Source organism: Neovison vison, chromosome 1 (genome assembly GCF_020171115.1).
Source record: "Neovison vison isolate M4711 chromosome 1, ASM_NN_V1, whole genome shotgun sequence".
NCBI classification, from domain to species: Eukaryota; Metazoa; Chordata; class Mammalia; order Carnivora; family Mustelidae; genus Neogale; species Neogale vison.
This window is the reverse complement of record NC_058091.1, coordinates 4,210,064-4,282,152: the sequence shown is the minus strand read 5'-3', so window position 1 is coordinate 4,282,152 and position 72,089 is coordinate 4,210,064.

The window sequence follows — 72,089 nt, the reverse complement described above, 5'->3', positions numbered from 1 at the left end:
TAGTTGGATATTGCTTCTATTTGCCTCTTCATGGAGGGTTTCAGACTTTTAATATTAATATAGTGCTTGATAATGGTTGGAAATTTAAATCAACATCTTGTAATTTATTTTCTATGTATTCTAAATATATTTATTTCTTTTGTACTCTTTCTCTGCCTTTTTTGAACTAATTGAATATATTTATATGATTCTTTTTTATCTAAACTATTGGTTTATTCATATACTGTTTTGTTTCACTACTATTTTTTGGTTGTTGCTCTCTATGGTTTACAATATATAATCTTTAACTTATCACTGTCTATATACACATAGTAATATATCTCTTCTTATATACATTTCCTTAGTTTTATTTTTTAGTCATATACCTTATTTCTAAATATTATAACACTACAATGCCTTGCTGCTGTGTTTTCTAGACATTTTACTTTTCATTTAAAGAGATTATGAATAGGAAAGAATGTTTTTCATGTTTAGCCACATGTTTATTATTTTTGCAGCTCTTTATTTCTTTCTGTTTTTTCAAATTTCTAACTCTACTTTTTTCTTTCTGAAAAATAATATTAAAATTTTCTCATAGTTTAGATCTACTAATAATGATATTACTCAAGTTTGGGTTTTCTTAAAAAGCCTTGCCTCACTTTTGAGATATTTTACAAAATATGGGAAAAATTGTAGGTTTTCAGATTTTTCATTGAGAACTGCAAATGTGTAGCTCTATTGTCTTCTGATTTGCATAGCTTTTGGTGACAAGGTTGTTATTATTTTCTCTTTATTTCTCTGTGTCTACAGTATTTTTTTTCTTTGTATCTCTAGATGCCTTCAACATTTCTCTTATAATCTTTGATTTCTAGCACTTTAATTTTGATAAGTTTAATATATGTATTTTTAAAATCCTGTTGGATGTTCTTTGAGATTTTTGGTTTTGTGGTTTCCTTTCATTAATTCTGTAAATTTCTTGGCCTTTCTGTCTTAAAATATTTCTTTTCTCATTCTATACCTCTTCTTGTTTAAAAATTCCAACTAAATACATATTAGGCCTTTGAAGAGAGCTATTAGGTTGTTTTTCTACTTTCTTCTTTCTTTCTCTCTTTCAATTTGGAAAATTTCTATTGGCCTGTCCCTAACTTAATCATTTTTTTCTCACTGTGTCTAGTTTTTTGGCATGGTTATCAAAGGATTTTTTTTTTCAATCTCTGGCATTATTTTCTCTACCATTTTTGCTTGACATCTTTAATAGCTCCTCTCTCTCAATGCTGAAAGTCCCCATCTGTTCATGAATATTTTTCCACTGAAGACCATTATTGCTTATTATTCAATGCAAAGCTTCTGATGAAGAATGTTTTTGTTTGTTTGTTTGTTTTTTGGTCTTTTGTTTTCATGTTTGTGGAGGCATGCTACTTTCCATCCTTGGGCATTGTCAGGCCTTGAGCATCAGAGCTTCAGAAATGGGGTTTCCTGCCATCTCCCTCCCTCTTCTAGAAGGTCATGAAACTGCTTTGTGCCAGTGTGGGTTCTTATGCACAAGTGAGTTTTTGTTTCTCTGCAATGTCAGCCAAACTCTCTTTTGTGTCAGTGCAGAATTGTATCCATTAGTGAGTTTGCTTTCCTTCCTTTGGTAGCAGGTAGATTTTCCTTTGTGTCACAACACAGAAGAGGTGTACAGGTTTTCCATCCTCCCCCAGCAGCTGCTGACCTATTCCTGAGACTGTGAGGCAGGAACACTCCCTGACTCACCCAACAGTAGCTTACATTTGCTTCATATGAGAAAAAGGTTCACCAGTGAACAGTTTTGTGCCTGCCTGCTGCAGTGGCGGGTCACCATTTGTATACATACACACTAAAGGGTGGGTATCTTGTCCTCAAGTAGCCGGTGGTGGCTGCAGAAAATAGCTGGCAAGTAGTTGCTGCCTTTTTTGGTGTCAGGGAACCCCACAGATTCCAAACTGTCACACAGGCACCCACTCTGCCTTTTAAGATTTGTTCAAGTTGAAGAATGTTTTCTTGCCTGATACGATGTTTGCTTTCACTTCCTCCCATGCTCCACAAAAGACAAAACAAGTCATATGTTCCTCTGCCCTCTGAGGACTTGGTATGTATTGGAATTCAGTTCACCTGATTGCTTTGTGACTTGAGCTCTCTCTGATGGGCTTAAAAACAAGTTATAAATTTATGGTTGATCTGGCTGCTACTCGTTGTCTGCATGGGAGCAAGTTTTCACTGTTGTTTTCTACATCCTAAGTGAAAGCAGAATCACGCAGCACCATCTTGATAGTGATAAGTACAATGTGGCCTAAAAGGTAACTACTCTAAGGAAATTGACTAGTATTAAAAATGAGGGCTTTTGACACAGTTTCACTTTGTTAGCCCCTTCAAAGTAAATCTGGCATAAGAATTGTTTTGTCAGGCATGCCTTGAATTAAATTCCTCTTGAGCTGGACATTAGAAAATTTTTCAAACTTCATTAGATATTGTTATTCCAAATTTGGGATTATAAACTTTTATATCTGTTATTTTGATCTTTTTCCTGTTCTTACTTTTTTCTTTTTGTTAAAATTGTAACTGTTCTTTCACATCAGCACATTACCATGGTATCTTCTAATTGTTATGTTGAATTAGATCCTGGTGCTCTATAGCGTGTGTATCCTATATCAATGCTACATCTTCTCATGGAAATGAATCTAAGAGTAAATAGAGAGACATAATATATTATGTTTATTCTAAACATCTTCACTGATTCTGAAAAGTTATGGACATGAGCTCCAATGACAATTTTTACTGTTAGTACTATATATAAAAAAACAATAAAATGTTTACTTCAGAAAGGTACTACAAAAATCAATGGCATGTCTATAATAGAAAGATTCATTTGGAAACTAAATTAAAAAAAATTTATTTGCATATTTTAAAGAGAAAAAATGAAGTAAACTGATGTTAGTTTCAAAGGAGGCATAGACATTCTCTCATATGATGTGAGAAAGATACATGGGGTTTTATGATGGAATTTATAATCAATATAAGAACAAATTTTCAAAATATATTTATCATTAGATTTGCCATTTCCTTTTTCTCTCATTTATTCTGAAATAATTTTAGCTTCCAGAAAAATTGCAAGACTAATGCAAAGAACTTTTTTGCCCTGAGCCAATGAAGGGTATGTTGCCAGCAATATGACCTGTTGACCATGCAAATACTTTACTGTGTATATTTCTCACAAACAACATTCTCCTATATCAATACATACAGTGATAAAATGAGGACAGGGACAATGATGCTTTACTACAACCCAATTCACAGACCTTACTCAGGTTTCCCCCATTGTCCCAACAGTGTCCTTGCAAGGAACCCAACCCAGGTTGGGTTGCTTTTGGTTTTCATCCTTCTCTAATTTCCTTCAGCCTAGAACATTCCCTCAGTCTTTCCTGGACTTTCATGAACACTTTTGGTGATAACAGGGCAGTTATTCTGTAGACTGTCCCTTCATCTTGGTTTTTCTGATGTGTCTTTATGTTGAATATGTCCTTCAAGGCAAGGATTTTGGCAGGCTTATCACAGAAGTGATTCTGTCTTCTTCTGGTTACATCTTACAACTGGTGCACCATTTCAGTTTGTGGCCTGACTTGTGGTATTAATTTTGGTTACTTGATTTACTTCAGATGGTCTCTGCCAGGTTTTTGAGCACTCAGAATCTAAGATCTAGGTGCGAGGTGGGCCCCTTACTTCAGGATACTGCTGCTGGAAGTCCCTTGGAGTGGGAGCATTTCCATTGCTTTTCATTCCTTCCTGGAGTTTGAAATTCCCCTTGGGTGAAAGTCTTCCTCATCAACTAGAGTCCTTGAAACAGAAACTCACCTTTCCAGCCCAGGAGATGCAAGTTGGCTCTCAGCTGGCCTTGGAGGGGTGCTGTCCCTTCCTCTGCCACAGTGGAGACTGCCCAGCACTATGGGGCACAGGCCTTAGAGGGCAGGAGTCTGGGCACAGGTGCTGAGGCTCTGAGCCTCAAGCACCTGAGTGGAGGATCCCTGCAGGGAGAGCAGTCAACCTCCTGCAGCTGACACCCTAGGTTTGCCATTTCTTAATAACAAGAAACACTGGGATCCAGAATCTATAAGGCCAACTGTGTTTTGTCCTGATTTTGAAAAAGGATGTGAGGACCTAAAAATAACATGCTGTTTTAGGACTCTAACTCTTTACATGGTTATATGTAACTAGATGTCAGCTAAAGTTTATTTGTAAATACACTATTTTTTATTTTTTAAAATTTTTAAAATTTATTTTTTTTCAGTAATCCAAGATTCATTGCTTATGCACCACACCCAGTGCTCCATGCAATACATGCCCTCCTTAGTACCCACCACCAGGCTCACCTCCCCTACTCCTTCCCCTCCAAAACCCTCAGTTTGTTTCTCAGAGTCCATAGTCTCTCATGATTCATCTCCATCTCCGATTTCTCTCAACTCACTTCTCCTCTTCACCCAATGTCCTCCGTGTTAGTCCTTATGCTCCACAAGTAAGTAAAACAATATGATAATTGACTCTCTCTGCTTGACTTATTTCACTCAGAAAAATCTCCTCCAGTCCCAACCATGTTGATACAAAAGTTGGGTATTCATCCTTTCTGATGGAGGCATAATACTCCATAGTGTATATATGGACCATATCTTCTTTATCCATTTGTCCTTTGAAGGGCATCTTGGTTCTTTCCATAGTTTGGTGACTGTGGTCATTGGTGCTATGAACATTGGGGTACAGATGGCCCTTCTTTTCAACACATCTGTATCTTTGGGGTAAATACCCAGTAGTGCAATTGCAGGGTCATAGGGTAGCTCTATTTTTAATTTCATAGGGAATCTCCACACTGTTTTCCAAAGTGGCTGCACCAGCTTGCATTCCCACCAACAATGTAAGAGAGTTATCCTTTCTCCACATCCTCTCCAACACACATTTACTATCTTGTTAATTTTGGCCATTCTAACTGGTGTAAGGTGGTATCTCAATGTGGTTTTGATTTGAATCTCCCTGATGGCTAATGATGATGAATATTTTTTCATATGTCTGTTAGCCACTTGTATGTCTTCTTTGGATAAGTGTCTGTTCATTTCCTCTGCCCATTTTTTTTTTATGTGATTATCATCACACCAGTTTTGAGTGTTGAGTTTGAGGAGTTCTTTATAGATCTTGGCTATCAGCCCTTTGTCTGTAGTGTCATTTGTGAATATCTTCTACTGTTCTATGGCTTGCCTCTTTGTTTGTTTTGTTGACTGTTTCCTTTGCTGTGCAGAAGCTTTTCATCTTGATGAAGTCCCAAAAGTTCATTTTCACTTTTGTTTCCTTTGCCTTTGGAGACATGTCTTGAAAGAAGTTGCTGTGGCTGATGTCGAAGAGATTACTGCCTATGTTCTTCTCTAGGATTTTGATAGATTCCTGCCTCATGTTGAGGTCTTTTATCCATTTTGAGTTTATCTTTGTGTATGGTATAAGAGAATGATCAAGTTTCATTCTTCTATACATAGCTGTCCACTTTTCCCAGCACCATTTATGGAAGAGACCGTCTTTTTTCTACTGTGTATTTTTTACTGCTTTGTCAAAGATTAGTTGACCATAGAGTGGTGGATCCACATCTGGGCTCTCTACTCTGTTCCACTGGTCTGTGTGTCTGTTTTTATGCCAGTACCATGCTGTCTTGGTGATCACAGCTTTGTAGTAAAGCTTGAAATCAGGCAACATGATGCCCCCAGTTTTGTTTTTCTTTTTCAGCATGTCCTTAGCAATTCGGGGTCTCTTCTGATTCCATACAAATTTTGGGTTTATTTGCTCCAGCTCTTTGAAAAATACAGGTGGAATTTTTATCGGGATGGCACTGAAAGTATAGAGTGCTCTAGGCAGTACAGACATTATAACAATGTTTGTTTATTCTTCCAACCCATGAGCATGGGATGCTTTTCCATCTTTTTGTGTCTTCAGTTTCTTTCATGAGTGTTCTCTAGTTCCTCGAATACAGATCTTTACCTATTTGGTTAGGTAAGTATCTTATGGTTCTTGGTGTTATAGTAAATGGAATCAATTCTCTAATTTCCCTTTCTATATTTTCATTGTTAGTGTAAATACACTATTTTTAATGACTATCTTCCTCATTTTGTTCTGTTAACATATAATTAGAAACAAATTCATGAAACCATTCACTGGTACTTCAAAATAATACATGAAGATCAATAATATTACTAGGATTCTCAGGAGTTAAGCCATGTTTTTAAGCTTTTTAATTTAATTTCTGTTAAAGTAAGTGCTTTCCTTTATATTCCATCTGTATTTACAAACATTTAAAAGGAAAGAAAGCACTGGATTTTAGGAAATAACTGAAGTATTTATGTTTACAAAACCAATAATTGTTTTAGCTTGTTAAAATATATAATAAAATAAAAATAAAAATAACAACGATTTGTATAGTATTTGACAAAGCACAAGTTCATGTGCTTTGTTATGTTAGGGTGCTTTATTATGTTAGTGATACAGCTTTCTTACAAAAACATTTGGCCCATATAGTTAAGGAAAGCAAGTAAACTGATATTACTGAAAGAGATGTACATTTTTTTATTTGGCTTTCATAATACAAACTTCATTTTAATTGCCATGCATGTAAAAACATGAATATTATCAGTCTTTGTTCTACAATCTGATACTCGCCTAACCTAAGTGAGAGTTTGAATATATGCAAGACCTGTAACAGAATAAAACACCCTGTTCTTGAACATCAGAAGACATTTTCCTGGCTACTCTTCTTACGTTAGAGATGCTGTTATTTTGAAGGCTTTGGTCTGGTTTTTGTTTGTTTGTTTGTTTTTTGGCTTTGTTTTGTTTTTTCATTAACTTTGACCTTACTCCTTGAATCTTATATAGGACAATCCTTTGTGTATCAGCTATTAGTAAAGCAAATTTTTCTTTCTTTTAAAAAAAAAAGTTTATATTAAGTTGCATTTAGGTTACAAACACTTACAATAATCATACAGTGATTTCTCATATGCTGAGGACGACAGTATATAGACACATACACACATGCCTGTATACATACTTATGTATTCTAATAAACATTTAATAGACATCTAATAGACACACGCACATACATATATACATATATATGTATTCTAATAGACATGTAGTGATATCTTATTTTAATTTTAACTTGCATTTCGTTACTGCTAATGATATGAATTCTCTTTTTACATGGTTACCATCAATGCACCTTCTTTGGGAAAGTGCCTACTTAGTTTTCTAGTCAGGTTCTTTATTTTTCTATCGTTGAGTTTTGAGAGTCCTTTATACATTTTACACACAAGTCTTAGGTCAGAGATGTGATTTGTAAATATGTTTTCTCGGTCCGAGGCTTGTTTATTCATTGTCTTAATGCTCTCTTTTATAGGATGAACATTTTCAATTTTGATAAAGAACAATTAATATATATATATATTTTAATATGTTTTGTGCTTCTGGAGCCATATTTAAAAATTCTGTTACCTAAGGTCAGAAAGCATTTTCCTGTGGTTCTTCTAGAAGTTTTGTAGTTTCAGGTTTTGGCTTATTTTTCCCTTTAAACTGTATCATTCTCTAAATGGCTATCTGAACTTTGTTTATGTAAATTAAACACCTTTTAAGTAAGCATAAGAAACAAACTAAAGAGCAGATTTTCTTAAATGCTGAGAATGATCTGAATTTGAAAAACACTTAAAAATGATTTTAGTTTAGTACTAAAACATATTTTTTTCCTATTAAAAGAAACTAAGGTTGTTAAACTGTGCTATGAGTACTATGATGTTAACCATCCCATCACCTAAATAACTAGCTTGGGTCTGTAGACTTTGGGCAGTCACTGTGTTCGTTGTCCTAGATTTAAAGACTTATGAGACATAGATCAAAGTCCTAGTTCCTACAAGTTATATAAATGATTCTACGTTGAAGACTTAAATGAAAATGAAGTATTTCCACACTCTCTGACAATAATTCAATCAAACATACGGAGAACTGGGCCTTAAATTCAGCCTTTAAAATGAATGAAGCCTCCTACTCACTCTAAGAGGAAAGGGAAACAGTGGGTCACCCTCCACCCTCTCGGAAGTAATCTGGGCTCTAATGAGAAAATTCAGATGGCACATCCTTTATCATGGTTTCACTATCTAATTCCTTCGTATCTTTTTGGCAAGGAACGATTGTAAGAAAATAATAGTTTTCAGACAGTTTCAAAGGCTTTCGTTAATTAGCTTAGTCGTCCTCATTTAGAATTCAGTTGAAGCCACTGTGACCAGTGCCCACATCTCATTGAAAAACAGATGGAGTGAAAGAGGAGCTGTCTACTATCATATAAAGAAGCCCCATGCATTGCACACCTAATCATTCTCTTCATTCCCTTTGAACTACCAGTATCGTTGGAACATCTTATTATAGGACCCTGAAAATGCTCTTCCCATTCCTTCTAATATCATCGATGTTTCCATTTTCTTCTTTGCAACTGCACAGTGATGCTACAGAAGCGCCATCTTCTTGCTTAGAAACGCTACATTCAGAGAAGACTTTTTATAAGATCATGAACAAACAGTTGGAAAAGAATAGCAGCCCTTAAGCCATGTTTTTCAAGGTCTCCCTCTGCATGAACCCATGAATGCTGGAAAGGCTGGGTGGCACAGAGATGGAACCAATGACATATTCGCATCTACCTCTTTCCTCTAATAAAAGAGGAAGTAAGTGTGTTTTCTCAAGATGGTCAGCTATGTCTGTACCTGGATATCTCAAGTCACTATCTGGTTTTGTTTCACTCCCAAATATAGATCTTTCCAAATCATCTTCTAGGACTCCCAGCAGATGACACAGATGACACACTGTTGGTATGACCTGTCATAAGTGGACTTAGGAGATAAAAATATGCTAAAAATGATAGGGTATCCATAGAGACTGGACCTTTGGATCTTTGAAGGTACAAGATGGAACTGAATGGGTCCTTTTAACTGTGAAGATTTAAGGGTGTTTTAAACTTGTCAGAGACCTGAGGCTTATGAACTATCAGTGCATAAATGGGCCTCCAGCACCCCATTTCTATTTCCTTTCCTATGTTTACCTGAGAGCAATAGCCTCGGTAGGAGCAGAGTAAACATGAAACTCATCTTCCCCTTGTGATTAATTTTTCCTGGGACACGTCTGAGAATGGGTAGTAGGAATTGAGCCCACATGACAGGAAAGGAGTCTCAGAAAGCCTGGAGAAATGATGCTCAAAGTAAAAGAGGAAATGAGATCCATGATGTTTTGGGGGGAGGGACACTGGTTCTGTGCCCTGTGGATGCTGGACAGTGCCTCTCTGGTCTGTGTGTGTGTGTGTGTGTGTGTGTATTGGGGGTGCTATGTCCTGTGAGCAAGGCGGCTGCAAGTATTCTGTGCAGCACTGAAACTGCAGAGCTGACTCCCAGGCTGAATATAATTCCTGCTGAACTTGAACTTGGAAGGAAAATGCTCTTCCCCTGAGCTGGTGGAGGTGACATCACTGCTGAGGGGATGGCTGAAGCGCAGGATCTCCAGCAAAAGCCAACAGCTGGCTAGACCCTGCCTGAGGAAGACGCCACACTGAAGGGTTCACAGCCACTGGGGCAGCAGTGAGGGGGCTGCTCATGGGGTTTGCGGGGCTCAGCCATTGCGGGAGCCCAGCATAATTCCTGCTTCCTTGACCCAGGTCTGCTGATACTCAAAAGGGATTTCAGGAACAAGTACAAGTAATTTTGGGGACTTAGCGGGGGAGGATCCTGAGGAAAGAAAAGGACTGCCAGTTCATTTATAAGATCAGAACTAGTATCAAAATAGTTTAGATCTTAACAGAAAAGTTGTTTTATTATCTTTTCACCTTGGGTGGATGAAGCCTGGGGTGTGAATTATCCAACACAACGTCTCAGGAGATCATTTTCCTTATGGCAGCTCTGCCTACACAAATGATACCATACCCACATGCTACCCCCAGAGCGCAGGCAAGTCCATTTGCTTTGGCGCCAAATTACGAATCGGGAAAGAAATGGTTTTTGAACCCCCATCTCATGCTAGTTGTTGTTACATGTCCAAGGGGTAAATGAGGGCAGGAGAGACACCAAGTACGTGGTGGGGGAGACTGTGGAATGGTTCAGAAACATTTACGGCCTGTCCTTCTGCATGGACCACACTTCTCATCCCACTGTTCTCCGTGATCCTGTCACGGTGATCTTATCTCCATGACATTGGAAATCAAGGTAGTGTGGTCAGGGCTGAGTCTCCATGACCTTGGGTCTCTCAGTGACTTCAGCGAGTCAGAGCTCTTTCTTTGGTCCTGCATAAAAAATAAAACAAAACAAAACAAAACAAAACCCATGAGTTAAAAGCTGCTGAGATGTTTGAAATACTTATTTCCAAGCCTCTCCTCGCTGTTAGGCTCTCCAAGTGCAGGTGACATTGTAGTGGGAATAGACAAAACCATAGGAAAGTGGGAAGGTAGGTGTAAATGAAGACAGCAGGAATCAAGGTGTTGGGGGTCAGCAACAACACAGGAGGACAGAGGGACATTGTGGTTTCAAATAAGGAGTGATCAGTGTGGGTCTCATGAGATGGTCATATTTGAGTAAAACTGTTTTTTTTTTTTTTTTTTCTAGGGTTTAAATAGAACTTTTCTTATCTTCGGTCTACATTTTTGGCTGTGCATCATCTTTAATACACCATGTAGTTGACTTTTCCTTCATATTTTGCCATTCTTTCTGTCCAGATAAAAAATATATTGGATTTCTACCAAATGTCTTGCATGTACCAGGCACCAGGGATGGTGAACAAGACAGACAAAAATCCTGTGGTCTCAGCTCAAGGTTAGAACCTGGTACAGCTGTGCTTATGTGGGCTCCCTCTCATGAGCTGGCTGGGTCCCATTCCCAACCTCTGTTTACTCAGGGACCTTGGCAGCTGCCAGCAGGCTCTGTCCCCATCAGCAACCAGTTCTCATGGATGAATTTTTAATTGAATAAAACAACCCCACGGTGATAAGACAATATTTGCCCTGGACATGCTGGGCCCTTCCTTGTTTTGTTTGTGCATCTGGTAAGGGGTGTGGGGAATGCACACCTGTGACAGCTTTGCCCTGAACTGTATGCATAAACCCTAGCACTGTGTCTACAGCCCCAAGTGAGCATGGTGTCATCTGTCACCATGCTATCCTCTCTGACTTCTACTGTGTCTTCCATTTCCCAAGGAAATGGTGCAGCCTAGCCCTGATTTTAAAATGGCAGGGCAATATCAAGTGTGCTTCTAGATGACTTCCGGGGGAATTGCACTCCATGCATTAAATAGCATCCAGTCACGTTGAGAAAACATCCTTCTCTTTTGAATTCTCTAAGACTCGTGATGATGCCAAAGAGAAAAATGTCCTGCTGGTGCACTTAATTCACAAGATCACCTGGTACACACATGATCATTTTTAGCACAGCATCAGGGCACAGATTCAAGCTTTCACTGAGAGTGGAAATTAGGAAGCATTTAATAGTTTTCATTTTGCTTTTATTTGGTATATTTTATGTCTAATGTCTGCCCACAGCAACATGAGATAGGCTTTCCCTTTCAGTTTGTGTTGCAAAGTTTCCTTTTGAAATAATTCTCCATTAAGTAAATGGATTCATTCAGGAAAAAGATCCAGCAATGAGAGTCCACGTTGCTCACCGAGATGGTGAAAAATCATGTATGTGATGAAGGGATGACAATAGTTTGGGAAACACTGTCCTAACCTCCTGTCTTGGAAAGAGCATGTGACATAAGCAAATTTGAAAGACGACCTTGATGAATATTTCAAAATATCTGTCCATAGGAATGCAAGTACATTTTCTGTCTTTGAGAAGAAAATATTCAAAACTTTTTGTTAAGCCTTGCCAAAAAAAAAAAAAAAAAATCCATTCTTACACTTCAAAAACACTTTCCCCTATCGCTGTCAGGCTCCTACACAAATAGGCACAGGGATTGGCCCAAACCCTCAACCCTTGATTTAGACTCACCTTGGAACCCATTGGTAACCCTCTCCTCCAGCACGGAGGGTATGGAGGTGGCCAGAGCAGATCCCCTCCCACGTCCCACGCTCATTCTGAAGGCATTGGCATCTGCCCACACTGACCACCAACCTAAAATGATGGTTCTTTCTCCTCCCCTCTCCCAGGATCTGACTATGCCCATGCCAGGACATTGGCTCACAACCTGTTTTCTTTCTTTGATATTCATCCTTTCTCCATCTGGGGGCTGTTCTCCCTCAGTCCATACCCCTAAGTCTCAGATCACACACCCAAATGCCTGCTGGGCACACCCACTGAAACAGACTTGTAAGCACATCACACTCAGTATATCTAAAATGGGTCTTTCCATCATCTCTTTTCTATTCAGATTCCTCTAAACTATTCTTTATTGATTTGATAGCATCAATATCCTCAATATTCAGAACATTAAACCCAAAGATGATCATTTTCCTTTGCACTTACTCTACACCGTGTATACTGAATCAGATACAATGTCCTGTGACTATTTACTTCTCTAATTAATTCTCCTTTCCTGGTCCCCGTTGTCAATCTCCTTAGTTCAGTCTCACTCATTCTTGTAATTATATTGATGAAGTTCCAATCTGTGTTCTTTTCTTCTTTCCTTCTTCATATATACCATTCATGCACAATCAAATAAAAATATGATTGCACATCCACCTGCTTTTAATCTACTATGAACACCAATTACTTGCATGGTGAACTCTAAGCCCTACATACAACATAGGAGATGGCATGATTTACCTTGGCCTCCTGTTCCAGACTCACCTCCTGAGACTCCCTTGCTCACCTTTAGAGTCCACCAGTACCAGACTGATTACAGATCCTGCATCCATTATGCTGCTCTGTCCTGAGCCCCTGGGCCATCACTCCACTATGACCATGTCCCTTGTCTGCCTTGACAACTCTTCCTTATCCTTAACGAATGAATTTAGCTATTATCTCATCCAAGAAATCTTCTCTGACCCCACCACCACAGCCTCAGCAGATAGGACTCCTAATCTTTGTGGTCCCATTGAACTATGTACCTAGTTTATTTTAATCAGAGCAAAGTCCCACATGGTGTGGAAATTATCTGTTTATTTCCCTGTTCCCTCTTCAGGCTATGCACTCCCGAGAGAGGGTATTCATTCATCATGCGTCCTCAGCAAGGGGCTTTGTACAGAGTCGACACTCTAATAGTTTGTTCTTCACCGTTCTTCTGTATCATTTGAAAACAATGAGGCATTGTTACAAAATTAGCAATGCTAAGAATTATTAATCCCCATCTACAAGAAGGAGTGGATGGGTAAAACACTGGAAAGGTAACTACATAAACTTTATTTACACCCACACTGGTAACAAGAAAATGTGTACAATTGATTTTAAATTGCACGTGAATAGTCTCTGCAGGCAGAACAGAGATTAAAATAAGAGCTACTGTCCATCGAAAAATAGATGCAATATTCAAAATGAATAGTATTCACAACAAAGCTCTAAAGGATATCACTAAACAAACAGAGAAAAATGAGAAAGAAGTAAAACAGTATGCAAAGAACTTGACTTTTGATAGCCAATTCTCCTGTGAGCTGACGATTGATTCACTGAAAATACCAGAATATATTTGGAAAATGTTCCTTCTCTGCTATTAGCTGTGTGACAGGAAAATCTTCCTAAATTATCTGAGTCTATTTTATCTTAAATAAAGTGAGGATTAAAAATATCTCCCTCACAGAAAAGTTTGGAGACATACATAGGAATATATGTATCATGTACTGGCAGAGAGCTTCAACCAAAATTAGTCCTCATTGCAGTTTAATGATGGAATTATGGAGTGAAAAGGAAAATTAGAAATTCCATACCTTTTAAATCAATCTGGCATAAAATCTTTGCATTTGGTACAGATACCAGCAAACCTTTTCTCTAAAGAGCCAGATAGAGGGGCGCCTGGGTGGCTCAGTGAGTTAAAGCCTCAAAGAGTTAACGTGCTCAGCTCAGGTCATGATCCCAGGGTCCTGGGATTGAGCCCCACATCTGGCTCTCTGCTCAGCAGGGAACCTGCTTCCTCCTCTCTCTCTCTCTGCCTGCCTCTCTGCCTGCTTGTGATCTCTATCTGTCAAATATCTTTAAAAATAAATCTTTAAAAATTTATTTTAAATAAATCTTTAAAAATAAATAAAGAGCCAGATAGAAATATTCTTGGACCTAAAGGTCATGTAACCACTGTCATAGTTATTCAGCCATTGTTGAGCAAAAGCAGTGTGTATAGAAATGGGCATGGCTGTGTTGCAGTAAAACTTTATTTGCAAATGCAAGCCAAGGGCCAGATTTAGACCATAGACCATGGTTTTGCCAAACCCCCAATTTAGTAGATTGAAAGATTTAAATATGAGTTAGACAGGCTGAAAGATAAATCTTTACATCTCTTTTTCTTTTGTTTTAATAAAACCTGGCATCCTATTTGCAAATATTGTCAAGTTGGTTATTTCATGTATTCTCAAAATAAAGTTGCATGCCTTGTTAGTATATATTCTGGAGATAATTATGAATTTAAGATATGCCTATGAAGATCAGCTATCTTTTGTTCCAAAGGAAGTAGCTACATAAATTCATTCAAAATGAATGAAAATATAGGTCATATGTTAGGAAAGTAGAATTCTGGTTTTGACTGATAATCACTTTTTCTCTAGGAAACTAATGTCCAGAAAGTAAAAGAAAGATAAGCAAATTCCAACAATTTCATGGTTTGGAAACACTAATACTTCCTATTGATTAATTGTTTCAACCTTAGTAAGAAACATCGAGTACGGTTCCCAGCTTTCAACTTCATTGTACATTACCTACCACAAAAAAGTGCTAAGTCTGTTTTGTGTTTTTTCCTGCTTGTTTTGCCACCCTAGGAAAAACAACCACCACGATAATAGTTTGGAAATGTAATTTTTAACTGTGCTACCTATTACCGGTATGTATACCTCTACTTGTATCTATCATTTTTCATTTAACATATCTTTTGTTTTCCTTTCATTCTGAGAAGCTATTGCTTCTCTGCCAGACTCTGGAATTGGAGTCGCCTGCCTCCAAAACTATTTTACACATCTTGTGTGAGAAGACACGTCATTCTTCCAGATCAAAAGCAGCCTGGATGGACTCTTTTCTATGAGCAAGCCTTTAATAATGTCTCTGGGGACATTCTCATACATTTCCTTCATGCAGTCTCCTTCCTTTAACTTCATTTCCCAAGAAAACCCTATACACATTCTTTTTCCGTCTAAACGTTGGGAGGCGCGATGCGTATTACTCACCACGAAGCGCCTTTCAGTTAGAGTTTGTCACTATGGTTCCCCTGAAATCTGTCCTGTTAAAAATTTCTTCTTTCTTGGAGTGGGAGTCCAGAGCTGAGGGAGCCCATCCAACATCCATTTGGCTGCTCTTTGAGCCTGGACATTTAGGTCATCTCTTTTTTTCCAGTGTCTAGGGCTTTTTTTCCTGACCTCTTAACAATAACTGTATTCATACTTCCCACAGTACATGCTGCATCATTTGTTTCCTTGAAATTTAAAGACCTTGAGCAAAGATTAATGCATTAAAGAAATCCACATGAGAAAAGGAGGTCAGGAAATACCACATCATTCATATCACTAAATATCAAAATATTTGGTGTTTGTCTGAGGGGCTGGGACACACAGGGAAAGACTGGACAATCTTCGGTGTCTTCCTCTGATGAAGGTTCTAAATCCTCCTTCTTTTTTTTTTTTTTCAATTTATTTATTTTCAGAAAAACATTATTCATTATTTTTTCACCACACCCAGTGCTCCATGCAAGCCGTGCCCTCTACAATACCCACCACCTGGTACCCCAACCTCCCACCCCCCCCGCCACTTCCAACCCCTCAGATTGTTTTTCAGAGTCCACAGTCTCTCATGGTTCACCTCCCCTTCCAATTTACCCAAATTCCCTTCTCCTCTCTAACGCCCCTTGTCCTCCATGCTATTTGTTATGCTCCACAAATAAGTGAAACCATATCTAAATCCTCCTTCTAATGTTTTTTGCTTTTAAAGAATTTGAAGGTGTTCACCCTCTTTTAAGGACCGATTTATTTATTTTACAGAGAGAAACCACAAGTGAAAGAGGTAGAGGGAGAGGGGGAGATAATCCCAAGCAGACTTTGTGCTGAGGCAGAGCCAGACACAGGGCTTAATCTCACGACCCCGAGATCGTGACCTGAGCCACAATCAAGGGTTGGATGCTTGACTGACTGCACCACCCAGAGGCGACTGGCGCCTCTGTTTGCTCTCATTATATGTTTTAGCTTAAGGAATGGGACAAAAAAGACTTTTTCCCACAAATATACTCTTCAGTGAAAATTTTCCATAGATCTTTATATTTTCCTACTATGCCTCCTTTTAGGGGTAGTTGTTATTCAGGCATAGAGTTGTTCATTTAATCTTTACAAATCAAGGTAGGAAATCAACTTAGATTATAGGTTTTACAAGAGTAAGTTACATTTTTCCTTTTTTAAAATATATATTTATTTTTGTATTTGTGAGTCCCATGTTTGATTTTCCTTTCATTTACTTCTCTAATCAAACAGGTGACACTTTAAATATTTGTCTGACCCTAATGTCTTCTAAATGTTTTTCCTGTTGTGTTCCCTGGTTCAAGCAATACACAAATACTGGAAGTGACACAGAATAGCTCTCATGATGAGCATTACTCCATCCAACTTTTTAACAAGGTCTTTTCGAAGAACAAAAATTTGAAATCACATGTAAATTTTAGTGTTCTTTCACCTAGCTAACTGACTTCACACTGTTTAAGAATAAAGCATAAAATGACTTCACAAGACTCTTGGACATTAAAGTCTTGGAAACGCAAGGGATGGAATGAGAAGATGCAAGACAGAGTGAACATTTCAATGTCTCTGAGGCAATGAGCAAAATTACATTTGCTGATGAAGATACAAATAGGTAAGGTTGCTTACGTTAGTAAAATGCTTACTCTCAGGGGGAAAAGATGCATTTCAGAAAGTTTCCCCACTTTATGCTCATATCACTTTGAGCTTAATATATAGAGAATGCTATTCTAGATGTGAGAAATTGTGCACATTTTTATAGTGGAGCAACAAGTGTGATTCATTTTGATTACAGAATTTTTAGATCAAGATGTGAGAAGTTTGGGTTGTGTTTTAAGGAAATATATAAATTAATTTTAAGTTGAAATTTTAGGATAAAATCTCAGAAATTAACAGAATATTCTAATTATAAAGATATATGGGTCTATACAGATGTTATAAAAATATGGGTATTAACATCAAATTGGGAAAATACATAATAAGAATAGGTTATTATAAATCTGTTATTTTGAATAAAAAACTGACATCTTCATAATTTGAAAAAGAGCCACCTAGTCATCTGGCAAATACTTTATCCAGTTTATAAATGGATGCCTAACACAGTGCTTGGTGAGGAAGAAGTCCTTACTAAGTATTTGTGGACAGAATGCTTTGTGGGTTTGTTTTTTTTATCTTTTTATTTTTTGAAGATTTTATTTATTTATTTGTCACAGAGAGAGAGAGCAAAAGCACAAGCAGGAGGAATGGCAGGCAGAGGGAAGGGGAGAAGCAAGCTCGGTATGGGGCTCGATCCCAGGACCCCAGGATCATCACCACCTAAGCCAAAGAGAGACACTGAACCAACTGAGCCACCCAGGAAGCCCTGCTTTGTGGGTTTCAATCAACAACCCCGTCCTCAGCAAAGCAACTTTCAGCTCACAATTCCCTCCCCCCATGCTGAACTCATCCTTTTTGATGAGTGGCATCAACAAGCAAACCAAAGGGCATCTCAGAAATTCGCGAAGAGCCCCAAAACATCATTCCAAAGCAGAAAGTAACAAACCTCTGGTGTTCCCTTTCCAGAAGGTACCATTCTGTAGCTGAAACTGCATGGCTCTCCTGGTATTCATTTTCCAGATCTCTAGTCTTTCATATTACAGCTGATCAAATATAAATACATTTCTATAACTAGATTGCTTGGAACTTGCTGAAGATTGACCTGTGACCTTCATTTATGAAAAATGGATATGCTTGATTGCTCTGCACTGACACCGAGCATGTTCAATTAATGCTTACATTATAAAGAATGTGCAAACAACACAAACGGAAATTAAATCCTTTTCACTATCTGTCTGCGTCTGAGCATTCATAAATTGAAATAAGTGTGAAAGAGCTGTCCTCAATCAATTTCGGCTCCAGTCCCTGACCTGATTATGCTATGCGTATCAATATACATTCCCTTAATTAAATGAGGTTCAGTGAGCATTAATGGTATTAAAAAGAGAGAGAGAGAGAGAGAGAATGGGGCCTCATATTACTACCCATCATGTTGTTGGGGAAAACAATAGAGAGACTGATGAAAAGGAACGTTGGCAGAAGAAAAAGCTGTTGTGTGCATTATCATAATTATCTCCTATGCTGAGTGACTTCAAAGGGAGATGCTAAGACAGTGGCTTGTTTTGCTCAGCAATCTCCTGTAAGGTCTAAGGACGACAGGAATAGGCAGAGCCGCTACATCATTTTGAGAAATTTGGTCCTGCTTTTGATGTGTTTGCTATTCATTCACTGCTTATTCTGACACTGCTACAAACATTTGCAAGCCTTTCCTGACACCCCATTTAAGCCATACAAGAAAGTTACTTTATAAGTCTCAGCTTCCTAAAGCATAAAAAAAAAAAAAAAAGCGTTCTCTCATCAGGCTGTTAAGCAGCTTCCGTACGCGTCCCTCCTCTGATTGCTGTCTCATTTCCTCTTTTCTGTCTTCTTTGTCCTCTGCAGGGACAGCAGAATGTCTTCCAGCCAAGACACCCTGGTGGTCTGTGAGGCTGTAGTCCACAGAGAATCTGCCCGGGTGAGGCTCTCCAGACTCCTGATAGTGGGGACCCTACTGGGTGCTGCTTCCACCCTATGATGTGCTGGGAATGCTGCTAATTAAAGCTTCTCCCAGGGCTACCTTCTCCTCACTTCACTGTGGAGCTTAGACTGAGACCTGACCGACAGGAGGAGTCCCAGATAGCTCAGAAGGAGGTAGGAGGACACAAACGGAGTATAACTTCCTGGGCTGCGTTACAGTCGTTCCACAAAATATATTCCTGCAGAACCGACTGATGGAGCCGCCGGTTGCTTGTTGCCTTTGATAACTGTATGCAGCAAAGACCTGTCAGGTGTGACCAGGTAAGTCTTGAAGAGCAGCTAGGACTCAGAAAAGTATGAATTGATTACATGTTTAGGTATTGGCATTATAAAATGAGTCAGACTGTCTATGAATACAAGGGAAATGACAGACACATGCTTCTCCTAATCCCCAAGGGTTCAGTCCTGAGGTAGAGAATTAGATCCTAATGAAACTTTAAATTTACATCAGGAATCAGCTGGCCTTCTGGTTCTGACTGTTCTGGCCAAAAAGATACCCAGGAGGGACAGCAAAGCACTGGGTTACTCACAACCGTTCTCTTTTCTTTTTTTAATAATTTTTAAAAATTTTTATTTATTTTTGTCAGGCAGAGAGCGCACGGGGGGAGCACTAGGAAGAGAGAGAAGCAGGCTCCCAGCTGAGCAGGGAGCCCAACCAGGGCTGGATCCCAGGAGCCTGGGGTCATGACCGGGGCTGAAGGCAGATGCTTCATGGAGGAGTCACCCAGGCGCACCACAACAGACATGAGTTGAGAAGAAAGGCCTCATGGGGCACCTGAGTGACTCAGTTGGTTAAGTGTCTGACTTGTGATTTAGGCTCAGGTCGTGAGCTCAAGCGTCATGAGATCAAGCCCTACACTGGGCTCCTCTCAATGGGGCGTCTGCATGAGATTTGACCTGACTCCCTCTCCCTCTGCTCCTCACCTGCTGTGTGCACACAATCTCCCTCCCTTTCTCTCTCAAATAAATAAGTCTTAAGAAAGAAAAAAAAAAAAAAAGGAAGGAAGGAAGAAAAAAGACCTCATATTACCAGAAGCTCTGGAAACTGAATGACAGAAAACCCAGATTTTTGGTGAACTGAACAACCAACTTTGATTAAGTCAGTTTTGGTTGGCGGTGAAGGGGATATGGATGGTTTTATCCATTGTCTTCTCTGTTTCTGATATTCAACAAGGGGTCAGCTAATGTGAAGGACAGGGGGTTTCAGACTCTTAGCCATGGTCTCTTCCATCCTTGAATCGACTGGTTTCTCTTAGTATTTCCAATGCATATGGTTCTCTCTCTTTCTCTAATAGCCCCTACCTACCTACAGACTCTTAAATGTGCTCAAGTTCCTCCATACTTAAAAACAATAAACCCCAAACAATACCTATCCAAAAGGAAACACGAAGGAGAAAGACAGAAAGAAAGTTGGTCTGACGCTGGCTGCTCCCCCGTTAGCTGTCTGTAGCCCTCTCTCCTCTCCACAGACAAGCTGCTTAAGAGATTTGTCTATGGTGGTTCTCTCCACATCTCCCAAACCCACCCCCCCTGAAATTTATCTTCCATGCCCACAGTTCCTGAACAGTATTCTCACCAAATCACCAATGACCCTGTGGTGAAATCCAAAGGACACTTTTGGTCCTGGTCTGACTGGTCCTCGGCGGCCTCCAGGACTGCCAGCCTCCCTCTAACCTCCCCAGCCGCCATGACACCTTGCTGTCCTGGTCTGCGTCACTCATCTGTGGCCACACCTTCCACTTCCCCTGCAGGCTTCTTGCCCTGGGTGGGCCTCTACACCATGGTTTAAGATCTCAGTGTTTTCTCTCCTTTCTTATCGCCGACTCACCTCATCCTTGTCCACGATGTCGGGGACCCGTTTTATGCTGATGATTCTTACATCTTTGTCACTAGCCCAGATTTTTTTTTCCGAGATCCCAATTCACATGTCAAAATCCTCACTGAGTATCTGAAATTGGGTCTCTTACACGGACCACAAAGTACATAGGTCAGAGAAAACGCATAGGATCTTTCACTAAAGAATAACTCTGCCTTCCAATGGCTGAAATGATCTTCAACTCGGTCTTTGCAAAGAAGCACCCGGGACTCCATCTGGACTTCTGTGTGTCCTCTGCTGTCCCTCCACTCATCACCGAGTCCTGCGATTCTACCCCCTGGATCGGTCTGCTGCTCTCTGTCCCCAAGGCCAACGTTATCTTCCGTTACCAGCACAGCAAATGGCTCCTTTTTCATTTTTCTAGATGCGGGGTTGCCCAATTTCTACTCGCTGCAACCAGTTACTCCTCCAACTGTCCCTGTGTTCCTGTCACTTCAGGCTTCCTCTTCCCTCTCCTACCACTCCAGGCTCATTTCTAGCCACTTTCCTCTGCTTTCTACTTTCCAGCGATGCTCATTCTCTCACATTGAGGCCTTTGGATCCTGACTAAGAGATAGTCGTCTTATAAACTGCCGAGATCATTCCTGCTCATTCTTCGGAATTCTGCTTCGATTACTTTTTTTTCCTAAGAAAATCTTAACATCTCTCAATTCCTACCCCAAACTAATATAGTAGCCCTTGCTATATACTGTTATGATCCACTGTTTTCTGTGCTTTATTTTAAATGCTTTTTTTAGTTGGCTATCAACTCCTGTAAGAGAAAGCAAGTTCACTGATTATAAACAGGCAGAAACATGATTAGGGTCCAGTCGAACAACCACTCAGAGGAAGAAGCGTGTAAATGTATTATCTGGATATATGTTTATAGAAGTGAGAAATATTTTAATAATTTTCTATGATATCCTGTTAAGTAAAAAAAAAAAAGAGTTTAATATATGATGCATACAATGTTATAATTAGTAATAAATACATTTCCTTTAAAAATAGCAACAGCTTCCTGGTAGAACTTCCAGAATTGTGGGTGGACCTCTGCAAATATTTTCCTCCATAAAAGCAACAAGAACACTGGCAACAGCAGTCTAAACTAACATTTTTAGAACTCTGGAAATTGATTAAAGCTTTGCAGCAAAATGAGGAACATTTATTCGAGATAGTATGCTGAACTTCTGTAAGAACAACAGTCCATAACACATTTTCTCAATCTGTTCCCATCCCTCTTTCTTTCGTTGTGCTAGCTAACCTTGAAAACCAGCAGCCCAGCAGCCACTGGCGTTCACAGACTGGGTTTGAAGCTCCTGAAAAAGTCTGATCTACAGAGAATTTTTACAGTTTGACCCATCTCAGAGCTTCTTGGAAAAAAACCCTATTGTTACTGAATTGACTCAGATCTCTTTTTTCAGGAAAAGCCTTATCTAGAGGGCTTTGGAGAAAACAATCAGCTGTGATTTCTTACCGTTACAAGAACCTAAGACTGCAACACCAGCTGGGACAACCAGAAGCCTGACCAAAAGTTGGGTATTCACCCTTTCTGATGGAGGCATAATACTCCATAGTGTATATGGACCACATCTTCCTTTTGTAGCAACATGGATGGGACTGGAAGAGATTATGCTGAGTGAAATAAGTCAAGCAGAAAGTCAATTATTATATGGTTTCACTTATTTGTGGATCATAACAAATAGCATGGAGGACAAGGGGCGTTAGAGAGGAGTAGGGAATTTGGGTAAATTGGAAGGGGAGGTGAACCATGAGAGACTATGGACTCTGAAAACAGTCTGAGGGGTTTGAAGTGGCGGGGGGGGGGTTGGGAGGTTGGGAGGTTGGGGTACCAGGTGATGGGTATTATAGAGGGCACGGCTTGCATGGAGCACTGGGTGTGGTGAAAAAATAATGAATACTGTTTTTCTGAAAATAAATAAATTGGAAAAAAAAAAAAAAGAAGCCTGACCAAAAATTCAAAGGAAAGATGTGTGCATTGGGATGTCCACAGAGAGCTTTGAAAAGTTGTGGCTCTTGGTATTAATAAATAATTCCAGTGGTGTTACAGCATACAAGTTATACTGGCAAAAATCAATTGTATTTTTATACATTAGCAAGGAACAACATGAAAGTCAAATTAGCAAAGCAATTCAATTTACAGTAGTATTAAAAAGAATGAAATACTTGACTAAATGTAACCAAAGAAGTTCATACTTGTGCTCTGAAGACTACAAAACATGGTTGAAAGAAATGAAAAACAATCTAATAAACAAAATGGCATTCATGTCCATGGATCAGAAGACATGATATTGTTAAGTGGCAGTTCTTTCTTAACATTATCCTATTGAATTCCCAGTCTTCTTTTTCCAGAAATTGATAAATTAATCCTATATCAAAATGCAATGGCCTAGAATAGACAAAACAATCTCAAAAAACACAAAATTTGGAAGACTCTTATTTCCTGACTCCAAAACCTAGTGTTTAAGGGATCTCTGGTTGTACCAAATATATACATAAACAAATACAGTAAATAACAGGCAGAAACCACATCTTGGTTCCTTGACCTATGTGCTAAGAAAGCCTTAGAAAGCAGTGTCACGTAGGCTCTCTGGAATTTCTCTACCTATAAAAATAATAAATCAAAACCAAAATTTCTTGACCCATCAAAGTATGTCTTATTCACAAAGACTTTTGCTCAACCTATCTATAGTGGATTATGGTGTAAGCAACTGAGATTCCTAACTATTTACAAGTGACTATTCTTTGGAAAGCTTTATTTATTTATTTTAGAGAAAGAGAGAGAAAGGGAGAGCACAGTGAGGGAAGGGCGGAGGAAGAGGGAGCAAGAATTTAAAGGAGACTCCAGAGCCTTTCGTGGGTCTCGACCTCAGGACCCAGAGATCAGAACTCAGCCTAAACCAAGAGTCAGACACCCCACAACGAGCACCACCCAGGTACCTACAAGTGACTCTTTTTGAGTAGTAGAATTAAAATAAGGTTATTTTATATTTTTAATCTTTGTTTTCTAGTTTATTTTATAATTAATATATGCTCATTATGTAAAACATAATAAAATTTTAATAGTTTTCCCTAATTGGGCTTTGATTATCCAGGCTGTCAAATAAATTATATTATCCTGGATCTTGCTCCCATTGTTGAGTGGACACTTACTCTGGAGATGATCGTATTCCTCCCCTCTCTTAAAGAGAAAGTCAACGAAGAAGATCTCAAGCTATGCTATATGGTCCGAGGCTTGAATTGGGGCCCAAAGTTATCTTATATTTATTATATAGTTGATTAGGGTCAAGTACTACTCTCTGGGATTGATTCTCTGAGACTTTGATTTCTCCTTCTGAACCTTCTTTTCCTATGGAAATGATGGGTGTTTCTCACCCTACTTCCTATCCATGGTGATTTGGAGTCTTTAATGTGGTTGCAGCTAGACAGTAGATGAAAGCTGTCAGGCATCTCTTGCTCTCTCTCTTCAGGAATTCTGAGGATTTTTCCAAATGGTGCATGAGCATGCTTGGGTTGCCTTGTCGTTGGGTGGTTTCAGACATGTCAGACTACCCACCATTTGATTCAAGGCACCAAAATGAGCATTCTGAACTTCATGGTAGATGTTGCATCACCTTTTCTGACATAGACTCAGGAATCGTACGTGATCACTTCTGCCATATTCTGTCAGTTTCAGTAAGTTTTAAGCCCTGATTCAAAACCAGTACATAGAATGCCTGTGGGAGGAGGGTTATGATCACATTGTTTAGTAGCCTATCTTTGGAAAAGACAACATGCTGCAAAAAAATGTTTTCATAACATTGATTAGGTTTTTGTTTTGTTTTGTTTTGTTTACATATGGCCCCACAAGCACCATTTCTGGTGGCTAAAATGTTACATGTTGGAGGCTTGAAAGTGAGGCTTACAACTAAATTGAATTCAGAAGAACTGCAACTGTTGTTACTTTTAGTGAAATATTGATATGGCTGTCTCTCAGGGCACAATACAATGTCTACTTCCATATTGCAGAGTGCAAACCTTCTGAATAGGGACCATTTATAAAAAGACACAGCTATTTACACAAGTGGATCAAGTTAAATTGCTTGAAAAGATAACAAGAGTATTCTTAAAAGCAAGGTTAAGGATGATGAAATCCAGGATCTTTAGAGCTAGAGGTACACGGAAACATAACTTGTCAGGGTATTTGCCTAAATTATAATTTAATAACTGCCCTTGTTCCTACACCCAGGAAATGATAGTCAATGCTATATCATATCAGTTATTGTCATCTATGATTTAGGACATCATATGATTTAGGACTTTGGGGAATCCTTGGAGGTAAACAAAATGGTGAACCTAAAAAATACTGAGGACATGCAAAAAGCTGTAAGAAATCTTTAAGCACAGTAAGTTCCTGAGAAGGAACTCACCAAATGAGATTAGGGACCTAGCAGTTCCCCTGTAACCACTAAGACTATAGGTAGTAGGGGATGTAAGTGGTGTGTGAATAATAGTGATATTATTACTTTACTGCCAGCTCCAATTTCTTTTACTTAATGAAGCTATTGCTGGATGATGAATTAGTACATATTCTAACCTATTGCTGTTTTTGTTATTTGGGGTTGCAAGTGAACTCTGTCATCATAATGTACTAGTATTAGTAATAGATTTTGAAATATTCCTGTCTGCAGTGTGATCTGTCTCCAAAGGAACAGAGCAAGTTTCCTGTTGCTTAAGCAATTCAGGTTTGACCTATCAGATTGGGATTTGGGGACTGGTGCTCATGGGATCTTGCAGTAGCCCAAGGATATACATAGTTTGCTCATTTTGGAACCACCTTATATTGTGCTGAGGGAATTACCAGCCTATAATGAAATGTAAATTAATTCCACACTCTATGAAGTTCAAATAAAGTTCAGTGAGACAAGTCTTCTCAGCACTTGTTACACTGGAATCAGGCCATTCCATAGGATAGATTCATAAATTTTCTACATTTCTTTTTCATTCCATACAAGAAATAACACTCCCAGTATCTCCCATGTGATCGTGGATTTAAGACACATTCCCAGAATAAACTAAGATGACCAACAAAATCAATAATCCAATAAGGCTGGAGGAGGGCCACTGCATTCTGGTTTCTTTTCCTGCCCATTTCCCGTTTGGTTTCCGTCATCATTCAAGGTGGTTCCTTTGAGTTGTGAAGTTGCATCAGTTGATAGACTGGTTAATTCACCCCCAGGCTTCCTCTCTGCCTGCCTTTTTCACTCTGATTGAGAGGAGATCAGAGCATTCCACCTGAATTTCAAAGCTGTATGTAGCCCTTGTCTTATCCTTGTCTTATCACTCATATGTACAGCATGGATGCAGGGGTGAAATGTGGCAGAATAAACATTTTAAATACAAACCCATCAGGCAGGAAATAGATGGAGGGTGAAGAAAGTTATGCAGTCTCTAGGTATTAGAATTATGTTCCTCTAAAATTAAATGTGTTAAAACTTTTATTATTCTTATTCCTTCCTTCTATCCAGTGATTTCTATCTCTACACTGAAAACCTACACATGTCTTCACAAAATCCACTCAGAGTTGTCTTAGGGTCACATTCTTTTCTATTTAATTTTGAGGACATCATTTTCACTTGTTCTTTTCAGTTTAGACCTATGGTGTCATTCCTCTGAAGAACACAGAAACAAAGGACTGGATAATTTGTATAGGATATAAAATCTGTACATGCCTATAAAGCTAATGCTTTAATATAAGTATTATATAAGTATTTAATATAAGTATTATATTATATGTGAACAGTGTGATTTTAAAAATATGTAGCTACTGGACACATACCTGCCTTCCTTAACACCATGTTCAGACAATCACTTAGAAAGCCAAAGGGAATTTAGAAAAAATTAATGGGGTCCCTTCAAAATTAGTGTTACACATTTTAAATGAAGAATACAGAATCAGCTTTTTAGACAGCAGCTTTTTAGACAGAGTCTGAATTTCGTGGATGGGTTCTTTTGAAGGATCCAGATGTACGAAAACGACAATCTCTTATGACTTGAGCTCATTTCCCTGATGCCTTTCCTAACAGAAACATACATACAGAAAGTTACTCTTTAGACTTTCATTTGAATTATCATAAAATGCATATTTGAGAGTGCTTATCTTTGGTTTGCATTTAATGTTTTGCTTTTGAAATGTGAGCAAGCAGTCATTGAATAAAACGAGTGAGCTGTTATCCAGCTATCAAACCTGAACCCATAATCAAGTTTAGATGTTTTTGTGTGTGTGCTTTAATATCACTTCTAACATTGTTACTGTGTTACTCAAGGTTCTCCAGAGAAACAGAACCAATACTATCGGCTGAGTGAGAGAAAAAACAATTTGTTATGAGGGTTTGGCTCATGCAATATAAAGGTTGAGAAATCCCACTGCCTGTAGACTGCAAGCTGGAGGCCTAGGTAAGTGGGTGGTATAGTTCTAGTCCAAGATCAGAGGTCTGAAACCAAGGGAGCCAATGTGTAAGTCCAGGCTGAGTCCAAAGGCACTGATTTTCAGGGCAGATGATAGATGTTTCAGCTGAAGCAGAGAGAATGAATTTTTTTTTTCCAATTTATTTATTTTCAGAAAAACAATATTCATTATTTTTTCACCACACCCAGTGCTCCATGCAAGCTGTGCCCTCTATAATACCCACCACCTGGTACCCCAACCTCCCACCCCCCCACCACTTCAAACCCCTCAGACTGTTTTTCAGAGTCCATAGTCTCTCATGGTTCATCTCCCCTTCCAATTTACCCAAAAGCACATACCCTCCCCAATGTCCATAACCTTCCCCCCTTCTCCCAACCCCCCTCCCCCCAGCAACCCACAGTTTGTTTCGTGAGATTAAGAGTCACTTATGGTTTGTCTCCCTCCCTATCCCATCTTGTTTCATGGATTCTTCTCCTACCCACTTAAGCCCCCATGTTGCATCACCACTCCCTCATATCAGGGAGATCATATGATAGTTGTCTTTCTCCACTTGACTTATTTCGCTAAGCATGATACGCTCTAGTTCCATCCATGTTGTTGCAAATGGCAAGATTTCGTTTCTTTTGATGGCTGCATAATATTCCATTGTGTATATATACCACATCTTCTTGATCCATTCATCTGTTGATGGACATCTAGGTTCTTTCCATAGTTTGGCTATTGTGGACATTGCTGCTATAAACATTCGGGTGCACGTGCCCCTTTGGATCACTACGTTTGTATCTTTAGGGTAAATTCCCAGTAGTGCAATTGCTGGGTCATAGGGCAGTTCTATTTTCAACATTTTGAGGAATCTCCATGCTGTTTTCCAGAGTGGTTGCACCAGCTTGCATTCCCACCAACAGTGTAGGAGGGTTCCCCTTTCTCCGCATCCTCGCCAGCATCTGTCATTTCCTGACTTGTTGATTTTATCCATTCTGACTGGTGTGAGGTGATATCTCATTGTGGTTTTGATTTGTATTTCCCTGATGCCGAGTGATATGGAGCACTTTTTCATGTGTCTGTTGGCCATCTGGATGTCTTCTTTGCAGAAACGTCTGTTCATGTCCTCTGCCCATTTCTTGATTGGATTATTTGTTCTTTGGGTGTTGAGTTTGTTAAGTTCTTTATAGATTTTGGACACTAGTCCTTTATCTGATATGTCGTTTGCAAATATCTTCTCCCATTCTGTCAGTTGTCTTTTGGTTTTGTTAACTGTTTCCTTTGCTGTGCAAAAGCTTTTGATTTTGATGAAATCCCAAAAGTTCATTTTTGCCCTTGCTTCCCTTGCCTTTGGCGATGTTCCTAGGAAGATGTTGCTGCGGCTGAGGTCGAAGAGGTTGCTGCCTGTGTTCTCCTCAAGGATTTTGATGGATTCCTTTCTCACATTGAGGTCCTTAATCCATTTTGAATCTATTTTTGTGTGTGGTGTAAGGAAATGGTCCAATTTCATTTTTCTGCACGTGGCTGTCCAATTTTCCCAACACAATTTATTGAAGAGGCTGTCTTTTTTCCATTGGACATTCTTTCCTGCTTTGTCGAAGATTAGTTGACCATAGAGTTGAGGGTCTATTTCTGGGCTCTCTATTCTGTTCCATTGGTCTATGTGTCTGTTTTTGTGCCAGTACCATGCTGTCTTGATGATGACAGCTTTGTAATAAAGCTTGAAGTCCGGAATTGTGATGCCACCAACTTTGGCTTTGTTTTTCACAACCTAACCCTACACCTAAAGGAGCTGGAGAAAGAACAAGAAAGAAACCCTAAGCCCAGCAGGAGAAGAGAAATCATAAAGATCAGAGCAGAAATCAATGAAATAGAAACCAAAAAAACAATAGAACAAATCAACGAAACTAGGAGCTGGTTCTTTGAAAGAATTAATAAAATTGATAAACCCTTGGCCAGACTTATCAAAAAGAAAAGAGAAAGGACCCAAATAAATAAAATCATGAATGAAAGAGGAGAGAATGAATTTGCCCTTACTCTCCCTCTCTGTCTCTGTCTCTGTCTCTCTCTCTCTCTTTTACATTCAGGCTCTAAGCAGATTGAATGATATCCATCTTCTTGGTGACACTGATCTACTTGACTTCATCTACCAATTTAGTGCTAATCTTTTCCTGAAACACCCTCAGAGACACACCCAGAAATTATATTTTACCAGCCCTCTGGGCATCCCTCAGTCCAGTGAAGCTGACACAAGAAAGTAACCATGAGAGTGCCCATTCTCTCTCTATTTATTCCACTGTGCTTAACACAGAAACAGGCAAACTCTAGACACTAAAATGCACCTGGATGGCATCCAGTAATCCACCATTCATTTATTCCATTGTGCTGAGCACAGGGAAGCACGTCCTGGACATAAAGCCATAAAAGACAGTTGGGTGAGTCATCGGTCATTCAGCCACTGAAAGGAGTGTGTTTACAAGTATTTTTCTGAAGACAATCTGTTTTCACTTTTGTATCCTTTCCATAATTAAAATATTTTGCTTTTTATATATCAAGGTGGCTTTCTGTTTTCTAAATCTCTCTCTTCCAGTCCATCAATCATATGCTATAATAATTGGTACAATAATGACTATTTTTTTATTCAAAGATGTCCAATGACTCACTATTGCCTATAATAATATTATAAAAATACTCCACCTGACTTTAAGATGTTCTGCTATGTGTATCTCTGAACTTTAACTTTTTAATTATTATCTATTTATTTAAACATATCATTTACTTATCATGCATTTATTGAGCACCATTATCCTGTGAAAAAATTACCTAACCAATTAATGAACACAAGAGCTCACAGTCAATAGCTGATCAAGATGTGCAAATAAGTACTCATAATGTAACGAAATGGGCACTATCATAGAGGAAAATTTACAAGGGAGCAGTAAGAAAGAGAAAGCCTAATGAATTAGGGAAAGCTCCCAGAGGACGTGTATTAGGTGAGCTGTTAACAATGAGCAGGGGTTTACCAAAAAGGAAAGGAGCAAAAGGTACTGAAGAAGGAAAGAAAAGAGGTAGCAAAATAGGGAGGCATTATTTTTTTTTAAAGATTTTATTTATTTATTTGACAGAGAGAGATCACAAGTAGGCAGAGAGGCAGGCAGAGAGAGAGGAAGGGAAGCAGGCTCCTTGCCAAGCAGAGAGCCCGATGCGGGACTCGATCCCAGGACCCTGAGATCATGACCTGAACCGAAGGCAGCGGCTTAACCCACTGAGCCACCCAGGCACCCAGGAGGCATTAATTTTTAAGCCAAGTTCAGGTGATGGCCCACAGCATGACATAGATTAGAGTGTATCCAGGGAAAGAGTGGTCAGAAGTAAGTCTTTGGAAGAAAATTATGAGTAGATAGTGAAGAATCTCATGCTGGGAACCATCAAACATATTTAAATTGGGGCATTTCATGGGGAAATTTGTGTTTTATAAAATAAAGCAGTGAGTGGCATAGAAGATTGGCCAGAAAAAGCAATAACTAAAAGCAGAGATTCTAGTTAAGAATGATTGAAATCATCCAGGTGAGGTGTGAAATGGTTAATAACTAAAGTTACTAATTTATTAGAGAAGAAGGAAATATTTGAGGATAATTCTACAATATTTTTATAGGATTTGATGGCTACTCAAACATGATAGTTGAGAAGGAAGACGGAATGACTGATGCTGGCAATCACCTTCCCAGACTGGGCGACAGGTGTAAGATAATGCCCGCATACAGGACGTACTCAGCAAGGTAAAGAGCTGGTTTGGGGTGTAAAGAAAGTAAAATAATTTATTTTGTTTGGAATATTTTGAGTTTGAAATGTCTTTGATTTTATGAGACAATTCATCAGCAAGAAGTTGAAATGATGGGTTTAATGCTGTCACATCTAAGATGGAGATGGGAGAGAATGACAGTGTTGGTGGAAGCAGAGGGAGGGAATAATATATCAGAAGAAGTGGTGGGGAATTAGAAAAAGAAAAGAGCCATAATTACCAAATCTTGGGAGCAACCAAGATGTCCTTTAGTAGGTGAATCAGTCCATCAGACAATGCAACATTATTCAGTCCTAAAAATAAATGAGTTATTGAGCCATGAAAAGACACATAAGGGCCTTAACTCTATATTGCTAAGTGAAAGAAGCCAATCAATGAAGGCTATATACTGAATGATTCCAACTATATGATATTCTGAAAAAGGCTCAGATATGGAGAAAGTAAAGAGATCAGTGGTTGCAGGGGTTATGAGAGGCAGTTTAAAGGCAGTGAAATAACTCTGTATGACACTGTAATAATGGGTGTCGTACATTATATATTTGTCCAAACCTACTGAGTGTACAACACTAAGAGTGAACCCCATTGTAAACTATGGATACTAAGTGATGATACTGTGTCAATGTAGGTTTATCATTTGTAGCTAATATCCCACTCTTGTGGAGGTGCTGATAATGGGGGAGGCCATGTATGTCTGGGAGGAAGGGATAAAAAGGAAATACCTGTATCTTTCCCTCAACTTTTCTGTGAACCTAAAACTACTTTGAAATGATGGGATCTTAAAAAAGGGAGAAGTCCAGCCCACATTGGATTAGAAACCCAGAGAGGTTAGTGTTTAAGAAAAAAATGGAAGAGCAAATTAAAAAAAATGTTTAATATCACTGATAACTCAAGATCATTAAATAAAAGAATGAATAAGACATATGTAATGGAATTACCAAGAATAATGTCACTGACGTTATTTGACAGGATCTTCCCTATATTTTCAGTAGCATGATAAGCACATAAACTTGATTGCAGTAGTTTTGACAAAAATGAGGAGTGGAAAAATTAAGACTACAAAGCTAGATTCAACCTTTACAAAATTTACCAGTAAACTCGGACACAAACATGTAAGCTGACATGTGTCAGGGCCCCTGGTTAGTCAGAGTAGGGGCTGAAGGCCACAGGATGCCATTTACTGCTCATACTGTAGAACACAATGGGTGTGCATGCCCTGGACCTGGGTGATGTGGTAGTGGCTGGTGCAACTGACTATATTGCAATAAAATTTATGGAGATAAGAAAATATGGGGAAAGAAAAGATTTGCATAAGGTTCAAAATTCTCCTTTGAACATATTCAATCCAAATAACCTCTACGATGGGATTGAAACTTGGTTGTTTTTCCTGATCAATGGACATCAATTCTAGTGTCATCATTGTTTGAATTCTTTTTTTTTTTTTATTTATTTTTTATTTTCAGCATAACAGTATTCATTGTTTTTGCACCACACCCAGTGCTCCATGCAATCCGTGCCCTCTATAATACCCACCACCTGGTACCCCGACCTCCTATTTAAGGTTATTGAAACAGATAAGATCACTCAGGGAAAAGATGCATAGAGGAAAGATAAATTGCCCCTGACTGGGTTTAGAAGAACCCCAACTTTAGAGGTCAGATGAAGACGAATCCAGAAAAGAAAAGAGGGAATGGGTTCAAAGGATGATAAGGAGACTAGACCATCATGAAAGCCCAAAGCTAAAAGGATTTTAGCGAGACAACAGTTAACTCAATTTAAAATGTTGATGTTTTGAAATGATAAAGGAAGAAAGTATCCACTTGTTAATATAAAGGACAAATGATGACCTTCACAAAGGCAATTTTGGTGAGAATTTAAGCCTTCCACATAGTTAACTGCATACGTGAACATGGCTTTAATATTTCACTGCCTACAACAACTTGACTTTACTATTTCAGGAAACTTTATCAAGGAAGATAAAAGTTGGAATTATTCTCACTGGTTATTCTGTAAACTTCTTGAAAGATCCATCAATGCTTCAACAAAACATGGAATGAATTATACCCTAGGATTCTTTGAACTCCTTACCCCCAAACTTTGCCTTACTATACTCACTAATCTTTTATATCATGACGCTTATTTGTCTTAACAAACCGTGCACATTGAATGATCCTTCTGCACAAGGCAAAGCATCAGTAAATATCCCAACCATGTTGTTGCCCTCTGAGATGCTGGTAAGCCTGTGGAGGCAATTCTCTTTCTTTCCACGGTTGGAAATAAGCAAAGATTGGTTTCATCAGTAGGTTGTTTTGGTAATAGTTGGGGGATCCATCATTTAACAATGGGAAACAGAACAAGGAGAAAAAAACCTGAATGGATGGGCTGTAGCATAAAGTATATAGAACAGCATACACAAAAATTTTGAGTTGTTTTGCTGTTAAGAAGGAGGTCTGAAAAACAATCTGCGGGTTTTGAAGGGGCAGAGGGTGGGAGGTTGGGGGAACCAGGTGGTGGATATTAGGGAAGGCACGGATTGCATGGAGCACTGGGTGTGGTGCAAAAACAATGAATACTCTTATGCTGAAAAGAAACAAAAATTTTTTTAAAAATAAAAATAAAAAAATAAAATAAAATGCTATGTAGAAATTTTTAAAAAAGAAGGAGGTAAGCAGGTTGATAGATGTAAAATCAAAAAAAGAATTGGTTTTATTTAATTTTTTAAGATGGAAAAACTGGATCATATATTTATGCTGAAAGGAATAATCTTGAGAAGAGATTGATGATTCACAGGACAGAGTGCAGAACTGAAGAAAGGCAGTCGCTAGGCAGGTGAAGGGCATGGAATCGGGGCACACATACAAACATAAGCTTCAAGAATGGGAGAAAGTCTTCCTTCATTGTTCCAAGAAAAGGGTGATGGATAAATGATAGATTTGTTGGTTTAAAGATAAAGAGATCTTTTGCTTTCTGTTTATTTAAATGAGTTTAAGTAAGGAATGTATGAGAAGAGGGTGTGGTAGAAACGGAAAAGCCAAGAAGTGTAAAAGAGTTGCTTCCAAAAGTGTAAGAGCAAACTAGGAGTCATTGAGAACATATATGAACTCTGCAATCAAGATTATAATACATCATGCAGCCTGACAAGTCTGGTGTTTTTGCAAAATACAGAACATTTTCCTGGCTAATGGGGATACAAAGACCATCAAGAGCCATGGAGTCTTTGAGCCATGACAGACATGTAGCCATGACTACAGACATCTTGGACAGCAGACATCATGACCCCATGTCATTTCTTTGGATGGATTTACCAGCAAAATTAAGAGGAAAGTACACAGATTTCCCATATACCTCTACCCATGCATAGCCTCCTCCATCATCAACACCTCCCACCTGAGGGTTAAAATTTGTTACAAAGACACCATTATCATCCAAAGTCCATAGTTTCCATTAGGGTTCACTCTGGTGTTGTACATTCTGTGGGTCTGTACAAATATAAAATAACATATCCACCATTATCATATCACCCTCCGTGTTTACCTATTCACCCCTCTCTCCCCTATTGCCCCTGGCAAGCAATGATCTTTTCACAGTTTCCGTAGTTTCATCTTTTCCAGAGTTGTACTATAGTTGGGATTATATACTATGCAACCTTTTCAGACTGACTTCTCTTACTTAACCTGATTAATTCTGAAGCAGATAAAACAAAGCAGTTTTTGTCCATCTTGAAAGCTTTAAAATCAATGATTAACAATACATCTATAAGTTGTTGTTGTTGTTTTGAGGACTCACTTAAAAAATCTTCAAGTATGTGTTTATTTGGCTATGATGCCAGCATTTCCCTTTCCATTCATGTAATGATCTGTACCTTCCACTGATGACCAGGAATTGTTAATCTCTGAGACCTACCAGGGGGATACTAGACAATAAATATTTTAGGAATATTCTTTTATACATTCCATGGACTGCTTGACTTGAAGGCTCCAGCTATAAAGTGTACTCTAATCTAAATTTGTCCAAACCTGAGTATTGATGGAAGTACCCTTTCATGGTACACTTTGACTCCTAGATCCATATAGTAATGTTTACTTTCAGGAGAAACAATAATCAATAAAACAATAGCCTGATTTTTTTTTTTTTTTTGCTCTCATTTCAAATATTCTGCAATTTAAGTAATGGACTTCAATATTCCAAGGCAATGTTGATGCTTCCTCCATTCATTAGATGTGGAGCAGAATTACTGACTTAAAGTGATGATTTGAAGAACATGATAAATTTAGATTTTTCAGCCATCCTTTCTGACATCCTTTTTCTATAATTTACTATCAATTAGATGACTCATTTCCATCTGCATCACACCACTTCCCTTTAGAACTTTCTATAAAGAGTTTGATGCTTCCTAAATGTGTTATGCAAACCATCTTCTACTAGTGAGGCCTCTTCTGGTGTGTATCTAAGCTGTGAGGAAATGATCATTGGTATTCTACACTTGAAATATTTAATTTGGTTTGAACCAATGACAAGTAACTGTTAAATATTTCAAATCTCCTCTTCTCCTAGTTATTTTAAACAGTCTACTCCAAAACTACAATTTTGGATATCTCTTACTTGCAGTTATTCAGGAAGTCTTATTTTAATTCTCTGCCATATCTTCTATAAGGAACAAATTTGGCATTGCACACATAGAGATGCCAGAAGTCGACCAAGTTGACACAGTCAAGAGAGGTGCATATCTGACGACAATTAACACATCCCCATAGAATGTCAACTAGCAGAGAAAGAATTATTAGAATGATACCATTTTAAAATTACAGTGCATAGGAAAAAATAAAAGGAAATACAATTTTTCATTACTTAGTATCATAAATATTAATTACAGCAAACTCTGTACTTAGCTGTGGAAAGAATATTGCCAAAGCATATTAATACACTGCCTGAGGTTTCTGTGTTTGTTTTACTCTTATGCATGAGATTTAGCTCAGTATGATTTTAACATTCCATAAATTAAGACCATGTGAATAAAATTTCATGTATAATATTATGCAGGGTATTTATTTGGCTCTAGTGTGGTACAATTAAGGCTCATGGATATAGTAATTTTCATCACAATCACAGTAAGACAATTCCATTAACTTATGAAAACTGAGATCTGCCAGACATTCTGATGGCTAACATGGAACAGAAGGTCCAAAATGATTGCGTTGATCCTCTCAATTTTCTAACTTCTGTTCTTCCCTTTATTCTTCATATAGGAGCTGCTGAACTTTTTGCAAATTTTGTGCAGTTTCCCTTGATGGCATATGCTGTTGTTAGCTCACAGTGTTGGTTTGTGGAGTTCTGGTGAACTTCTCCTTCTAAAGTTTATGAGAATTTATGAAGTCCCACTCATATGTACACATGTTTTTCCTTTTTTCAAATATACCAGAGAAAAGCAAAATGACCTCCCCTTCTCGTATGATGCTCTGAAAGGTAAGTCCAAAAAGAAAGAGCTTGTAAGAGCGTCAACATCAAGAAATGACTTAACATGCTGGTATTTTACTCAAGGTCTTAGGATGCTTTTCTCCAAAGTCTCTTGGCAAATATGGGCAAGTGACCATATCTTTTTTGCTATTATCTTTTGTAGGATTTAAAATTCAGTCTCAATTTTGTATAACAAAGGGTAAATTCCTTTGCTTATCAAAATATGAACAAGTTTTATGCTCCCATTTTGTAGTAAATTTCGTGAAACTTAAAAGAAGGAGTCATTAATATTAGGAATTTTAAAACCTAATTTTAAAAAATATATGGTGAAGGGGCACCTGGGTGGCATAGGTTCATTGAGCATCTGACTCTTGGTTTCGGCCGTGTTCTCAGAGTCGTGAGATCTAGCCCCATGCTCAGCCTGGAGTCTGCTTAAGATTCTCTCTCTCTCTGCTCCTGCCCACTGCGCGCTCTCTCTGTCTCAAATAAATAAATAAATATATTTTTTCTCTTTTTTAAAGAAAACACATGGTGAAAGTTAATGAAAGGATCAGTGAGGAAATGTAATATAAAAGAAATACACCTTATTTGCTACAGGAAGTCAGAGGCAGAACAGACCACATTGACTGGAGAATTTTGAAAAGGTTGCATATAGCCGTTGGAATTTGATCCCAGTCTGGTGTGTTGGGTAAGATCAGATTCAACGGAAAGCCCAGGAGAGGTCTTTTTGCTGGTGGAAGAGCATAATGTGGAAGGTAGACAGGAAAGCAAATCTGAATGAATCTGAGCATTCTCTCTGGAACTAGTGGATGTCAGCTTGGAAATGGAGCTGGAAGAGACCTGACATTCTTAACCAAGAAGATGTGACCCTCCCCTGTGGACAGTTGGGGCAACCCTAAAGGTTTTGGAGAGACAAGAGTGACATCAGGAAATCTGAATTTGAGAAAAATAATGCCAGTATTGGTACACAGGCTAGTATGGGAAAACGTGGATTGTTGGGAAACACAAATTAAAAATGTGACAACAGGTGGGCCCGGGTGGCTCAGGGGGTTAAGCCTCTGCCTTCGGCTCAGGTCATGATCCCAGGGTCCTGGGATCGAGCCTCGCATCAGGCTTTCTGCTTGGCAGGGAGCCTGCTTCCTCCTCTCTCTCTCTCTGCCTGCCTTTCTGCCTACTTGCGATCTCTGTCTGTCAAATAAATAAATAAAATCTTAAAAAAATAGCTGTAGGTCTTGGAGATGGCATCGAAAGTAGCCTTGGGTTAAAAAAAAAAAAATAAAAATGTGACAACAGTCATAAAAACAAAGGAGTGAGTATGGACAAAGACACAGAAGGCATAAAGGCAGTGTGGGACTGACGTGCTGGGCAGTGGTGGTGGTAGCACAGCTGGCATCTGAAAGTCATGCACCAGGAGGCTTTGAGACAGGGGTCCATGAGGACAGTGAGTGTGACATCAGGAAAGAGCACCTCCAAGTGGGAGGCGTGGAGGGAACTTGTCATTTGGTTGTGAATTCACTCTTGAGATGAGAGCAAGGCACTTCAGTGGAAAGAACTGTGAGGCATAAATAAGGTCCATGTGGAGCAGAATCAACTTCTGCACATCCTGAAGAATTTCTGCTCAGTTCACAGCACAGTGCAAATAATTATTCATCCCCCTGGTTCCTGCTGATTAGTCACTGGGTCAAATCTGACACTGTGGCCATTCCTAATCAGGAACCTTGAGGTCTCATATCTAAAAGGAACAGACTTGCTCTCCCTTCTCTTCAAGTATAATTTAGAAGCATAAAAAGCTGGGTCGACCTCAGCTCCAGACACTGCTTAGAATAAACATGGTGCATCAAATCTCTAGGCATCTCTTCTGTTCACCCAGTGGAAAGAAACTATCAAACTGTGCACCCCACTGCTATTCCAGTTCTGGCTATTTCAGCTCGATTGACGAGGGGAAAGATGAATTTACATGAGACCTGTCAGGAAAAAAAGTGTCAAACTTTCAGCTGAGTGCTAGTTCAGTCTGTAAGGAGGACCCTTGCTTGCCTTTACTTCGGCCACTTTAGGGAGTAATCATTTTGACCCGTTCATTGTTTTATGAGAAAATGAGAAAATGTTTTCCATTTTCTCCCCTCTTTGTGCCAATTTTTAACGTTTATTTTCTATCACCAATGTCGCTTGATGAAGACGCTCTTCCTCTCTTCTGTACACTTGCAGATAAGACCTTTCCAGGAAGACCCTCCCACACCACCCCCTAATAAGCACAACTACCAGCAGCTTCCACCTTCATTTCTACCACCCGTAGATGTGCTATCCTCAACAGAGATCTCATGAAATCTCTATTTTATTCTTTATCTGCAAAACACGAACTTTAATTTTTCATGAATCACAAGATTTCTATGATGACTTTTTAAAAAAATTTCTCTACTTTTAGTAAGACCAAACATGGACTTTCTTAAGATCTACAGCATTGGGGAACCTGGGTGGCTCAGTGGGTTAAAGCCTCTGCCTTTGGCTCAGGTCACAATCCCAGAGTTCTGGGATCGAGCCCCAGGTCAGGCTTTCTGCTTTGCAGGGAGCCTGCTTCCTCCTCTCTGTCGGCCTCTCTGCCTACTTGTGATCTCTGTCTGTCAAATAAATAAAATATTTTTAAAAAACAAAAGATCTACAGCATTGCAGAGAAGATTACATTTATGCAAATTAATGGGGCTGTAATTTATGTTCGCCATCTTAAATGGGAACTCAACTTTACTTACCAAACTTTTGATATGTTTTGACTATTTTGTGCCCTCACAGGTTTCAACTAACCTCTTGCCCCATATCCTCAAGCCATAAAGCTTAAACTCAACACAACCCGATGTGCCCAACAGTAAAATAACAGACACCAGAGAGAAGAGCACCCTAGAACTGACAGTCCGACTTGTATACAGTGAGTTGTCCCTTTTTGCTGCTTACTAAATGGAGAATCAGTCCTCCTTAGAGAGATCAAACCACTCACCTGTGCCCTTCCTCATCTCCCCAGCCTCTTGCCACCTTCAGTTACCCTGTCCTTCTGACATCACCAGTTTCTACATCTCTGTGGGATCATCACTGTCATCAGGTGGAAGCGTTACGGCATACCTCACCTAAAACAAAATTTTTCCTCCTGCCCGAATCCATGGACCACCACTACCCATTTTTCTGCTCACTTTCACAGCCAAGTATCCACCAACGGTTTCCTGAACACACTCCTCCACTCAATCACCTCTCCCCCATCCTAACCCACACGCAGAGCACACACATGCTCACACATAACATACAGTGCACATGCATGCGCACAGCCCCATGCACACGTGCGTGCGTGCACACACACACACACACACACACGCACTTTGGCAGGAATCACCATCTCATCCATAGGATCAAATCCGGTGGGTACTTTTTGACTGGCTTTACTCTGTCCTCCTGAAGGTCTAAGCCGAGCTCTCCTTCTCTCCTGCCGCCCCAATCTTATCTTGGTGCTCATGAAATTGCAATCCTCTCTTTCTCCTCTTACCTCTCCCTGCATTCTTTCCTCGTTGTTGGCTGCCGATTCCTACTCTTCCACAGGAATGCTTGACGTGATGACATTTCATAGAGGTTTGCCCATGGACCCGTTTTTCTGCTATTTTCAATGCTTCATCTCTTGGTCGTCCGACTGGCCCACATGACTTTCCAGTATCATTTACATGTTGATTATTCCAGATTTGTGTTTTCAGTTCCTACCCAACATCGCCCCTGGGGAAGTGTCGCCTCCCAGAAAAGCTGCCCAAACCCTCAGCAGTGTCCAGGCTGTCGTGTCCCTTTCTAACACTTAACAGAATTTCTACAAATACAGTCTGGGTCATTTTTTGGTTTGTTGTTAATGTTTGTTGTTGTTCCCTTGGTTGTTTGCATCTTTATGTCGGTCTGCGTGACAAAACAAGCGATTCAAGTGGTTGAAAATTATTACTTTGGCAAAAAATGAAGGATATCCAGGGCCTAGCAGATTGGATAACACACCCTAGACAGTCAGTAAATCTTTGTGTGTCCCGCGAATGTCAGCAATGAGAGACTTTCCTTCAGGGACTCTCCATGTGCCCTCGACTGATATTAAATGGGTGAGATGTAAGAGTTTCCCATCATGGAGAGGCTTCCCATACTGTCACTGCAGAGAAGTGCAGTGAGAATAATGTGAAAACAATCCACATCCAGGTAAATCAATCAAGGGTAGAAACAGCTTCTAATCTTCCATCGGGGCCCTGGGAGGAGGCCTCCTAGAGGCAGGCCACGTCCTCCAGGCCAGTGCCAGGCCCCCAGGGCACTGACTCCACCCGTTTCCTCCCATTCCGGGAAGCTCTTCAGAATGTCTGTGAGATTATCTCAAAATCCGAAATCTGCTCCAACGTGTAAGAGCTTACATCAGTCATTCCCAAGTATCCGTGTTTATAATGACAAATCACTCATGACACACTTCACAGCAGATCCACACACACACACGGACATTCTGTGCCAGAGGCCAAAAGGCTCTTGAAGTGCCCAGCAAGGTTATCAATATCTGAACTTATGAATATTAATTCTAAAAGTATGCGCCCTTCCATGCAGCAATTAGGGGCGAGCTGATCACAGTCGCGAGGACCGTTTTGATGTGGCTTTTAAGCTCTTTCTGTCACAGCAACCGCTTAGGGAAAATAATGTTTTCTCTTTCACTCTACTTTTAGTCTTTATTTTTCTCTGCATACAGCCAGATGTCATGGACACAGCCCCATTTTTAATCTAAGAAACTCTATTTTTAGGTAATTTAGTAACGAATGCTGCCTTAGATGGGATTTTTCTCAGAAATTCTTTCACTGACTTAACGGGCCCATAAGTATTAAAGCTGTCAGCCTCCTGGCTCTCCCTGCTTGCATTAATTAACTCTCTCTTACCCTGCCCATTCGACGCAGAACAAGCGTTTATCTGAACTTGAAACATTTAGGGGGTTAGAAAGTTACATCATATGAATAAACCAGAGCAACCAAGCCAGCCTTCCTTACTGCTCCGCCAGGTTCATTTTACGACCCTCTCCAGGACTCATTCCCAAGATCCCACAAAGGCTGCCGCCTCGATGGCACTTTCTCCTCCCGGAGAGCCTCCCCCGCTGCACAATTTCGTAAGGAGAAGCGACTTTCGTTTGAAGGAGACCGCCCTGTCCCCACAGTCAGGCCCCTTCACTTGAAACGTGCCCCAGGCGTGGCAGGGACCGACCCAGCAGCTCAGCGTCTCCCAAGCACCTGCTCTGCGGAGGCCCATGCGGGAGGCCGCGGAGCTGCGCTCCCGGACCCGCGGCTGCGGTGCCTCCTCCGCCGGGCTGGCCGCCGGCGACCCCAGGAGCCGCGCTGGGGGTCGGCGGAGCGGCCCCAGCTCAGCGTGTCCACTGGAAAACGAACCCACAGACTCCGGGGTTTCTCCCCTGCGCTGACCGGCCGGGATTACCAGGCAGTGCAGAGCCCTCGGACCTGAGCGGGGAGGCAGACAACGTCTGGGAACGAGGTGGAGCAGCAGGAACCCCACTGCAGGCCTGGCAGGGGACCGCACGCGTTTCCCATGACCTTGTTTCTGGGCGTCCACCTCCCCCAGCGCATCCGAGCCTGGCCCGTGGGGCTGCTTTGCCGCAAGGGGAAATGCTTCTGTCCTGGCGGGTGCCCTGGGTCCAGCTCTTAAGCGTATTATTTTTTTTCTGCATTTTTTTTAATCTTTCAGTTTCATTAGTTTTTCTTTTGTATTCTAATTTTTGTTTCATTGATTACTGTCTAATTTTATTATCTCCTTTCTTCTACTTCAACCTTAATTTGCTCTTCTTTTTCTAGTTTCTTTTTTTTTCTTTTTTTATTTTTTATAAACATATATTTTTATCCCCAGGGGTACAGGTCTGTAAATCGCCAGGTTTACACACTTCACAGCACTCACCAAAGCACATACCCTCCCGGGTGTCCATAACCCCACCCCCCTTCTCCCAACCCCCCTCCCCCCAGCCACCCTCAGTTTGTTTAGTGAGATTAAGAGTCACTTATGGTTGCCTCTTTCTTTTTTTGACTGTTTCCTTTGCTGTGCAGAAGCTTTTGATTTTGATGAAGTCCCAGAAGTTTATTTTCGCTTTTGTTTCCTTTGCCTTTGGAGACGTATCTTGAAAGAAGTTGCTGTGGCTGATATCAAAGAGATTACTGCATAGATTACTGCATAGATTAACATAGATTACTATGTTCTCCTCTAAGATTCTGATGGATTCCTGTCTCACATTGAGGTCTTTTATCCATTTTGAGTTGATCTTTGTGTAGGTGTAAGAGAATGGTCGAGTTTCATTCTTCTACATATAGCTGTCCAGTTTTCCCAGCACCATTTATTGAAGAGACTGTCTTTTTTCCACTGTATATTTTTTTCCTGTTTTGTCAAAGATTAATTGACCATAGAGTTGAGGGCCCATATCAGGGCTCTCTACTCTGTTCCACTGGTCTATGTGTCTGTTTTTATGCCAGTACCATGCTGTCTTGGTGATCACAGCTTTGTAATAAAGCTTGGCAACCCACGGAATGGGAGAAGATATTTGCAAATGACAGTACAGACAAAAGGTTGATATCCAGGATCTATAATGAACTCCTCAAACTCAACCCACACGAAACAGACAAACACATCAAAAAATGGGCAGAAGATATGAACAGACACTTCTCCAATCAAGACATACAAATGGCTATCAGACACATGAAAAAATGCTCATCATCATTAGCCCTCAGGGAGATTCAAATTAAAACCACATTGAGATATCACCTTACACCAGTTAGAATGGCCAAAATTAACAAAACAGGAAACAACATGTGTTGGAGAGGATGTGGAGAAAGGGGAACCCTCTTACACTGTTGGTGGGAATGCAAGTTGGTGCAGCCTCTTTGGAGAACAGTGTGGAGATTGCTCAAGAAATTAAAAATAGAGCTTCCCTATGACCCTGCAATTGCACTCCTGGGTATTTACCCCAAAGATACAGATGTCGTGAAAAGAAGGGCCATCTGTACTCCAATGTTTATAGCAGCAATGGCCACAGTCGCCAAACTATGGAAAGAACCAAGATGCCCTTTAACGGACGAATGGATAAGGAAGATGTGGTCCATATACACTATGGAGTATTATGCCTCCATCAGAAAGGATGAATACCCAACTTTTGTAGCAACATGGACGGGACTGGAAGAGATTATGCTGAGTGAAATAAGTCAAGCAGAGAGAGTCAATTATCATATGGTTTCACTCATTTGTGGAGCATAACAAATAGCATGGAGGACAAGGGGCGTTAGAGAGGAGTAGGGAATTTGGGTAAATTGGAAGGGGAGGTGAACCATGAGAGACTATGGACTCTGAAAAACAATCTGAGGGGTTGGAAGTGGCGGGGGGGGTGGGAGGTTGGGGTACCAGGTGGTGGGTATTATAGAGGGCACGGCTTGCATGGAGCACTGGGTGTGGTGCAAAAACAATGAATACTGTTTTTCTGAAAATAAATAAATTGGAAAAAAAATATTTTTACAAAAAAAAAAAAAAAAGAGTCACTTATGGTTTGTCTCCCTCCCCCTCCCATCTTGTTTCATTTATTCTTCTCCTACCCACTTAACCCCCCATGTTGCATCTCTACTTCCTCATATCAGGGAGATCATATGATAGTTGTCTTTCTCCGCTTGACTTATTTCACTAAGCATGATACGCTCTAGTTCCATCCACATTGTCGCAAATGGCAAGATTTCATTTCTTTTGATGGCTGCATAGTATTTTTTCTGCATTTTATTAACTATAAGTTATAGGAAAAGGCCATAAAAATGACATCAAACACATACAAACCCGCTAAAGAAAGTTATAGAAAAGATAGGAATGCACGGGACCAGGGAGATGAAGGGTCCCCGCAATCCTGTCGCCCACCCCTAATCTCTTTTACTATTTTGGTGTGTTCGCTTCCAATCCTATACAGTGTTTGTAATGTGTATGTATCATTATTTTAGAAAATATACATCGTACTCCATACATAGTTTTATTTGGATTTTTCACTTAATATTATGTTGAGTGTTTATGTTATTAATTTTTAAAATTTAAAATCTCAGCTGTGCGGTATTTATTCTGTGGAAACCACGTACTTTTAAAAATATCTTATTATCTCACTCTGTTTCCCTCAAAACTTATTACATTAATGCAATTGTCAATATTTTTTTATTTTAATTTATAAAGAGTAGAATTAGTTTTTCCTTACAATATAACCTTCCGTACTGTCGTGTTAGGGTGCTCAGGCACAGGGCCAAAGGACGTGCAGGTACATTTCTTGGGTGCCAGTGCCGGCGCGAGCCAGCGGCTCCGAGACCCTGGGGCAGCTCTGTGAGCCCCGCTTCCTTCTCTGTGTCCTTCTCTGTGTCCAGATGCCTGCTGCGCTTGTCCTCACAGCGCATCGAAAGAGGGAGGGAGGACACGGATCTCCGTTCCCTGAGAATGTGCCCCTAACGCTCGTAGACCCTGTCCGTGTCCATCCAGTGGGCACAGCCCCTCGGAGACGGGGAAGTGCAGCCTCTGGGCGCTGGCCACCTGCGGTGTTTGAACCAGGGCCTGGGGGGTGGTCTAGTGGGGCAAAGGAGAAAGGACAGGGCCCAGGAACAGGTAGCACATCCTCATGTGACAAGAGGACTGCATCATAGTAGAGCACGATTTCTTAATTCTTGAAATATATTTCCAAATTATACTTCTCCAAAATTGTGCATTTCCCTGGACCCTTACTGCTTCGTTATGCATACTCACCGGAGGAGTAAGACTGAGCCTCGGTCACATTTACCTGCATTTCTTCTTGTGTTGTGCCAGGCGTTTGTTCCCCGTGTGACTCCTCAGGCTCACGCAACTTCCTCCACAGCAACGTTACATGTTAGGAAGTGAATCACTTCACTCATTTCCTGAAAATACTTTTCAGTTATTTGTGTTTTCAGCTGGAAAATGCTTTTCACATTCAGAATTTTGAAACTATTGTATATTGTATATTCCTTTCTTTCACATAATATTCCATAATTTTTATCACTAGAAAGCCCTCCTTTCTCCAATCCAAATGACCTCTATCTTCTGTTTTAAAGAAATACTTTTCCTTGCTTCACTGATTGAGAATCACCTTATGGTAACGATCCAGATCCAGTTTGGGCTTGAGGAATAGAAACGGTGGTTGATTAACAGCCAACTAAATTTCTCAGAGATTTGTCATATCGCGAGTTTGTTTTCTTACTGCTGTACCCGAAGCTAATAAATCAATATTCAAAATAAAAGGGGAATAGGTTTGAAATACCTATTTATTAGATTGATTATTTAATAAAAGACTCCTTGTACATTTCTGTGAAATGTTTCAATACTAATCGTAGTTCACATATACACAAAACCATCGGTTATCCTGAATCAGTGCTACTGAAGTATGTCTCAAGGTCTGTGTTACAGATCACTGTGATACAAGGGGTTTGGGGCTTCAAAAAATATTTAGAGAACATTATAAATCTCCCCTTTTTAGAGGAATATGCATAGAATACATTAGCAGATTATAAACCCTGAAAAGTCCTGCTATATCTTTATTTAGAAATCTAAAAGATTTTTGACCGAGATGATATATATATGGATACGTGTTTGTGTGTGAATGCTAAAATCCACAAATACAGTTAATTTTTCTGGGAAAAAATTAGGATCTTAAGGAAAAAAATCCCTAGGGACTTTTCTTTGAACAAAAAAGAAATTTCTTGAAAATCACTGCAAATATATTTCAATGCCTTTCTTGTGAGGATGACTAAAGAGTTTCCCACTAATAAACAAAATGTAATATCACTTCAATTATATACTGCTCAGTATTTTTAAATGTATTCCCCCCCCCGGTTTAAGTCAGCTAAAGCCAATCTGTCGTATCCCAACAGACGGATGCTCCCTCTGTCCACTTCCATTGCCACTCTGCTAATCTAAGCTCTGAACGACTTTTATCTGGGCTGCTTCGATTTTATCCCAGGGGAGCCTACAAATTCCACTCTAGTCTCCACATTCATATCAACACTTTTTTCTAAACTATAGGTTTCTTTGTGTGATTTGTTTTCTTAAAAATCTTCTACGGCAACCTACTGCTTTTGGAAAGAAGTCCAAGCTTCCTGGCATAGTATTAAGTGTCATTGTAAGAGTAGTTGTGACTTACCCTCTTATTTCCTTTATCTACTGGGGTTGTCATATGACCTCTGCTTTTTAGACCGAGATACCTCAATCACCCACAAGAATCAGATAAGTTGCTTGATACCAATGCAGATCTCCAAACTATCTCGCCCACCTGGACCTAGGTCTCTTTTTGAACACCTGCTCAGCCTCAGTGACACCACAGCTTACTGCATCTAAACAAATCCCGGAATTTGCCAGGCGCGCTCTCTCCCAAGCCAGGCCTTACTCGTGGTTCTTCCCTCCGCTTCAATCCCCTCCCCATTCTACCAACGAACTTAACACTTATACACCAATATTTGTTATGAATTAATCATTTGCTATCAGTAACTATAGATATATTCTGTTCTTGAAAAAAGAAATTAAAATGTTATGGGATAGCTATAGATCTGCATTTTAATGTGCTGAAGAAAAATGACAATTATAGGTCCACATCTATGCTATTTGTCCATGATATTGCTGAGATTTTTTTGCCTCTCCATTTTCTCCTGAATTTGAACAAAGTCTCATCTCTAAAGCAGAAAAAAGAGTAAGAATCAAGGAAAAACTTGCAAAAGAATAACCAAAGGGGAAAAAAAAATAATCCAACATGACTCTGCATTATTATCTATTTGGAAAAATGTTCTTGCTAGTCTTGTTTGTTTGTTTGTTCCTGGGTAAAATTTAGCAAGATAGACTATAATTACTTTTGCCTTAAAGAGCCCATATGTTTCACAGATCTGCAGAAGTCCTATTTTCCTTGCTTATCTAAGCTGCTTGAGTGTATGTTTTCTGTCTGTTTTCATTAACAAGATAGAGTCAGTGTCTCATGCAGTGCCCTCTGCATGGTAAAACCTCAACGAATGAATGAATAGATAACGCTGTATTTTAGGGGGAAAATGCAGTCCACAGAACCAAACCATATACTCTTCTAAACGTTTTCGATAGAACTTGAATTCTTCACAATCCTACAGTGTAGGAACTATAATTATGGTCCTCATTGTACTGCTGAGTGAATTGAGTCCCCGGAAGAAAAGAAGACTTATCTGAGGTTACAGTCAGGAAGTACCCAGAGCTGGGAGTCACACCTCAGCATTGGCCCTGGTCTGTGCTCTGGGGCTCTGCTGCTTCCCAGGGCTCAGAAAGGCAACAGAGCTCCTCAGATTACACTTGGGTTGAAATTTAAGAAACAATATCGAGAAGCAGTTTGTATCTTTAGTGTTTCTCTGGGTACGCATATTTTCTTTGCTACCCATGCTCCCATCTGTCTATAGACAGAAATCTACTCGCCTTATTCTCTTGTATCTTAAGCCCAGCCCTGTCTTTGAGCAACCTGACCGAATCTGGTAGGATTTTATCAAGTCCAAATTCACACTTGGTAGAGCATAAGCCCATTTTGCAGTTTGAAAACAACTATCTGATGTTCCTGAATAACGTTTCAAACTACACGTGTCCAGAACTGTAATCTCCTGTCCTACCCACTCTTGGATATTGTGTGGCTATTATCTTTGTTCTGAATATGAATGTGCCTGGACGTCTGACCGATACCTGCTGATTAACCCCAAACTGGGAGCCTTGCTTCGAGCTGTCCACTTGACCATGATGCCAGCATTCCGGGATGGCTCTTTTCCTTGTATTTAGATATTGCATGGGGTCCACTCTGAGCAGATGAATCATGGAAGAGCACCATACCGCAGTTCTTCTGAAGATATTTGTTCAGTGAAAAGGATCAGATGTCTTGAAAATCAAATTCTGTAACAAGCCAAAAAAAGCCCCCTGGTTCCAGCTGGGAGGTGATGTACTTCTGAAGAACTGCCCTGGGGATCAGCACTCCAGCTAGCCCTGTAGATGTGAGTCATGTCCACCTGTTTCTAACTTAATCTTCCTCATCGCTGATCCTTTTTACTTAGAAGTCAGCATATTTGAGGTATCCCAAGAGTCCTGTGAGGTGGGCAGTACAGATAACATTAATTCCTTAGAGAAAAGTGGTGCTCAGACATCTTAAGAGACATTTTCAGAAAGGAGATAGTGAATTGAATTGGTTCTTCTGCATCCAAACCTTCTCACTACATTATGCAGATGATAGGGGTAAGAAAGGGAGGACTAGATCCCCAGTGGCAAAGTTAAGTACAACTAATGTACAATTAAAATAAATAATAAGATGGGAATTTGATCCATGAATTCCTACATATTAAGATTCTAGACCTGTGCTCTCCAGTTGAAATTTTTGTGGTGATATAAATATTATATTCAGTAAAGTAGCCACATTCACATGTGGCTAATACAACTAAGAAACTGAAATTTTTAAAAGTTTTTATTTAAATTCAGGTCAGTTAATATACAGTATAGTATTAGTTTCAGGTGTACAATATAGTGATTCATTACTTCTATACAAAATGTGGTGCACATCACAAGCGCACGCCTTCATTCCTATCATTTATTTCATCTTTCTGCCTACCCTCCTCCCCTCTGTCTATGTATTCTCTGTAGTCAAGAGTCTGTTTTCTGGTTTGCCTCTCTCTCTTTTTCTTTTTTTCTTAAATTCCGTATATGAGTGAAATCATATGGTATTTGTCTCTCTCTGACTTATTTTGCTTAGCACAGTACACTCTAGTTCTATCCATGTCCTTGCAAATGGCAAGATTTCATTCTTTTTATGGCTGTGTAATATTCCATTATATTTATATAGCACATCTTCTTTATCCATTCATCAATTGATGGACACTCAGACTACTTCCGTAATTTAGCTACTGTAGATAATGCTTCTCTAAACATCAGGATGCCTGCATCCCTTTGAGTTAGTATTTTTATATTCTTTGGGAAAATACCTAATAGTATGATTGCTGGATTGTAGGGTAGATCCATTTTTAAATTTTGAGGAACCGTCATACTCTTTTCCAGAGTGGCTGCACTAGTTTGCATTCCCACTGAGGGTTCCTTTTTCTCCACATTCTCCCAGCACCTGTTGTTCCTTCTGTTACTGGTTTAGCCATTCTGACAGGTGTGAGGTGACATCTCATTATAGTTTTGATTTGCATTTCCCTGATGATAAATGATGTTGAGCATCTTTTTACATGTCTGTTGGCTGTTTGTATGTCTTCTTTGGAAAAATGTCTATTCATGTCTTCTGCTCATTTTTTAATTGGATAATTTGTTTTTGGGGTATTGAGTTTTGTAAGTTCTTTATATATTTTTAAATCTAACCATTTATTGGCTATGTCATTTGCAAATATCTTCTCCCTTTCACTAGGCTGGCTTTCAGTTTTGTCGATGAGAGAAACTGAATCTTAATATTTACTTAAATTTAACTATTTTTTATTTTAAGATTTTTAGAAAGATTTTTAAAAATTATTTATTTCAGAGAGAGAGAGAACACACAGAGGGAGAGGGAGAAGCAGACTCCCTGCTGAGCAGAGAGCCCAATGTGGGCCTCAATCCCAGGACCTCAAGATCATGACCTCAGCCAAAAATAGATGCTTAATTGACCGAGCTGCACAAGCACCCTTAATTTAACTAATTTAAATTTAAGTATCACAGGTAGATAGTGGCTACCATATTGGACAGTACAGTTCCAGATTCTTAAGGTTAAGAATGTAGCTGATGAATAAAATCCTCCCAAATCAGGCTTAGTACTCAAGAATATGCAGGGCAATTTACTTGAAGCAAGGAACATTGGATTACTATTTAAAAGTAAAGTTGACCCCGAAGTATAAAATTGTATATATAAAACCTTCTGGGAAAAACCATAGTTGTTCAAGTGGTGGTAAGAACCAGTATTAATATGACATGATGTCAACCCTACAGGCTAGTAAGATCTATCAGTCTTGGTTACTCTACTTGCAAAGTACCAGAGAATGATTCAATCTGACACATAGAATAAGAGGAGGAAAAAGTCAAATACCAAGTGCAAATATCATATTCTACTGTATGTGCTTTACTTTGTGGCAGTGCTATTTTTCGGAAAATAGTTGAATCTAGGGCAGCTGCCAGTCATGTCATACATTATCTGATGGCGTAATGGAGACCCTATGGAAAGAGGGAACTGTCTCCTCAGGGGCCATGTTTCAGTTTTACTTCATTGAGTGGCTTCCATCCTCAGCCCATGGGTGGTCTCTTCTTGCCAACTCTTTTCCTAGCTTCAGCTATGACAATCACACTGATTTTCCCAGAAAGCCAACTGGCTGATACTCTCCAGCGAACCTTAGGAATGATGACTTGAGATCCAAACTCAGTTTGAAATAATAGAACAAGAATTTGGAGCAGGGAGCAAAGCAAGAATGAAACTAGTTGAAAGTGTTTTTTTGGGCGGGGGGGGGCGGCGCCTGGGTGGCTCAGTGGGTTAAAGCCTCTGTCTTCGGCTGGGGTCGTGATCCTGGGGTCCTGGGATCGAGCCCTGCATCAGGCTCTCTGCTCAGCGGGGAACCTGCTTCCTCCTCTCCCTCTGCCTGCTTCTCCACCTACTTGTGATCTCTGTCAAATAAATAAATAAAATCTTTTTTTAAAAAAGGGTTTTTGTTGGTTTTGGTTTTTGTTTTTATTTTTTCGTTTTTTGTTTTTAAAGATTTTTTTATTTATTTGAGAGAGAGTGAGAGAGAAAGCATGAGAGGGGAGAAGGTCAGAGGGAGAAGCAGACTCCTTGCTGAGCAGGGAGCCTGATGCGCACTTGGTCTCAGGACTCCAGGATCATGACCTGAGGTAAAGACAGTTGTTTAACCAACTGAGCCACCCAGCTGCCCCAAAACTAGTTAAAAGTTTTATCACACAACAATTAACACCTCTTTGGGCAGTGTTAGAGACAACTACTTAAATTTCGTAACAAAATTAAAATGAAAACAAGATCTCCTTTCTGTATTTGTCTAACATGCATATAACTGAACACAGATGAATTTCAGTTCATTTTAAGTTATATCACTAGAAAATTTCCATATCTTTGGAATGTTCCATAACAAGTGAAGGAAACTACCCACATTTTCCAGAAGCCAGGCAAGGAGAAACACTATTATTATTTGCAATATAAAATTCACTGTGGAAATCCCGCAACAACTATCGCAAGATTTAGTGTTTGGGGCATGGACCATTTATATGACTTACACAGTTCCCTGCTGTAGCTGATATGGTTTATCTTAATTTTACTAAGCTGTTCAGCATCATGCCTTATAATGTTTTATATACCATATTGAAATGTATATGTATATATGTGTGTGTATATATATAGTTATGAACTTAAGTGTATATATTAATATATACATATACATAGTTAAAATAGCTGGTCAAAAACTATATCCAAAGAGTATAGATTTCAAACTAAGAGAAAAAATAATTGATGGTGGGTATCTTGGCTTCAAAACAAAAACCTGAAAGTTCTTTTATTTCCTTTTTTTTTTTTTGAAGACTTTATTCATTTATTTACTTGACAGAGAAAGAGAGATCACAAGTATGCAGAGAGGCAGGCAGTGGGGGGGGGTGAAGCAGGCTCCCCGCTGAGCAGAGAGCCTGATGCAGGGCTTGATCCCAGGACCCTGAGATCATGACCTGAGCTAAAGGCAGAGGCTTAACCCACTGAGCTACCCAGGTGCCCCCTCAAAGTTCTTTTAAAAGTAATATTGAATGACGAGAACCTAGGTCTCTTAAAATGGCCAATGCAAACTTATCAAGGACACCAATACCATGTCTGGAGATTTCCCTTCTGTTCTTGATACTCTTTTGTCCATACCAGGATTTTGGTGTTCAGCTCATATCCAGAAGAAGGTGGTGAAGATCAGGGAAGCTAAAAATGAATGCTTTGACTAGTGGTTTGCCTCTGCTGAATAGACTCCAGATATGGAAGAGTTGTAGAGGCACAATAGCAATGGCTAAAATAGCCACGGGTGAGGGGAAATCCAGTTAAGAGAGTTTACCAAAATCCCATCTTCTAATCCATATTGTTTTGCTAATAGTAATTAGATGTGGGAGCAGGACTTTGAGGTTGAATATTTAATTTTAATGCCAGAGGTAAAGTTTAGTGCTGTATTCAACTTCCTTCGAGGTATCAAGGATAGAGTTTGTATTTCAGGTGGCTTTTGTCTTGTTTCATCCCTCCTTACTTATCCTACTTCTCCATCCCTCTGCAATATAGATTCTACTGTCTTTATATTTAGAGTTCTCTGGGTGGGCTAAGCTTACTAAAGAAATGGAGTTTATATTTTTTCTTACAAAGATTTCCAGCTGATGCAGCCCAGTTTGTTGAAAAGACTACTACACTTACCCATTGAATTAGATTGATACTTTGTTCAAAGATCTGCTAATGTGAATGGATAAAGAAGGTGTGGCACTTTGTGACAATGGAATATTATTCAGCACTAAAAATAAGTGAGCTCTCAAGCCATGAACAAAACACAGAGGAAACTTGCATATTACTAAATGAAAGAAGTCAGTCTGTAAAGGCTACATATTGTGTTAGTCCAACTATGTGACAATCCGGAAAAGGCAAAACTATGGAAGACAGTAAAAAGATCAGCAGTTACCAGGAATTCGTGGGGTGGGTGGAGTCAGAGGAAGGATGGATAGGCACAGCATAAATGATTTTTAGGGCAGTGAAAATACTCTGTATACTACCATAATGAGGTATGCATATCATATGTTTATCCAGACCCATAAAATGTACAACAGCAAGAGTGAACACTAATTTAAACTGTGAACTTTAGGTGATAATGATGTGTCAATGTAGGTTCATCAGTTGTCACAAATGTATCACTCTGTCAGAGATGTTGATGGTGGGGGCCGCTGTCTGAGGGTAGAGGTATATATGGGAAATCTCTGTAGCTTTCTCTCAAATTTCTTTCTAAAAAAGTCCTTAAAAAAACCTACTGACCATGTATACGTGGGTATACTTCTAGACTATTCTTTTCCATCACCCCATGGGTGTTTACAATGTTTTGATTACGGGAGTTTTATAGAAAGACTAAAATTCCAGCAATGTAAATTCTTCAATTTCATTAGTATTCTTTAATGCTTTATATATTCTAGATTATTTTTCCTTCCATATAACTTTTAGAAAAGTTTTGGTAATTTCCACAAATGGGTTATGGAGTTGTGATTGAGATTGCACTGAACAAAAGAAATTAAAACTCCTTAACAATATTGAGGGTTTCGGATCATGAACATGGTATAGATACACATCTTTTTAGGGCTCTTGAATTTCTCCTAGGAGTCCATTTTCAGTGTACAGGCAGGCCATTTATACCATTAAAACCTTCCCTGAATATTTTATGATTTTGTGGCTGTTTTAAATTGTACTTTTAAATTTTTGTTTTTAAGGTGCTTATTGCTAATTTATAGAAATACATTCAATTATTGAATATATACCTTGCATCTTGCAATCCTTCTAAGTTTACTTATTCTAATAATCATTTTTGTAGATTCCTAAAATTTATTATGTACAAGATTACATCATCCATAAATAAAGATTTATTTTCTTTACAATTATTATTCCTTTTTGTTTCCTTGCCTTATTTTATTTTCTAGAATTTCTGGAGCACAGTCAAATAGAAGTGATGAAAGCAGTCATTCCTACCTTGCTCCTGATGGGTAGCATAGGGAGTTTTGTTTGTTTATTGGCAGCTCCACTTTGCCAGGTTGTAAATGTTGCTTACTACTCCTAGTTTACTAAAACATTTAAATATGAACAGACATTGGATTGATCAAATGTTCTTTTCCACACAATTTGAGATGATTTTATGATTTTTCTTTTATTGGGCTGGTACGGTTAATTATATTGATTTCTGAATATTAATTCAACATTGCATTTCTTGTCTCAGCTGAACTTGGTCATGATACAATACCATCTTAATGTATAGCAGAAATCAATTTGCTTCTATATTACTAATGGTTTTAAAGTCTGTATTTATGAAAATATGGGTCTGTACTTTTCCTTTTGCATTGTTTCTGTATATTTATGGCCTTAGAGAAAATATTGTAGTTTAATTTTAGAGTAATACTTATGTTAAACATTGGTGTGGTAAGTCCTCTATTCTCTCAAAAATTTTTTGTAGAACCTTAAGTATTTGATAGAAATCTCAGGGAAGCCATAGGGGTCTGTAGTTTTCCTTATAGGAAGGTTTCTGATGCTCATTTTAGTGTTGTAAATAAATATAAGGATATTTAATTTTTCTCATTTTCTTGAGTTTTTCTCATAAACAATTTTCAAGATATTTGCCTATTTCACTGAGTTTTCAAATTTTTGCATGAAGTTTTTAAAAATATTATTTTATTTTTCCATTAATGACTATAATATTCTCTGTTTATTCTATTAGTTAATTCTTATTACTCTGTTAATGAATAAGTTATTTGATTTATCTCTTATTCGTAATATTGGTATTTTTTTCTCATTTTTACTCTTAATCATTCTTTTTTAAAAAGATTTCATACATTTATTTGAGAGTGAGAGAGAGCAGCAGAGGGAGAGGGAGAAGCAGACTCCCCACTGAGCTGGGAGCCTGAAGCCAGGTTCCATTCCAGGGCCCTGGGATCATGACCGAAGCCAAAGGCAGAAGCTTAACCAACTGTGTCACCCAGGAGCATTACTCTCGATCATTCTTGCTAGAGTTTTATTTCTATATTGGTATGATATAAGAATCCATTTTTGGTTTCATCAGTTTACTCTGTTAATGGTCCATGTACCGCTTCAGTATTTTCTGTTGTTATTTTTTTTGTTTTGTTTTCTTTTTTTTTTCCAATTTATTTATTTTCAGAAAAACAGTATTCATTATTTTTTCACCACACCCAGTGCTCCATGCAAGCTGTGCCCTCTATAATACCCACCACCTGGTACCCCAACCTCCCACCCCCCCGCCACTTCAAACCCCTCAGATTGTTTTTCAGAGTCCATAGTCTCTCATGGTTCATCTCCCCTTCCAATTTACCCAAAAGCACATACCCTCCCCAATGTCCATAACCCTACCCCCCTTCTCCCAACCCCCCTCCCCCGGTTTAATTTGCTGTTCTACCTAGTTTCTAAATGTGGAAGATTAGATCATTGCTTTTAAGTAACTTTTCTTTTTTTCATTCTTACATAGTTTGTAAGTCAGTAAATTAACCTGTAAACCAGTAAATTAATCTTCAGCTCTATCCCAAGTGTTTGGTATGGTGGATTATATTTCATACATTTCTAAGATGTTCTAGTTTTTCTTATCACTTCTTTTTGTCTCATGGCTTATTTGGAAGGGTTGCTATTTTTAAAAATAATTTTCAAATATTTGAGGATTTTCCAAATATACTTGTTATTGATGACCTAATTCAATTGTGTTGTGGTCAGAGAATATTTTCGGAAGAATGTCAGTGCTTTACCTGTCTTATTGTGCAGCATAGTCTATATTGGTGAATGTTCCATGTGCCCTCACAAATTGGCTACACCATTATACATTGTATGGGAAATCTTACATTCATAAATTAAATCAGGCTTGTTGATAATTTTCTCTGAACATTGTATATATTTCCTGATTTCTTTACCTACTTGTTTTTTTAACTACTAATGTATATTGAATGCCTCAAATTTATTGTGAATTTACTTATTTTTCTTATCAGGTCTATTAGATTTTTGCTTCATGTCATATACTGTTAAGCATTTTGTTATGTTTATATACTTTAAGATTTATACACTTTTTATGTAAATTGATGATTTTATAACTGAAAACAGCCCTCTGTTCCCCAAAATATCCCTTGTTCAGAAGTCTAGTTAGTTCACTATTAACACAGACACTTTAGCTGCCATATGATTATAACTGACATGATCACTAGTAGGCAGAGAGGCAGGCAGAGAGAGAGAGAGAGAGGAGGAAGCAGGCTCCCTGTGGAGCAAAGAGCCGGATGTGGGGCTCCATCCCAGGTGCCCCATGTTCTGTCTTTTTGAAGCTAGATATATGATGTTATTTCATAAAACAAAATTCCCCTTTTTTAGGTGCTCAGTGTAACAAGTAGTCACAAATGTTTTCCATCATGTTATCCCATCACAATCAACATATAGATTGTGCTCTACTCAAAACGTGCCTCGTGGCTGCTTGTATCGATTCCGATGGCTGATGTGACAGATTACCATAAACTTAGTGACTTCAAATGACACACATTTATTCTTCTGCAGGCCTAAAGATAGGAAGTAGGAAATGAGTCCTCAGAGGCTAAAATCAAGGTGTCAGCAGAGGGCTTGTTTCTCCAGGAGAGAATAGCTTCCTTCCTTCATCAAGCTTCCAGAGATCCTGGCACCTGTTTGCTCCTGGCCGGCTCCCGGCTCATCACTCTAGTGTCTGCATCCTCATTGCACTGCCTTTCCCTCTGACTTTGACGACTCTTGCTTCCTTCTGAAAAGCACCCTTGTGATTATTGGAGCCCATGTGGATGATCTGGTTAGTCTCCTCAACTCAAGATCTTCAGGTGAACGACATTTGCAAAGTCACTTTAGCTCTACAAGGTGTTATTCATAGTTCTGGGCATTAGGGAGTGGGTGTATTTGGGGACCATTATGATCCCAGGGTCCTGGGATCAAGCCCCGCATTAGGTTCTCTGCTCGGCAGGGAGCCTGCTTCTTCCTCTCTCTCTGCCTGCCTCTCTGCCTACTTGGGATCTCTGTCAAATAAATAAATAAAATCTTCTAAAAAATAAAAAAATTAAAAAATCTCTTTTTCATGAATGTTGTTCAGCTTCTCAATTAGTTTTTGTTTTTTAATTTAAACATAGTCATTTTCTCTGCCTGATGGTTTTAATATATTTTTTTTATTTTTATTTCTGGGTCTTGTACTATTGATGCTTTTATCCTTTGACAGTGTTTATTTTTATTTCTTTCCCTTCCTTTTGTGCTATAAAATACACTGCATTTTAATAGTACGGAGAAGCAACTAAATACAGAACATCCCAATTTATCACTTATTTTCATTTTGGGGGGCAGTACAATTACAAGAGATAATTCTCAATGATCATTTTCCAGGAAAAACTTGTTCTCTAATACTTTATTCAGGTTACTGATGTTCAAAAACGGCATCTGTACTGATGCTGTGCTGTCAAAGACATAGCACTCAATACTTAATAACCTGAGCAGGAGGTGTGTTTAAGTTTCTCTTTCACTAGGGATTATTTGAAACATATCTAACACTTTCCTACATACTAGTTTAAATTACAGGCATCTGACAGAATGTGGCATCAGAAGGCTTCACCTTTGTCTGTTACCAAGTATTTCTATAAGTGCCTTTTATATAGAATTGCAACATACTATCTCATATTTCTGTGTGTACAAGATTTATTCTGCCTACTTGACTATAATCTCTTTTGTGGCTGGATGATGTTCTATTCAATTTTTTTCCCCAACCACGGTGCTTACCAAAGGGTTTATCACATAGGACAAATTTGATTTGAGTTTGCTAGATTGCATTACTTTTATTTAAAAATTAATATTGTTCTGATCAAACCAGTACCAACACTTTTCCTAAACTGTTGTGTTTATCATTAATTTCTTTATACAGCATTTCTTAGCTAATATATCATGCATTCTATTCTGGGAGCAGCTGAAATGATATCTGGAAAAATGCAGTGCATTGATTCTTGACTACTGGGAATTACCAACTGGCACAGTAGATAATTGGATAAGGAATAACAGTAGCAGATAAAGTTGTCTCTGCTCTGTTCCAAAGGATACCTGCAAAGAGACCTAAAACTCATACTTTTCATTTTTTAATTTATCCAGATTCTGTCATATTTTGAAGGGAAATCTAGAAATGCTTTCTGTAAGTAATAAAACAATTGAGAATTTATCTTTTGTAACTCACTGCTTAATTCACTGAAAAACACCTGCAATATATAGATGATTAATGAGTGATTGAGTAATGCCTGTTGATTTAAGATCAATTTCTATAATATAGCCTCTTTCCGAATCAGTAAGTTAAGTTCAACTTACAAAGTGAATTCTTGTTTTACAGAGAGTAACCAGAGCACTGATGGGAATGAAGTCCTAGCCAGCAAACAGAATAATCACAGAGGATCACGGAAGATGGCAGGACAAGCTTTGAGTTTGATGAGATTAAATGCTATATTTGAGAAGCTTTGTTAACCTTACTTCTAGGAAGAGTTAGGTTTGTACAGAGTCTATTCTATAAACACTGCTACAAAAATAGACCATTCTGAATTTAAAGGTAATGAATCTAAATCTCTACTATAAAAGTATTTTTGAATAAGTTTATCTATTTCAATACATAATATTATATCCTTGCTCAAAAATCAGAGTGTCTTAGTAAAGAAAATTATACACAATCTGGCACTACAGAGACCCATCTGCAAAAAAAAGAGAAAATTAATGAGTAGCTCGGTGAAACACAATCATAGAATAATATAATTTTAGGGATCATCTAGTCCAATACCTTTAATTTACACGTGCAATAATCAAGGCTTAAGCTCACAAAGAGAATTTAATGACAGGGCTCAGAACTCGAGTCCTCTAGATTTCAGATGAGATGTCTTTTCTTATAAAACCATTGTGAGGTGGCATTCATGTAACCCTCCTGTGATGATTGCACTGAGAACTGGGAGTGGGAATATATGTGGCTCTGCAATTTTGTGTACTGACATAGTCGTAGGTTCCCAGCTACTCAAATAGAATTTAAAGATTTTCTATATTGATACTACATAGAGAACAATGAAATAAAAGTGACCAAAGCCCAGATGTCAATAGAAAAGGAAATGCAGCTGTGGGAAATGTAAGTCAAAATGTGGCACAATGATCTCTTAAGAAAATGTAAGAGTTCTATATAAGCATACACCAATAGGTACTAATGCACACTATCAGGCCTCCCTCCAAAACAGCAGCAATAACAAACAGGCTGCAGGACAATAGCTACCTCACTTATGTACACCACGTTGAATGGATAGGATGACATAAAGTTCGGAAAATAGACAGGAAATATTTGCTTGGAATTACCACTGTGATGTGAGATTAATGGGAAAGGGACACTTTTCTGTGTGTGTGTGTGTGTGTGTGTGTGTGTGTGTGTGTATTTACTTCACATTTCTCTTTGTTTTTTTTTTTTTAATGCAGTAAATGTTCATGCACTACTTTTCTATGTTTTTTCTAAAATGGTGCTACCATGAACTATGTAATCTAAAGAAGTCAATTCTGTAAATCACCGACTAAGGATATAGATTTGTATTCATCTATTTCAAACATTATCTAAATGGCACAAGACATATCAGAGAGATCAGAGGAAGTGATAGGCTTCTGATAAGAAACCAGATACCAATAATCATCCTAAAAGGAGCACAGGTTCAAAGTAACTATCTGGGAATAAAAAAGAATCATTATCCTAAGTAATTGACAAATATCTTCAAAATCTTTAATGTTAAAGTAATGGTTCTTTGTTATCACTTGTCTGTGAAAACTTCATTAAACAGTCTGTCCTAGAAACCTGTAAACTCCATCCAAATAAATGTAACTAAGTAGCTAAGGAGACATTGTTTCCTTTACATGTCTATTGTGTGAACCGTAACATGAGTACACTTCTCTGATCTTGCTGCTGACCGACACACGGCCTCAATGTCTCCCTGGGTCTCAAGAGGGCACTCAGTTGTGAGATGAGGGTAACCTCATTCTCTTAGGCTGACAACTGAAAATGTTAATGTCTACGTCTTACCTAGCTCCTCCTCATAGCTTATAACCACACTGCAGACTTCAAGGACTTCCAGAGGCATTGACTTCAACAGGTCTTCTCTACAGTTATTAAGAGCAGCAGTATCCATTAGTAGTTGTAATGTACTTTCTCTTCAGTTAGGTAAGATGTCCCCAGGAACTGACTGTGAACGGTACTAGACAAGGATCAACTAATCTAAATCCCATTCCCATCCTGGTCCTTATTAAATGTGTGGACTTGGATCAGTCACTTCATATTTCTCTATCTTAGTAACTGCTTCGGTAGAAACCATAAGAAACCTGAAATTAAATAAATTTAGCTTTCAACTTCTATTTCCCACATAACTGTTACTGATTTCCATACATTCAAAGACAGTTTTTGAAAAACTGGGCTGAGTGGTTGTTGAAATGAATTTATATTATTAAAATGGAATATAATGATGTCTCTTATCTGAATCTGGTCTATTCCCAGATATCTGCTATATAATGACTTTTTAGATAGTAGAAGTCTGCAATAGGTTAATTTAAATAAAAAGAACAATTTATTCCTTCCTCAAGTGTTTTTTTTCTCTAATATGACCAAAAATCTCTGACACCCATATAATTGTTAATCAAAAATTTTGTCTTAAAAATAAAATAAAAAGGATTTAGAGTAATAATTACCCAACGAGTATTTGTGATCCTCCTTTTTCCTATTTTTGAACAATGATAAGACACTAAGTTTGAAGAACTACTTGAGAGTAAATTCTTTGTTATATAATGCTCAAAATTTTCACTGTCCACTTCCAGAAACCAAACTTTACAAGACTGTTTGCTTCTTGTCCTTTACATCCTCAGAAGTTTGAGAGTCAGGAAAAAAGTGAGATCCAGTTAATTCCATATTCTATTTACAGTTAAACATCTTTTTTTTCAAAATTGATAAATTCATTTTCTTTGTGTCAAATATTTTCTATAAATCTGTCATAAAAAAGTGTAATCTTCTTCAGAGTATTACAGCGGACAACAGCACCAACAAGCATATACAATGGCTAGAAGTCATTGGTGAGTCCCTAGTTCCACTGCTGGAAGGTAGATGTGGGAAGCACTAAGACCAGCTGTAGGGTTTCGGTCTTTGGATTGATGGTTGAAGAAACTGTTCCACTTAAACATCATCCCATCATTGCTGCGTAAACATATTCTGCTAGAGAATGCTTCATGTCCTAGATCTTCGTTTTGTTTTGTTTGTTTGTTTTTGTTTTGTTTTGAAAAGAATGTACTAGATAGCATTTGTTTACAAAAACACCCCATTTAATTCAGATTAAGACTTGGCTGCACAGTAAAATCATTTTGTCAATTGATTACTGCAATTCACTGAAGGAGATGACTGCAAATTCATTACAAATGATCTTCAAATTATCCATTTTGCACAGTTTTAAAATTTCTCCACACACCCTAGATTTGCTTGAAATACAATCGTTTTACCAAATCATCTCCTTTTCTATTCCCCTCATCAGATCTTCGACAATCATCAATGTTTGCCATTGAATAAATATGGTCTCAAATGATATCCATGCTGATTGTGGCCACCATGTTTTTCTAGTCATTACATCTTGAGGCTTTCTAGAATCCACAACACTCATATAATTCATTAATTTTTTTCATGCGTAGAAGTCCCCTACATGGTCTATGGTGATACATGCATTGAATCCTCGTGAATTTTCAGCATTTACTTCTCCTCCTCCTCCTCTTTCTTTTTCTTCTTTTTTTTTCTGTGTTGAGTTTGCCAGACCTGTTCACACTTCTGCTTTCATAAGAGACTATTTCACTATTTTAGAAATTATTTTATTTTAATAGTGTGAAAAAGACATTATTGATGATGCACATGTCTAAACATTGGGAGAACAAGCTGTGTTCTTATCAAAACAAAAGTGGGAACATGATTGTGATTCACTGTATGTCTTCCCACCAAGGCTTTCTTTTGCCTGGAAATTCCCCTAATCTGTGCACGCACATTTATCATAATGGCTTTTCCATTCAGGTAGTGAATTCTGGGAAAAAATGTATATCAGTACAGGGAACTGCAGATTATGCATTCAAATAGTGCAGGAATCTTATACTATATGTCCTGTTAGCATGGCCTCCAGTGCCTCTGTGCTAACTGTGAACCAGGTTCACCACATATGTCTTGGCGACAACACTGAGATGGAAACCATAAACAAAATTAGAACAGAATTGACTCTACATCTCAAAGATTACCTACATTTTAATAAACAGTTAAGCTGGAGATACAAACATATTTTTGTGCACATAAAATTGGAATCATGTATTATACATAATCAGAATCTGTGATCAAGGTGATTATAAAAGAGGACCACATTTTCATAATATGAGTAGGCGGCATAATTTATAGGGAGATATAACCATCATGATTGTGTAAGACAGAGCGACAGTCTCCTAACTAGAAGGAACTAAGACAAATACAACTTGAGTTGCCCTCGTCCATGACACCTTCAAGCTGCTTCTTTTCTTACATGTCACAGAGATACCTCACACTACTTCATGCCCCATGAACCCCATGAACTCTGAACTCCAGTTCAGAAGTGATAAAGAACTGAAACTTCAATGTGCAAATTTTGGAATCTGCACATATAGTCGAAGTCATTTGTCCTTATTTAAGGGGCAATTTAGAGATTCCAGGCAAATATGTGAATCTCAACTCCATGACTTACACTGGTGTACCTTTGGATAAATGCATTATTCTGACTCTGTCCCAAGACTATCAAGTGTAAAGTGCTCTTTCCACCTACTATCAGATCAAATTAGATAAGTATGTATGTATGTATATATATATGTGTGTGTTATGTATGTGTGTAATACATGTATGCATTATACACACACACGTGTGTGTGTATGTGTGTGTGTGTGTGTATCACATAAAAGGTTTTGCACAAATCCTGGCTCAGAGAAAATATGAAATAAGCAGGGGTTCTGGTAATGGTTCTTATATTCTATGGTAAGGAGATTTGCCCATGATGTCACTGGAGCTGCATATATTTCAAATTTTATGATGCATCTGGCCACTGACATGGCCAGTCTTCCCTGCTCCCCATGGGAAGTGATATTTTATAAAAAGCCCTGACTTTTGAAGGCAGAGACAACTTCAAAGTATCTTTCTAGTCTGCCATAGCTGTTTCTTGTAACACACCATGAAAAATGATTTTGCTTTCTCAAAAAGAAGTTTATGGCCAATTTTTGCATCTAAGATGAGGTGCATAGATTAGTAGATTAATAGGAGGCTTATTTGAAGTGGACACAGGGTATCAAGATCATACAGGTAAAAAGATGAGTTTTCTAATATATAGAAAATATGATAAAACTCAGACAAAGAAAGGCCAGCTTTGCACCAAATTTTAAAGGGCACTTTGAAACTGGACTTTTGCAGTCTAGAACATGCACAAGAAAATATACATTACAAGTCATTTGTACTTTGGTGATTATTAAGACAGCATGATTTTCTTATGTGTATGACAATGTTCAATCATAGTTTCAGTGTAATAACGCTATGTATATTTGTGTATGATCATAAACTATGCTTGTCCTATGAGAACATGGACATAAATCCAAGTGGGAAAGCAACTTGCCCAGAACTTAATCTCAGGAGAAACTGAAAGCTGATCTGGTATAATGAGGTGGAGGTCAGCTCTGCCACCTGCCAGCATCTCCGTGCCTCTGAGCGATAATGAGTGAGGGGGCAATCGTGGGAAGCCAACAGGAGCAAGACTGTTGCTTCTCTCTCGCTCGCTATATATACATATACACATATATATGTATGTGTGTATTTTTTTTAAACCTCAAAACTATGACAGTTCAAAAGCCTCAAAACACTTTCCTTTATTGGACTTCTCAAGAATGCATGGTTGTAGTGTATTTATATCACCTGATCCCAAAGCTGGAAATTTCAAACTACTTTTGGAGTGAGTGATAACATATTTGTCATCAGAACGGGGGTGTGTGCAGGTGATTCTGCAGAAAGCAGCAGTGCCTTGGGAAGGGAGGAGGAGCCTCTCCTAGGTCACAGACTGAGATGTGTGCCTGCTTTCCCACAGGCCCTGCCAGAGACATACGCTCAGGGGTTGGAACAAGCAGTTTGAAATGTGGAGTAAATTCTAAGAATCTGCGAGCCAACACTCATGTCTACAGTACTAAAGAAAGCAAGGCTGCCCTTCTCTTTCTTAGAAGGTTATGTTCTGTTACACACGTGGAAAAATTTCCACCTGGAAAAAGTCTGAACTAATGACATACCAGCAATTTCAGCTATTTACTGTTTCATTAACATATCATTTAAGTTTATCCGTAATTTAATTATAAATTGATTAGGAAAAATATTCATTCTATCTCCTTGTTTTCTTTGTGTTAAAATGTGTGAACAATTTAGGGGAGAATTCTTTCTAAGGCAATTCTCTTGTTTAAATTAGGCCGTAAAATCGGATTAGTTGGTAGAAATGCAATAAACCTGTGTGAGAGGAGGCAATTAGTTAGGTTGGAACAGGATACCCGGAGGCCAGCAAAGAGGAAGCCAGACGCTGGTCCTGATCGCACTCCAAAACAAAACCGCAGGAGCCACATCAAGCCAGACAGGCTGGAGATGACCAACAAAGTAGGGCCAAGTTCACAGTGTTCCTTCCTTGCACCACCTTACCATCCTAAGATCTCCCTACTCAGGGTGCCCTGACAGGAACCCCCTGACCTCATAAGGAGAGGAGGAAACACCCAGTATCCCTGCTCTAGGAAATCCTCACCGCAAGGAATGACTATTCCACCCCCTTTGCTAACCACTGTCCCTTAAAAGCTAGAATCCCAAAGGCCAAGGGCCCTGAGCTCACCTGCTCTCACACCTTGAGAAGGTGCGATTCCAATGCAAGAAAGCGGCTCCTGCTATACTTTACTCTGACTCATGCCTGAATTCTTTCTAGCGGCTTAGCCAAGAACTGGGCACCTGCTGGTGGGGGAGTCCGGAGAGCTGCCCCAGTATCACTGGGAGGGCCTTATGATCTTCCAAGTGCTTTTGTGTGATTCCGCATGGGAGTTCCAGTTAGATGTGTAAGACAGCTCCGCCGGTGACAGTTAGCCCAGATCTACAAAATTAGACACCGCGGGAGGGAAGTCATGTGATTTCATTTTTAAAAAAATATTTAATTTATTTATTTATTTGAGAGACAGTGAGAGAAAGCGAGCACAGAGGGAGAATGAGAGGGAAAAAGTCTCCCCATTGAACAGAGAGCCTGACGTGGGACTCCATCCCAGCATCCCGAGATCACAACCTGAGCAGAAGGCAGACGCTTAACCATCAGAGCCACCCAGGAGCCCAAGGATGTGATTTCATTTTTAATATAGTGGCATACCAATGGCTAGAACCTGAATTTTGAAATTCTTAGGCAAGAGGGACACTGTCTACAGCAGTGCTTACACTTGGGAACACTCTACTGGTGCTTAAACTTGATTGCGTCTTCAAGTCACCAGGTTGCTTTTAAATCATGCTTAGGCATCAGAGAAAGACAGTTATTACATGATCTCTCTGATATGAGGAATTTGAGGGGCACGGTGGAGGGTCCTGGGGGTAGGGAGGGAAAAAATGAAACAAGATGGAACCAGGGAGGGAGACAAACCTTTAAGAGACTCTCAATCTCAGGAAACAAACTGAGGGTTGCTGGGGGTTGGAAGGGAGGGATAGGGTGGCTGGGTGATGGACACTGGGGAGGGGATGTGCTATGGTGAGCACTGTGAAGTGTGTAAGACTCACGATTCCCAGACCTGTACCCCTGGGGCAAATAATGCATTATATGTTAATAAAAATTAAAAATAAAAAAAAATAAATCATGCTTAGGCATCTCTCTCACACACACACACACAAACACAGACACATTAGATAGGGAGTTTTTAATCTTGGTAAGTCATCATAAATAAATATTTACATAAATTAGTATGAAAAATCAAAAGACCTGATATGCAAATTGAACCATCTAAACACTGCTTGATTTTGTCAAAAGCTATGTGTGTGTATGGATACATACTCTGTGTGTGTGTGTGTGTGTGTGTGTGTGTTTGGTTACCTTATTCTTTCCAGCTTTTGCTGTTAAATTTTAGAGTACATGCTTGTGTAACAAATGAATATTTTAAAATATAAAAACGTTATTTATATGTTATATGTTACAAAATAATAGCCTTAAATGTTTCTGCTCCTCTATCTGCATTCTTACAAATATATGTATAAGGTTTCTCAGTCATAACATGTCTTCTATATTTGCGTCTTTTTCCCTTGCATGATCTGCTAATTTCTGAAAGATCCGTGCTATAAATTTGTATTGTGACTAAGAAATTCATTTTATCCTTGATCTCTATCAGTTTTTGTTTGACATTAATCAAAGCTATATTTTATGTACAGAAAATTTATGATTGTTAAATAAATCATCTTGAAGAATTGTTTCTTTCAGCAAAGTAAATCTCCTTCACTTTAAAACAATTTTCACTTTGAATTATATTTTATTGTCTATTATATTGTTAATCTTCTAGCATTTGCTTATGATCCTTTTGCATTCCTTTATTTAGAGATTCTTACGTCATTGCTATTTTGGTATGCTTCATTTGAGAAGATTTTCTGGAATTCTGTCTTTAACACATAACTTTAATCTAGTCCCCTTTACTGTTATTGGTTACATGTTTGTAGTTATCCCTGCCATAGGTTTTCTATGTATCGTGTTTTAGTATTTGCTTACTTTTCTTCCCATATTTGTTGGAGTTGTCAACTTTTCAGTGGTCCAATTTTTTGCATTTATCATTATACAATTTACTTAAATTTTTTCGTAGTTACTCTGAAAACTTCAGCATTTGCTTAAAATTTTAAATATCTAGCATTAACTGGAGTTAATCAATAGATATAGCTTAACACTTTTTAGGGTTCTTCATTGCCTCTTCTAAGATAATCAAGATGATCAAGATTATAATTTATTAATTTTTACTTTCAACTTTTAGACTTAATAATTTGCTTTATTATTTTTTTTCCCATCACTGGTGCTTCCTTTATTCTTCCTGATTCACTTACTTTTCTTACAAAAATTTATCTTTCAGAGATTTTTTTTTAATCTATGGAAAACAAGATTTCTTTATCCTTACATGTCTGAAAGTATTATATTAGTATCACACTTGAATGATAGTTCAAAATAGATAGGAGTGCTGATTCAGTGTTACTTTCTTGTACATTTTAAAGATATTTCTCTATTCTATTTCATATCTGTTCTTAATAACAAGAAGTCTGTTGGTAATCTGACTGCTATCTATTGATAGGTAATCCCTAGTTTTATCTTTGTAGAATATAAAGTATGTTAAAAATCGCTAGTGCTTAAAAATTTTTAGTATAGTGTGTCCAGGCACGTTCCTGTATAAATCCGTACACATGGGTGCACACATATGCATGTCCATGTGTTTGTGTGTGCCCACGTCTGTGTGTGTGTGTGTGTGTGTGTGTGTGTGTGTGTGAATTTGAGGAGTTGCTTCATCTTTATCCTGCCTATTCAGTGGGCCCTTTTAATTTACCTTTATATTATCTTTAATTTCTAACTTCTGCTGTGACTCTCTCTTCTCAGTTGGGACAATGATCAAAATAATTCCCAACTCCAAATACATTATTCATTGCAAGCTTTGCAAATACAGAGCTGAGTTCTTTAAAGATTTTTCACTTGCCAGCTTACAGATGTTAAGCTTCATCAGTGGACTTGCTGTAGGCACAGCAGGAAGAACGGCTTTTCTCTTTCTAGTTCTGGGGGTTCCTAGGTCAGGCTCCTGCAGTTTGTGGGGAGTTTTCTTTGGCACTGGCAAGCCAGCAAGGCCTCCTGGCATCTTCTGGTGGCAGCTTCTCCTAGTATCATCCTGCATAGCACTATAGCCCCTTGCTACCAGCAAGACACCTCTTGTAGCCATCTGCCCCCAGAATAGGTCCTTCATCAGCTTTGCTGTAAGTGTTGAGGTGAGTTACTTCCTGGTGACCTTCAGGCACATCCTTTCCAGGATAATGTCAATGTCTTCATGACTTCCCTTGGATACCTCCTTCAGCAACTTCAGGGCAGTTTTCAGTGAGTTTCTGGGCTTAGAATCTTTTATGGATGGATCCCCAGGATTCCAGAGACAGATCTGCAGGGTCCCTTAAGCAGCACCTGGAGAACTTGTCCAGCATCAGTTATCTATGATTCCACCCTCTCAATGTGGTCTGGACCTTAGCCATGGTGAAGGCAATCTCATTTTGGGTGTCCTATCATGCTTAGATATGGTGATTACAACTTATTTCTTCCATTTCTGTGCTCCATATTGGATGATTCCCTGTTAAGTCAATTCCATGTTAATAATTCTTTGATCTTTCCAAGTTTAAATTACTGGGTAGTTTCTCTTTACTGGATCCTAACTAATATAGAATAAGCACTGGGGACTATTCCATGAGATGGACCATAAAGAAAGAATTTTGGAATTGGTTTGGCCGTACTCTGAAGCTTGAGTGCTTCTTGAGTACTCTTTGGGAAATGGGAGGCTAGTAATCTACAGTGCACCTTGGCATCATAATTAATCATGTTAACATCTAAGGTTAATTGTGATGAAGTGACAGCTATAGCACATCCCCTGGGATCCGAAATGACTGCTGCACTCGACTGTTATGGCAGGAGCAACGCCTGTAAGCAGTGTGGGGAAGGTTCTTCTAAACGGATGAGGGCGATTGCAAACAGAAAATCACAAACTCAGGTTTTTAAGTATCAGCTTGAGTCAAGGCTGCAAGCCAGAACCTTCCATCACAACCCTGATAGAATCCCTTATTTACTCTACCCAAATGACTAATGTTGCTAAACAAAAAATCTAATAATGTGGGTAACTGAAATGCAATGATGTTAAATTCAGTCTTGCCAACTTTCTTCTGTGAATGGTGGAGCATCCTTTGAGAAAGAATGGGATCCTAAAATTTAGAATAGAGACATGTGTTTGAACCTGATAAAACTGATAATATTGCATACTAATGTCATTCTGTGTCTTCCTTGTCAATGAAAGTGGCTGACCCTCTGTGTCTGAAAGTCCTGGGGTAACCTCCCCTGTACAGATGACTTAAGAGGATACCAGCCAATAACATGACACCCAAGGAAGACATTCAGATTTTACAAATGTTAGCCCAAGAAGGCAGGAAGATGACACAAGATATGGATGAATTCATCTATATGGGCACACATGCAAGAGGTTCTAGGTTCATCACATTACTTCATTCAACAGAATGTAGCTCTTCATTGGTTGACTGAACCTAGAACTCCACAATGAGTTCCACTTAAGGCTGAAAGATAGCCAGAGCTTGTCTAGCATGATGTAGAAGAGAGAATCCAAAGAGAGACAGGAATGTTGTACTGGATTTACAAAATCAAACATATACCTCCTTAAGAGATAAATCCATTGTCCTTGCCAAGGTCAGGGGTTAAAGAAAAAGAGAAATCTTAAAAAGAAGGACACAGACAGGTTGGAGTTAAAGTGAAAAAATAGCATATACTATGCAAAAACTAATACTTTGAGTATTTTGTCTTTCGAAGTGGACTTTAAAGCAAGCAAGAAATATCATGAGGAATAAAAAGACATTTTGCAAAATGACAAAATGGTCAATTTACTAGAAAATATAATTACTCTTAAATTATATGATTCTAATATAACTTGAAAAAAATAAAACCAGAAAATGGCTGAATTACAAGTACAAATTTAATAGTGGAAGATTTTTAAGGTATTTATGTTAGTAATTCGTGGAATTAACACACAGATATTTGTAAGAGTTCTTTAACAAATATGTTCTAATAGGCATATATAATTGCATCCTAAAATTGCAGAATACAAAATCTTGTCAAGTAGACTCAGAACACTTTCTAAAAATGGTTGCATATTAGACTACAAAGCTAATTTCAATAAATTCTATAAGTTTTCAAAGGATTGAAATAACTTAAAAAGTGATTATAAGAAAGGCAACTATTGTAAGAAAAACTAAAGGAAATTAGTAACTCCAGAAGAAAATAAAATAACAAAAATGTTTATTGAAACAAACACATCCAAAAATATGAATTCAAACATTGACCTCTCCACTGGGAATATTTTTTAATGATTAGTGGAGATGAGAAATAATTCTAGCATAATATGTGTCCTGGGATTCAGAAAATTGTATATAAGCATCTACATATAAATCCTGACTTCTGGGTTTTCAATTTCAAGATTTAATCTATGGACAGAACATAATACTTACCCATGGTTCCAAGGATAACTCTAAATGCTAACTTTCACCACATGAAAGCAAATATGCCTTTTTAAGATAGAATAATGAAAAGAGGAGGAAAAATCAAAGAGAAGTTGAAGATGCTGATATTTCCACAATTATCAATATTGGAAAATATGAAGTTTTAAAAAGAATATTTAAAATGTTAAAGAAAAGAATAGAGGAACTTCAGCAATATAATAACATTGATAAGAGGAGATGAATACATAATATAGTTAGCAAGTTCATTGTTTCTATTGTGAAACAATGAGTGCTAATTCAATTGGAGGTTTAATATAAGCTCTTTATTACCGTTAAGAAAGAAACCACAAGAAAAACACAAGCAGGAGCAGTAAAAAGGACTAACACTCTGGGCAATGTGACTAGAACTGAAAAGGGTGGTAGGAAAAGAGGGGTTCTTTATACTCAATGTACTGCTGTTGTATGATTCGTTCATGTGTGTGACATTTTGTCTAGTATAACAAAATTCAAACATGAAATTGTAAAAAGTCAGCGATGAAAGTAATATAAATGATTGCTTTGGAGGGGGAGGGGGAGGGGTTGTTTGTTTGTTTGTTTGTTTTAAAGCAACAGAACAGTATGAAAGGATTGTTTGGAGCAATAGAAAAATTCTACATATTTATGCAGATAGCGGATATATATCTCCTAGAGCTGAATGTAAGAATTTCACATTTTACTTCACATAAACTATACTTTTATAAATAAAATAATGAAAAATGGCAGAGAAACTATCTTGTACTCATCAGGCATTGATTTGATTGCTTGTATATAGGACACCCCACAAATATTTGATTTTATTAACCCAAATGATCCTTCACAGAGTCTAACAAACCAGAGATATTATTATTAGTATGTGTGTGCAACAGAGTTCATGCAGCTGGAAGTAACAGAAAACTCAGAAGCAGTGGCTTGACAGAGGCTTCATGTCTACCTTCTTTCAAGAGTCTGAGTTCAGGGGTGCCTGGGTGGCTCAATGGGTTAAAGCCTTTGCCTTTGGCTCGGGCCATGACTCCAGGGTTCTGGGATTGAGCCCCACATCAGGCTCTCTGCTCAGCAGGGAGCCTGCTCCCCCCATGCCCCCCGCTCTCTCTGCCTGCCTCTCTGCCTACTTGTGATCTGTATCTGTCAAATAAATAAATAAATTCTTAAAAAAAATAAAAGAGTCTGAGTTCACATTTTGTTGCTTCCTCTACTTCCCCATATCCCCCACGTAACGGTCACAAAATGGGTGCCTCAGCTCTAAATATTGCTTCTGTATTCAAATCAAGAAGAGAAGAAAAGACTCATCAAGTTCAGTTTATTTTATTAGACAATTCAAAGTGCTTCCCGAATCCCTAGAATGAGTTCCCTCTACAAAGCATGATAAGCAAGCATGACTTTTGGAGCTTCTATGATATGGG